This window comes from Polypterus senegalus, chromosome 12 (assembly GCF_016835505.1).
Source record: "Polypterus senegalus isolate Bchr_013 chromosome 12, ASM1683550v1, whole genome shotgun sequence".
NCBI classification, from domain to species: domain Eukaryota; kingdom Metazoa; phylum Chordata; class Cladistia; order Polypteriformes; family Polypteridae; genus Polypterus; species Polypterus senegalus.
Window position 1 is genome coordinate 150,781,270 of NC_053165.1, and position 72,089 is coordinate 150,853,358.

Genomic DNA, 72,089 nt, shown 5'->3' on the forward strand with positions numbered 1-72,089 from the left:
CTCCTGAAGACAGCCTTTGATCTGTTGGTCAGGCATTTGGAGGCTTTTTCATTACCATAGTGAGGATTCTTCTGTCTGCAGCAGTCCCTTTGTTATTACTGAGCCCACCCATGTGTTCTTTCTTCTTCATGATATTCCAGACAGTTGATTTAGGTCATCCTAAAGTTGTACCAATGTCGTTTAAGGTTTTATTCTTGTTTTTCAGCCTCATAATGGCCTCTTTGACTTTCATTGGCACAGCTCTTGTCCTCATGTTGTAAAATGGCAACTACAGACTTCAAAGGAAAGAAGCAAGCTGTGGTATCTTATGAAGCCATGAAACACAGCTGAGGAATTACAAACATCTGTGATGCCAATTGTCCCAAACATTATGGTGCCCTGAAATGGAGGAGTAATGTGGAAAAAATGTTGTCATTTCACCATGATGTGTTTTCAAAACGAATGCAAAGACCCTTCCTTAAATGAAACTCTGCGATGTACACTTAAATCATGTCTGAAGTGTCTGATTTATAATTTTGAACTGTGGAGCAGAGAGGGAAATCAAGGAAAAATATGTTGTTATCCCAAGCATTATGGAGGTCATTGTATGTACATATATATACTGTATATATATGTGTGTATGTGTTCATATTTTTGCAAACTATATATATATACAGTATATATAATACATACATAATATATAAATAATAAATATATAATTATATATTATGCACGTTTACTAGTACCTAGGAGGACCCTGGAAAGCCTCATTGGGTGGTTAGCGTCTGATGCTTTGGAAAGGTTGAAGAATGTTTTCTCTCTTCAGTCGAGGATACTGTATTTCACATGCAACCACGTGCTGGAAAAACTACAAAACCCACGAGGCTTTGCGCGACCCGGTGTTCCCAGTAGACTTTGCTACGGTCAAGCGGAAGGGTTTTTTTTTTTTAAAGGATGGATTAAAATGTACGAAGCTTAGACAAGTAAGTGTAGAAACGTTATTATTATAGTGGTGGATTGTGAAGTAAATGCGCTAGGCAGTGAACTAGTATTATTATTTTTTTTTTGCGGAGGTCTTAACATCAGTGTACAAGGGGTAAATGGGCGGGAAGAAGTTACGCTGAAGGTTGCAGACTTGCAGTCAGCGTGGGACATCCGGAGTTGCACCTGGGACCTGGGTGACAGTACCATCTGGGCGTCCATAAATTTCTATCTCTATTTTTTTGCACATTTCTTCGGAATAGCGGCGTCTGGAAGACAACGTCGTACTTCGTGCTGACACGCCATTGGAGGGCGACACCGGGACGAGACGCAGTGACGTCACTGCGAGTGAGGTGAGAGCCGAAGACGCTAAATTGGGGCGCTGTCATGGCATAACCTGCAGTCTTTATAAGTCGCTAGATAACTGTGTGGTTTTAAAGAGAGCTTGTTTGTGCAGTTTGGCGCATGTATACTTGTGTTGGTCTTCGCGTTGACGATTACTGGATGAAGTGTCATCGGTTAGGAAATATTTTTTTTTATCCAGGCATTGAATTATTAGCCAGCGAAACTCTGTAACTAGGGTGGGTACGTGAACGCCAGCTTACCGCCAGGTCAGGTGTGGATTAATGTGTTCTTATGTGAATAGATAAGACGGTACAAGTCCAGTCAGGTCAGGGCTGAACGACACGTCGTTTTGTAGGTTGAGGGCAGAGTTCTTTTCCAGCTGTTTTCATACTTCATCGTCTTCTGACTGTAAAGTAGTGAGTTTTTACTTCGAACATTTCCTTGTTAGTCTGTTGCTTGAATGTCAAAACGTTTTTTCAACTGTGTAGAAACATTATAGTTTTGGAAGTAACGAACTGTAGACTGTATTGTGTGGATAACACAGCCCTGCTGAACAAAACAGAACACAAACGATCAGAGCAAGTTTTATTCCTTCTTGAGGATGCTAAAGCTACTGGGAATGTTTTACTAGTCCGTGTGCAGAAAGCATATTGCACGTGTTGAAAATAAATCTAAACCTTTGCATTGAAATAAATATAAACCTTTGCCAGTGGACAAAATTTCTGTAACATAAAATTATACATCGCATTCGATGGCATCAATGCACACACTAGCGGTAAAAATGCACGGCAGCTGCAGTGTCTGCTCTCTGGTGTTCAGTTAACGTCGATCGTGTAGGCGTCGATGTAAAGCTGGAAGAATTAGCAGCTGTGCTCGAAAAAAATCTGATTTGCAAGATGTAGATTGTAAGTAAACGATGTGTTACACTCCATCAAAAGGAGGTGCAAAGAACTACCATTAAGGGAGCTGATAATGAAATGCCACAGGAGATGCAGATTCTACTACTCAAAATTAGGACTATACCCGAAACGATGAATGTGACTAGCGACAGCAGTAGAAGGCTGCACATCATCCACCTAAATGCATGACTAAAGTTAATATTACTGTCTTATTGGAAATGCGCAGATGCAATGCCAGAATATAGCATCAGTGCTATAACACATAGTATATATCCTTAGAACACAATCCATCCATCCATTTTCCAACCCTCTGAATCCGAACACAGGGTCACTGGGGTCTGCTGGAGCCAATCCCAGCCAACACAGGGCACAAGGCAGGAACCAATCCTGGGCAGGGTGCCAACCCACCGCAGGACACACACAAATGCGCCAAGCACACACTAGGGCCAATTTAGAGTCGCCAGTCCACCTAACCTGCATGTCTTTGGACTGTGAGAGGAAACCCACGCAGACACAGGGAGAACATGCAAACTCCACGCAGGGAGGACCCGGGAAGCAAACCCAGGCTTATCTAAACTATATTTGCTGTTGCTATACATTATAATAATGTAGTTAAAATGACAGAAGATATTTACAGACAGAAGCACTGCTCAAATGCGTGAAAGTAAGTAGCTGCGATGGTCTGCATCCCACCTGGCACACACTTCCTTATCATCACGGGATATCAGAAGGTACAGCACATATCCTGTCCAGAGCAGGCATCAAAATAGCACATAAGCCTATAAGCACTCTGTGCTCAGTCCTTTTATAATGCAAAAAGCAAGAAATTGGCAACAGAGACACAGGTCAGGGTTTACAGCATACCGTGTGATTCATGCCGAGCTGTATACATGGGACAAACATCAAAAACACTTGCCGCACATATACAGGAACATCGCAGTGTGGTCAGAAGAAAGAACCTGCTTTCTCTGATTTACGTGCATCCAAGTTCGATCGCACACACATTTAAATTTGACTCGGTGCCGGAGGACTAGCTGAAACATGGCTGTCCAATGAAAATGCCATTAACAGACATTTGGATATGAACCCAGCATATGCCATCTTGAAAAGAACATGTACATAATTATTAATACTTTATTAATAACACCCTCTAAACTCATCCTCATCAATCCTCCCCTCCTTATTTGCTACATATTGCCTTGGATTTCTGTATGTCTAATCATTTTTCTTTGATGATGATTCTTGATAGGAGTCGAAAGCTTACGAATAAAAAAATATTTTAAGATATGTGATTCATTTTCTCCCTTTGTGGATTTCTGGCTACAATTGTGCAAAACCGTACCACAGACCTTTGCATCCATGTGTGTTTGTCTGTTTTGTTGCTGCACTCATTACAATATACAGATTAATCATTAAGCTTCTGTTACCTTGTGCTACCGAGTTCCTGGGTTAATAGCTGCCATTTTTGCTTTTTATTTTTGCACAACATCTTTTGTTTAGGTTTTTTGGTCTTTCCCTGAAGCCCAATTGGTTTAAAGTGCATGGACTGGAGAAATGTAAAGCAGGTATTTTACGAAGAAGCACAGTGTGAGTAGATTTTGCAGCGGAGGTTTTCACCGCTGTTCACTACAAACATTTTAGTAAGTTGTCCCCATGCATGTATTCTCTTGAGAATCATGTCTGGCCCCTTGAAACTAGGTGTGCTAAAGCAGTGACACCAGTTTAGAAAATACCAGAACCCTGAATAAAGTAATTAGGAAGACCATCTGTGCTTCATGTTTAACTCTGGACTCTCTTTTTAAGCAATGGGAGAAAAATAAAAAGATTGCAAAATCCGAAAAGATCATAATTAATGCCGAACATTGCTTATCAGATGTTGTTCTAGAACTGGTTTAGCTGCCAACTTATTCCATTGCTGTGATGTAAGGCTGATGTCAGATTATGTGACTTTTACTCACAAGGAGATGACTACAGTTGCTGGTTTTGTCTCTGGAGCATGTCAATTTCCATGAGTAGAAATCACACTGTGTGGTGACATTCATGCACGGTTTCACATTTCCAAAGTATTGCAGCTCGCCCCTTTTATTGACTGCCAGTAACGTGCTGCCTGATGGGGCTGTTTCTCAGGTAAAGAGGTTACTGGTGCAAGTTCATATACAATCTCTACCCCTTTTGTTTTTCTTTTTTCTATTTTTGTCTCGGTATGAAAAACCTCAGACATATGAGCCTCTCTTCTGAAAGCAAAGTTGAAAACACCAGCATTTGTTATTACTCATTGCTGCATTATATGCATTGTACTTCTGGGTGAATACTCGTTTTTTTGTCTGCTCTCATGCCTGCGGAGCCCTCCCCTACAATTTAAGGTGAAATTAATCTGGTTCAAATTTGTCAGGGCGACTTGAAAACCAGTCAGAGTAAGATGCTGGTTATGTCATATGTCATACTAGACAACTGGTGATCATAGTAGCATGCCACAACTGCCCCAAACTCACTGTGTGAAGTGTATGACAGAAAATTGCTGGTAAAGTCTTGTAATGTGAAATTGGGTTTATGTATCAATGGCCATTAGGCTGTATAATGCTTCCATTACATATATTACATACGTCTTTATCTTAGCAATTTTTAATAGACACATGCCATTGAGAGTATTTCCTTAGGCCACTGTGTTTTCAATGTACGCCAAGTGTTTTTTTTTTTTTTATGCAAGATCCACATCTACTGCATAAAAAAAAAAAAAAACTTGGCGTACATTGAAAACACAGTGGCCTAAGGAAATACTCTCAATGGCATGTGTCTATTAAAAATTGACACTCTTGTGCTGTCTTTGTACACTGTATTTTTATATTACTGCTGAGAGATGTAAATATAGTTTGGTCTGCCTGTCCTACCTTGTCTTGGGCAAATACAGTTTTTTGTGTTATCAACAAGCTTAAAGGAATAGTCATCTCAAAATGTATATATTTTTTTAAACTGTTACTTAATGTGTGTGGCAGTGATAGCTATGAAAAAAGTTAATATTGTGTTTTCATAGAGAACAGAAACAACAAACTTTCTGGTACAATGGGCTTTAATGGGAATGGATTTAAAGTATTAAATTCCCCAATATTACAACCTCTATGAAAATATTTCAAGTAACTCTTGTCAAGTAATCCACTTGCCAGTTATTTGATGATATGGTCACAGCTTTTTTGTATGTTTTTCTAAAAAAGTGTTAAATAAATGCTTCTAGTAAGTAACAGCAGTGAATGATAGTGAAGTGCATTCAAGTGAATTTGAGATTTTTGATTGAAAACAGGGCTCCTGACTAATGTGTGAGTGAGAATGCAGGTCTTCAATTCAAAAGCTTGATAATCTCAATACTGGTACAATTCAAAACAAGAATGCAGTATTTGGGGGACAGGATGAGCACCTTGGAAAGACCATGGAATTAACAAAAGTGAACAATACACCATTAACCTTATATGGAAAAGATGTAGCAATTCAGCCATAGCAATGTCTGTTTTAGAGATTTGCTATAAAAACAATAGGAGCAAAAGTAATGAGGTACTATTAATATCAAACAGACCTAAGTAAATAGTTTCAGAGTAAGATCCACTAAAGTAGAAGAAGATACACACAGAGGTTCTCACCAAAATGTTAATATAGCTAGAAGGCCAGCATCCCAAGATCATAGCTCTCCAAATTCAGTTAACCTAGGGAAGGTTTATAACAAATACAGCTACTGAGCTTTTTTGCTGAATATGTGTGGGAATCCTGCCGGAGTGTTCCTGAATGTTGACCCCCTCATCCATCCTGTCCAGTTATAGGGCAGCCAAAAGTCCTGTACTGTTGATGTGTATATGGCTGCACCTAGAACACAAACTTGGCACTCGCTCAGTTTTGCATAACCTGAATTTGGCCGTAAAGCTGCCTTCTCAATACCAGTTTTTGGCATGTGAAATCTGAAGTATTACTTTAATTAAAAAGGCACAATCACTTATTTCCAAAGATAGCGTCATTTACAGAATGTACCACCGCAAGGTACTAAACAATTAAACAGACATAATACAGTATGAGTTTCACAAAATCACTGGTAGAATAAAATTAAAATGTCAGTACAGCTTGCATTACAAAAATGTTGCATTAACACATACTAGAGTAACTTCAAAAAAAAACCCTGATGTCAAGAATGGAGAACATCAATTCAATATTAAACCTGTGTTTACTTTTGCCATATTTATTTGAATAACTATTGCAGATGGAATATTACAATTGAATTACAAGCATGTAATTTGTGCAATGTTTACTATGTAAAACCTATGCCAATGTTATTTATATTTTGATGTTTTGTTACAATTGGCAACACTGCTTCCTCAAAGCTGCAGAAGTCTAGTTTTGACTACTGGCCTGGTCACATTCTGTACAGAGTTTTCAGTTTTCCCTTTGTCTATAGTTTTTTTTCCCTTTATTTCTTTCTTATCTCTGTATTGAAAAGATACATAAAGTAGGATATTTGGTTGCCTGTTTATTCTAAATTGGTTCTGTATAAGTGAGTGTGGATATGTGTGTGTGTGTGTGTGCTGTGCAATATAACGGCTTTCCAATTGCATCTGGTCCATGTCTTGTGCTGCTTCATCGACCGTGCTCCGATAAGCTTTAACTCCTACCAATGTTGAAATGGACTAAGCTGGTATGAAAAATTGGCAAGTAATGTAGTTTTTACAGATGTGAAGTTTATTGTGGTACATTTTTAGAAGGAAAAAAAACAGTAATTCACTTTAAAGCAAAAAAAGACATTGGTTAATAAATTGATTGCAACAAAAATCGGCTGCCAGGAATTTTGCATAACCAGAGATAGAAAACACTAATTTTGTTGCTAGAGTTCAGCTTTGGAACCTCTTACTGAAAAAAGATTATCGGAATGCACTCTGCAGTGAACACCATTCCTGACAACACACAGATGGTTCTCTTAGAAATGTTTCACTGACTTTGAGTGACCTAATATTAATTAATACATTTAATAAGGTGTACGTTCACTGTGGATAGTATCAAGGATATTTGACAAAGATTCCAATACCAATGATAAACTAGATATTTTTTTTTTTTTTCCTTTGTAATTTTAGATTATTCTTTGTCCCTAGGATTGCTCTGGTGCAAGTCACAAATGTTTTAACTACATTGTTCAAAGAAATGTTGTAATATTTAAAAGTATTTAATCTTTTGCTCAAGGGGACTGTTATCTTGTTCTATGATCACATATTGTTTCCCTTATTGTTAAGTTGTTTTCCCAGCAATAGTTTTTACTTTGTTATGTCAGCATGATTTGCATTACTGTCAGTTTTAACCTGATGCCAAGGGCATTGTAAAACTTTTTGTTTTAATAAACTAACTTGTGTGGTATTTCAAGAAACAATACTGTTGAAAAGCAATTGATCCATCAGGAATTATATATTACAAAGCTTTCTTCCTTCATTTTTTTATATAGTTTGAACATAGTCTTCTGAAATTGGCTTTAAGAGGTACTGCAGAAATGGTGGTGGTGGATGTGCTAGACTTGTTGCGAATTATTAGCACAACACTGAATTGTGCAAATGTGAATTGCATGGTCTATTGTGGCTTGTCAGCTGTGGTAATTGTCACCTCATTGTAGGCATGTTTATCAAACATTGGGACCTGTCAAAGCTGCATGCACTGCATTTGCCCTTAAACATTATTAGCATTTATTTTATGGTGTCTTACGTTAATTTTTCCAATTTAGACACGGAGATCAGTTTTGCTATCCATATGTAAGTAACAAGTACTTTGACTGCCAGATAGATTATCTAGCATTGGATTCCACCTTACTGGCATTGTTCCTGGCCCCTACCATTGGGGCTTGAAAATGGATTGATGGATGATGGAAATAAAAACAAAAATTCTGGGTGAACTGGATAGTTTAGGCTAATGTGGGATTTTTCATTGTCATTTTGATCATGTTCTTTCACTTTCCCTTTGTTGTTCTGACCTGGTATCATTCCCAACAATGCACATGTTCAAAAATGTGTATCCTTCCAGCAAAGTGAATTTGGGTGCGTCTTGGTGTCGGGTTGGGTTCAGGTTAAATAATACACCATGGCAGTTTTAACTCAGTTGTGTAAGTATGTGTCTTTACGCTTATCTGCAATAGTCTTACCAAACAAAGAAACTTATGAGTGCAGGAAATACGCAATACAGAGTATATATGTTTACTGAATTATGAACAACTACTTTATGAATATTCTTTTATATAAATTAAGTTATGTAATACCCTCGTTATGTCACAAACAACAATGATGCCAATTTTTTTACAGTTATGAATATGAAGTCTGCAAAATTTTTCAAATGTCTGTTGCCAGTGGTAACATTAATTCATCTCTGGAGTCATTCCAGGTACACATCACGTTGGTCTGGGTCACTGTTGGATGTTTATGCTTGGGTCATTGTTGTTGTCCTATAGTTCAGTCACCATGTCTTGTATGTTGCTCATGTGTCTTCTCACATCGTTTTGAGGTTTGTTGCTCCAATAAAGTTTGTGAAATAGTTGGAAAAGCCAAAGAAGTATCAAAATGCCTTTTCTTTGAATATGAATGTTTAAGTGGTAAAGCATGGGTAAACTACCTAATTAAAATTAATTTAAGGAAGAGAAGTGTCTTATTAGGGTTTGCGTTGATGATTAATGGTATTAAAAAGTGGGAACCATTTGTTGGGCCAAGAGAATACTTAATTATCTTTAATTGAAATAGACAAATAATCATGTGTTTGCATTACAAAAACGCACCTTCTGAAGTGGAATGTTTCATCTTCAAAAAATCTGAGCAAACCCATACTCCATCCATCCATCCATTATCCAACCTGCTATATCTTAACACATGGTCACGGGGGGTCTGCTGGAGCCAATCCCAGCCAACACAAGGCGCAAGGCAGGAAACAAACCTCAGGCAGGGCGCCAGCCCACCGCAGAACCCATACTATCAATGTGTCATTTTATCTGAAGCAACCAGAAATGTTGCTCAATTCTATTTCAAAATGAAGATGCTTTATTATAGAGAGAGTTTTTAATTATTAATTTAAGAGCATTAAAAAGAGAATTCCCCCATTTTTAATATACTTTCATGTAGCCTGCAGATTAAGAATTACTGATAAAGATAAATAAATAATTTTGTGCAAATTTCTTCCCTACCTAACAGCCACACCTTTTAATTGTATTCACCTTTGCCAAGATATCCAGTATCAGTGCAAGATTAATACTGTAAACAGTAAAGATAGATAGTTTCTGTATTATGAGTCACTGCTGAACTTGCAATAATACACACATTGTTCAGGCCAAGAAGGATTTTTCTGATAAGCATGGATTTTGTATTGTGCAGACATCAGGTTGACAAAATGCATTCTGTCAATTTTCCTTTAATTATTTCTGTAGGCATCCCATTTTCATCCCCCATCGTATAACTGCCTGACTTTCTGCTCTATTGTAATATTATTACTTGATTTTCGTGGGTTAATTTGGTCATACAGTATCTTGTATTGTTAGTAGAATACATCAGGACAAGAAAGTTGTTTTAAAATAACAGCTGAGATCCATTCTAGTTAGTTTAGTTAAAGGAATTAGTGAACACATCAGTCATGTTACCACTTTGTTTCCATTTTCTTACACTAAAAGCTTTCCTAATAGCTAATATCTTTCAGACCTTTGATCAGCTTTCTATATACCATGTCTTGTGCTGTTATGTCTTTTTGTAATATTAACATGAGCACCAACTTTTCATAATCACATGGGGACAGAAAATTTAAGGCTACAATATACATAATAATAATTTCAATGTTTGTATTTGACAGCCTACTGCTAAGAACACTTAACTGCTTCAGTTTAGATATTGAAAGGTTCAGCAGCAGAAGATCATAGTGATATCTACACACTGCACCTTGAATTTCCCTAATTTCTCATGTGGTACATTAGAAAAAGCTTTCTGAAATTTAGGGTAAATACTATAATATGCACCTCTCTGATCATATGGTTTTGTTCCATCCTCATATTCTACTTTAGTAATCAAAGGCAGTCTCACGCTTCTAAACAAATGCTGATTGTTCACTAATACACCTCTTCCTGACATGTAATGCTTACTCTTTTTACTTACTCTGTTAATTATTGCTTCTATCAATTTACAAATGAAGCATGACCTATAGTTAAGTCAGTCTAATCATGTTTTTTTATGTAATGGGTTAATATTTCCAAGCTTCCAGTCTTTAGGAATTCCTTCATTGTGCAGTGATTTTTTTTGAAGAATGTGCCTGAAGGGTTTATATATGATTAGCACATGCAAATAATAATTTCATTGTACTCTGTACACATATCAATAATGGCTCTGTGAACTATGTATGTGTATTTACTATCATCCTAAAGTGCTCTAAAGTGTGGCTGCTCTCACAAAATCTGTTTAAAAGCCAAGCTAAAAAAAAAAATCACAAAATCACAGGTTATTTTAGAAAAACATCTTTGTCTTTTGGACCTCTGTCTCATGGGCTAATTGCCAGTGTTTGTGACATTGCTTTCAGCCTGATACTTGGTAGTAGAAGACTAACAAGACGGAAAGTAAACTCAATAATAAGCATGCAAATGCTATGTTAAAGGTTACCTGAATACACCACAATGATCTCAAGATTTGTGGGATAATACTCTGTGAACAAACGAGTCACAAGCAGAATGACTGTTTTGGCTCACATGTGTCCTGTTACGTCTGGAGAAAAGCTGATTCTGCATTCCTCAGTAACAACATCATTCCAGCATTCGGGCCTGCTCCACATTATTCCAAATGCATGCAAGTAAAAACCAAAAGTAATTGGAAAAACCAACATGAATTACATGGTAACTGTAGCAAGTATATATCAGTGTACAGTACAGGTATATACAGGGTACAGTATCTCACAAAACAAAGTACACCCCTCACATTTTTGTAAATATTTTATTATATCTTTTCATGGGACAACACTGAAGATGTGACACTTCGATACAATGTAAAGTAGTTGGTGTACGGCTTGTATAACAGTGCAAATTTGCTGTCCCCTCAAAATAACTTAACACACAGCCATTAATGTCTAAACTGCTGGCAACAGAAGTGAGTACAGCCCTAAGTGGAAAAAATGTCCAAATTGTGCCCAAAGTGTCAATATTTTGTGTGCCTACCATTATTTTCCAGCACTTTCTTAACTGTCTTGGGCATGGAGTTCACTAGAACTTCACAGGTTGCCACTGGAATCCTCTTCCACTCCTCCATGATGACATCATGGAGCTGGTGGATGTTAGAGAGCTTGCACTGACTACTTTACATTGCATTGAAGTCTCATATCTTCAGTGTTGTCCCATGAAAAGATATAATAAAATATTTACAAAAATGAGGGGTGTACTCACTTTTGTTAAATACTGTAGCTATACCAACATGTGTGTGCTTTATTATGAGCATTATTTTGTAGCATCCACACACCTAATAAATGTACTGTACAAGAGCAAAAAGATTTTTAGTAAAATAAATTTTACCTGCATACCCTGTATAACATACCCCCACACAAAATGAGCTTAAGATGTACTCAGCTTTTAATAGGAAAAAATAATCTGATGTACTAGGGTGGTGGAAACAGACAATCTTCTAAATATTTATAAAAGGGTTGGTCTGTCTGTCTCTTGGGTAATTACTCACAAACTACTGGGGCTAGAACTTTGATCTTGGTCGTATCTATGTTCAGGTAATTCAAAAAAGTTGAAGTAGCTGTGACATCAGCAAATTGACCTGCTCTTGTGGGTTTCTTATGGTTCGGTGATCCGCAAACAAATTGTCATTGCGTAAAGAAAAAGAAAACCAGCAACATCTGTTAAGAATCAAGCAAACTACAGAGGCCTATGATGTGATGAAGAGCTCAATAATAGGAAGGAGAAGAAGTGTAGGATGCTGAATGCAAAAAGGCACAGGCAGAAATGTATGCCACCAGGATATGTGTGTAATTACTGGGGCAAGAAACTTGATCTTGATCGAAAGCTTGTAACCTGATATGTTGCAGAAATTAAAATTTCGGGTAGTAGCAACCTTGACAAACTGACCTGCGCTTGTGGGTTTCTTATGGCAAACATACATGGTGAAAAGAAAAAGAAGACCAGCAACATCTGGTATAGTCAAGCAAATTGCATAGGCTGATGATGTGACGAGAAACATGACAATAGGAAGAAAAAGAGAGAGAGAGCAATGCCATCTGATGGACGTCAAGTGCAGGATACAGAATGAAAGAACAGCAAAGATCCAGAAATGCATGAGACTGGAGGTCTCTGTTTCACAAATATATTAATAATATCAAGGACAGATTTTTGTCTGGGTAACCCTACCATAGTAAATTTTCCACATTATCTATTGTGTTTATTTGTATAAATTTAAGTACTCATTAATTTCAGTTTAACAGTAATTGTATATTAGTCTTTAACATTGTGACAACTGTCCATCCATTTTCTAAATCCACGTTTGAGATTTTGTGCTGTGGATGCTAATTCCAGCAGCTCCAGTCACAAAGAGGAGTCGATTCCGTAAGGCAAGTATACCACACTCACACAAATAGCTCAGGAAAAGCATATTGTGTATGATCAATACTTGTTAATTTTGTATCACTTCATAGTGCTATTTGAGACGATGCTGATAAATGCGTTTCTTTTAACTGCAACATATGAAAACGTCAGTTGATATTACTTGCTGCATTCGTATTTTGGAGGCAGGTTTTTGCATGTTAAATTACTCCTCGCGGGGCGATGAACGGATACTCTTTTCGAAAATATATATAGGTAACTCGATGATTAAAATAATTGTTGGAAGCAGTGCAGAATGGCGAAAGCCTGCAAACTGAAGACACGCCTATTTTGACATGACTCTTGTGGGTCATTTGAGAGTCTGAGAAGGGGCGTTTACTTGTCAGGTTATGTATCCGCCCTCACACCCGAGGTAGTTCACCATTTGCTATACTGAAGTGATTTGGGCGGGTTGAAGTATGGTGATAGGTTAGTTAGTGCCTCCAGAGGTTCAATCCTTGCTGCTGTCGAAGGCTGCGTTAAAGTGTCTTCCTGTGTTGCCGCCCTTGAGAGCGAGGTTGTGTGGAGTGCTATGAGTGAGGAAATACCCGTAATAGTGTGAGAGTTAACAGAAAGGCAAGGTACGCCTTGATGCATAGATCTTTAGTTTCTCCTTGCTTGATTAACCAACAAAGGCGACATTAAATTAACGTACAGCTACCAAAGGTAAGTAGCGAGTCTGTATTTGTTGAGTGGAGCCATGTCGGATCGAGATTTATTTTTCTGCTGCCTTGTTGGCTGTGTCGGAAGCCGAGCGCACTGGTTGCATACTAAAGGGACCCCACCCGCATGACAATACCAAGGAAAACGTAGCGCTTAACCCTTCACACAGCCTGAAGTAGTTAAGGACGCCCTCCTAGTATCGACAACCTAAAAAGAAAACGGCTAGTATCTCATCAATCCTCAGTGAGGTGGGAGCGACTGGAATGAGAGAGTCATTAGATTTTTATGAAGAGATGGGTAGGAGGTCTAGGTGTTTTTATATAGACACTATGATTACATCATTTAGATCTTTACATTTAGTGCCGCTTATGTAGTCCTGTAAGCAACACGGGGCTGGGCTGGGCAGCATAGCATGTTAATTTATGTATACTGCAGTTAAAACTTGCACCAGCACCACTGCTTCGCAAAAACTGCAAAAGCAACAGTATGTATTGCTGCGACTTTTTCATTACTATAGTTTCACAGTGCCTATTGCAGTTATAAAGAAAGTAAATCAGTAAGTACCCTGGAAGGAGACGCAAAGATGTAATTTAGGAAAACGTTTTTACTTAACTCGAAAGAAGGTGATTTTCTTTGTTGCATCTAATCATGTTACGTAAAACATTACGTATTTTACATTTGGATTTGGCATAATGTAAATATAGTGGTGCTCCTATGGTATATTCACATTTATCTAGTTTTAATCTAAACAAACTAGCATCAGAATTTCCATGGAGCACTCAAGGTAAATGACTTGATTAGGAAAACACAGTGTGTCAGAAGTGGAGATATGTGTTATATCTTATCCTTGACATTGCATATACTGTAGAGCCTTTAAATAATTAATATGGTACATTTGCACTTATATATTCGTGCATTACATACATAACTGTTTCTGTGTTCATTCTTTCACATAACACCTGTCCATTCCAGTTTTTGTTTAACTTTATTCACAGTTGTGATTCATTGTTTGACTTTTGCCACACTGTATTTTTGAAGTTTATTAAAACATTTTTTATCAAGCCTACTCGGCTAGAAATACACTTCCTCACGGCTCCTGTTCATGAAATATTGACAGCATGTAATCTAATAGTAAATATGTTTGTCATTACCATTTAGAATAAGCTGTACAAACATAAATTTACATTCATGCATTTTTTTTCTGCTAAGCTGCTTCTGGCGCTGCATTCCCCAAATGGAAAATTCCATTGTGTATGGCTAGTGTTCTTTTACTTGTAGTTTTGTGGAAATAAATCTGAACTTTGTATAAATTGCACAGTATTTAAAGAAGATTAATCAATGCATTTTAGATCCAGTCTTGATCTAGATTGACAGATTTTTGAGTTGGTTAGATAATTTTGCTCCATTCACAAAGTAGCCAGCTCTCTTTGCCCTCATTATTCTCCCTATTAAATGTTGAAATTATAACCTGATTAAAAAAGCTTTTTTTTACATTGCTGTTTTTTTGAGTGTGGCCATTCCATTTAAACAATATAGTATTCCTAATGGTTGAAACCTTCAAAGGTAACAACTGCCTGTCGAAATATTTATTATGTATGTGTAGATTAAGAATAGGATGACCATCTTTATGTAATTTAACTTGTTCCTCTTAAAGGAGAGTGTTTTGCAAAAAAAAAATAAAATAAGAAAAGGTTGTTCTTAAAAGTAAGAATAACAAAGTGAAAGTAAACAAGTTATTCAGACATTCAGATGTACCTTCTAGTAAGAACGTGTTAGCAAGTTGTTTAATTTAATTAATTAATTAATTGTTCAGTTTAATTAATTTAATTCCATTCTATAGTGCTTTTCTAACCTACTCAATGCTTTACATAGAGAGTGGGGAACCACTTCAACTACCATCATAGACAGTTTACAGTCTGCCTGAGTTACTGTGTGACCTTTAATCAAGTCATTACATTCCCACTCTCAAAATGGTATCATTTATGATCATGGAAATGATTGCTGCTACTCATTTGACACTGAATACTTGCACAAATATTGGTAAGTATAAAATGAAGTACCAGTAATTGTATTAACAATAACACTGACACAGTCTCTGAAAGAAAAGAAAAGAAAGAAAAAAGTAGTAAATACTAGTATAATGCTTTATATGTAATCTAGTAAATTGCTATAAATGTGATTTCACTAACATCCTTGTGATGTTGGATGAAGGGTTATTAACGTTTTTTAGCACATGCAGTATAGCAAGGATTACCATCCAAATTATTTACTCATTAATAGCTCATCATTCTGATATGTGTAATCTCTTTAGATTTTTCTGTTTTACTTAATATTCTGAGTTTTTCTGGAGAGATGTTTTTTATGAAATGATAAACTGAATTAAATTTGGACAACATGCATTTAATCATATCCTGTTATGCTACCGTATAAACTGTGATTAGCACAGTGGTCCATTTAATCTGCATAATATTCACAGATCTGTGTAACGTGTTATACTTCACTGATATCTTTAATCATTCTGCTTACGCTCTCCAGTATGGTTACGCAACATGTTACAGAGATTCTGTCCCACTTAATCCTCTTTTTCATGTTACAAATCAAAATAGCACTTTATATGTTTTACTATTGCCCTCCATCCCTATAATAGAGTGTCTTTATATTGCAAATGTAATATTTAATGACATGCTAATTTTAAACAAAGACAAACTCATTATTTCTAGCAACAAGGAGGTCTACTTTAGCAAGCTGTATTGATACCCAGTACTGCAAGCACAGAATCCTATATCACCTTTAGCATAACATAACAATATTCTCAAACTTACCTCATCAAATTCAGGGTTAGCTCTTTGTCTTTATTTTTTTGAGCCTTTCTGGAACCAGAGTTCTCAAAACTTGACTTTTTGGTGTCCGTGGTCTGCCTCCAGTAATCAAGGAAAAGAGTGACATTTTACTTTTATCATCTGAGAGATTTTTTATTTAATTGTTTTTATATTACTATATTTAATATGTGAATCAAGAGTAGTTAGCCATTACTTTCTAGCACAGACTTTTTCCAAAGTGTGACATATAAGGATTAATGACAGACATCTAAAGAAATGATAAATTATTTGCTACTGTTCAGTTTTTTCATTGCTATTTACAGATCAGCTGATATTAACTTTCTACAGCTATATAAATAAAATGTAGTATTATTATTATTACAGGAAAAAGCTGGTTGATTTGGTATTTTGTAAGTTAATTGTGTTTGTACAGATGTCAGGTAATAAATAGGAGTGATTTTAAAGTACAAACCGGATTCCAAAAAAGTTGGGACACTAAACAAATTGTGAATAAAACTGAATGCAATGATGTGGAGATGGCAAATGTCAATATTTAATTTGTAATAGAACGTAGATGACAGATCAAACGTTTAATCCGAGTAAATGTATCATTTTAAAGGAAAAATATGTTGATTCAAAATTTCACGGTGTCAACAAATCCCAAAAAAGTTGGGACATGTAGCAATAAGAGACTGGAAAAAGTAAATTTGAGCATAACGAAGAGCTGAAAGACCAATAAACACTAATTAGGTCAATTGGCAACATGATTGGGTATAAAAAGAGTTTCTCAGAGTGGCAGTTCCAACTTTTTTGGAATCCGGTTTGTATATTGTTTAATTCTGACATCTGAAAATAACTTTTCAATTTACTATTGAATTTGCGCACGTCCACTTAGACAGAAGTAACATCAGTTTACTAAGTCATTTGTCAATCTCCAATATTCTAAATGTGATAAAGGTAGGCATTGTGATTTACTAATTTAAGATCTTTGAAATTGTGAGCTTGCATGATTAGTCTGGTATGACCTGGACCCTAGTAGTTGAGGTCTACTTTGGCTCAGATTATGTACAGCCATCCTTTCTAGTTGGTGAGTAAAAACTAATGTTAGGTCTGATTAATGATTGTAGAGCAGGTGTGTCAGACTCAGATCATGGAGGGCCGCAGTGGTTGTAGGTTTTTGTTCTAACCTCTTTATTTAGTAACCAGTTACTGCTGCTAATTAGCAGACTTTTTGCCTTTATTGTATTTGACTTGCTTGTTTTTTTTTTCTTTTTTCTTAAATGGTAGCCAAATAATAAAGAGATACGAAGCCAATGGATGACCAGTCAACTTGGGGATCTCAAGCAGTCCCGGAAGGCCACTGGTATCTAGTCGGACATCTGTTTAGCTGTTAATACAACTCATTTTTAATTGTGTGGCTTGCTAATGTTCTGATTCTGCCACACCAGTTATTTCCAAAACTGACGATCACAGATCTGAATTTCTCAGACCTTCATTTTTTTTTCCATCAGATATTTATTTAGCTAAATATTGTATGAGAGACACAAATGGGGTAAATCCATGTGAAATCAACAGAAGCCTTCCAACTGATCATCTTCAGTTTGCTTCATACTTGCTGAAAATAATGTAATTGTATCCAATAAGTAGTAGGCAGCATTTTTGGTATATAAAATGTAGTTTTTCTTCAAGGTACCAACTTCATATTATGTGCATTTACAAATTAAAACAAGCTCATTCCAGTGGTATGATTCCTTTTCTGCCAGACTTCGTCATACATTGGCAAAATGCATTTGAAGTATAGGCACACAATTATTTTTTTCCCCATTTTTAATGCCTCATAAATAAAGTTTGATGTTTTTTAGACATGCACCTAATTGCTAAAGAAGGACTGTAACATTAGTAATACCTTTCAAAATTTGAATGATCTGATATGATTTAGTGTGGAGATATAGAAGACCAGAATTCCTCAAAAGCACAAAATAATTTTTTATATAATTTTCAGCAAACCATAACCTGAAAAATATGCAATTGTGTACCAACTATTTTGAATTTTAAAGATGTCTAATACTAAACAATAATCCTTGAAAATTTCATGTATCTAGCTTTAAAAGTTTTTATGACTTTTTTTTTTTTTTGGAGTATTTATTTTTTTAGTAAAATCAGGGCCACATGTCAAACTAATGATCATACAAGCATAAAGTTTTGCATGACAGTTACTGAGTGCAGCGACTCCTTATTCATTTTGTATTAAGTAAGTCGGAGGTGGTCATTCTGAAGAATCTTCTAATATCTGATAATCTGACACAGATTGACTCAGGTGCAAATGTAATTTTCAGTCCTCCTGGTTATCTGCTGGCTCACTGACCATCTCATTATTGTTTGGCTGATAGTAAAAAATAATTAAAATGCAAGTCAGTGAAAATCAAGGCAACACATTATGCTCCATTAGCTTAATAATTGGATTCCATTAGAGAAGGTAGTTGAAACGAAAACCAGCAGCACGCTGTGGCCCTTCAGGAACAAAGTTTGACACCCTTGTTCTAGAGGTAGCATTTTGAATTTGTATGAAGAAAAACCCATGTGAAGAGAAATGTAGTAATCCATACTAGAGTTGATGATGGTGTTGAGTTAATTCACCAGGTGTTAGCTATAGTTAAAACAGGCAACAAATAGACATAACACCATGTCAGAAGTTGTGGTTTTAGTCTGTGGTAAGTTTTTTAAAAAAAAAAAAGCAGAAGGTATTCCATCATAGAGGGTACTGGAATATAACATTTAATATCTGAAAGACTTTGACTGTGACGGAAATGCCTAGTTAAGCTGTTGGTCATCATTTCTTAATATTGGAAAGAGCTAAAAAAGATACACACCAAGTACATTCTGTATCATTTAAAGCCCTTTATATGTATATATCCTTATATATAATTTGATACTATCTGTATGTATGGTGTTCGCGTCAATACCCCGTATGTATGGTGTCCGCGTCAGTACCCCGTATGTATGGTGGTTTGCGTCAATACCATGACTCAATACAAGTTAGAACCATGCAATGGGACTCTGCCTCTGTAGTTAGAACATAAAATGGCAAACGCGGACGCAGTATTGCATGATTGGCTAAGAATGTTCGTATGCTTCAGTGACGCTGCTGGATGGCCAAGTATAGTAAGTCGGTGTTGGTTCGAGCAGATAACAGTAAGTTCGGTTGGTTTTTCGAACGTTGGTTTGGTGGGGCGTACTTTCCAGGACTAACATCGTCAACTGACTTAAACCCTTCGACAGCTCCGGAACCGTAAGTAATTTAGAACGTATCGCCATCTGCTTGGTACGTCGAAATCTAGCTGATCTCAGATCTAAAATGACCATGCCAACATAATTATTACTCTGATTAGTGTCGTAAAAATACGGTTTGTTTTGAAAGTTTGTTTGCCGGAAAAAAATCAAATGAGGTGTGCCGAAGAGCTGAGTTCACGTCTCACAGCCCAGTTGTGTATGTATGTATGTATGTATGTATGTATGTATGTATGTACAGTGATGTGAAAAACTATTTGCCCCCTTCCTGATTTCTTATTCTTTTGCATGTTTGTCACACAAAATGTTTCTGATCATCAAACACATTTAACCATTAGTCAAATATAACACAAGTAAACACAAAATGCAATTTTTAAATGATGGTTTTTATTATTTAGGGAGAAAAAAAATCCAAACCTACATGGCCCTGTGTGAAAAGTAATTGCCCCTGAACCTAATAACTGGTTGGGCCACCCTTAGCAGCAATAACTGCAATCAAGCATTTGCGATAACTTGCAATGAGTCTTTTACAGCGCTCTGGAGGAATTTTGGCCCACTCATCTTTGCAGAATTGTTGTAATTCAGCTTCATTTGAGGGTTTTCTAGCATGAACCGCCTTTTTAAGGTCATGCCATAGCATCTCAATTGGATTCAGGTCAGGACTTTGTCTAGGCCACTCCAAAGTCTTCATTTTGTTTTTCTTCAGCCATTCAGAGGTGGATTTGCTGGTGTGTTTTGGGTCATTGTCCTGTTGCAGCACCCAAGATCGCTTCAGCTTGAGTTGACGAACAGATGGCCGGACATTCTCCTTCAGGATTTTTTGGTAGACTTTTATTTTTTTTTTTTTTTGGTAGAATTCATGGTTCCATCTATCACAGCAAGCCTTCCAGGTCCTGAAGCAGCAAAACAACCCCAGACCATCACACTACCACCACCATATTTTACTGTTGGTATGATGTTCTTTTTCTGAAATGCTGTTTTCCTTTTACGCCAGATGTAACGGGACATTTGCCTTCCAAAAAGTTCAACTTTTGTCTCATCAGTCCACAAGGTATTTTCCCAAAAGTCTTGGCAATCATTGAGATGTTTCTTAGCAAAATTGAGACGAGCCCTAATGTTCTTTTTGCTTAACAGTGGTTTGCGTCTTGGAAATCTGCCATGCGGGCCGTTTTTGCCCAGTCTCTTTCTTATGGTGGAGTCGTGAACACTGACCTTAATTGAGGCAAGTGAGGCCTGCAGTTCTTTAGACGTTGTCCTGGGGTCTTTGTGACCTCTCGGATGAGTCGTCTCTGCGCTCTTGGGGTAATTTTGGTCGGCCGGCCACTCCTGGGAAGGTTCACCACTGTTCCATGTTTTTGCCATTTGTGGATAATGGCTCTCACTGTGGTTCGCTGGAGTCCCAAAGCTTTAGAAATGGCTTTATAACCTTTACCAGACTGATAGATCTCAATTACTTCTGTTCTCATTTGTTCCTGAATTTCTTTGGATCTTGGCATGATGTCTAGCTTTTGAGGTGCTTTTGGTCTACTTCTCTGTGTCAGGCAGCTCTTATTTAAGTGATTTCTTGATTGAAACAGGTGTGGCAATAATCAGGCCTGGGGGTGGCTACGGAAATTGAACTCAGGTGTGATACACCACAGTTAGGTTATTTTTTAACAAGGGGGCAATTACTTTTACACACAGGGCCATGCAGGTTTGGATTTTTTTTCACCCTAAATAATAAAAACCATCATTTAAAAACTGCATTTTGTGTTTACTTGTGTTATATTTGACTAATGGTTAAATGTGTTTAATGATCAGAAACATTTTGTGTGACAAACATGCAAAAGAATAAGAAATCAGGAAGGGGGCAAATAGTTTTTCACACCACTGTGTGTGTGTATGTATGTATGTATGTATGTATGTGTTTATACCTTACAATGAAGAAATCATACCTTTTAACTATCTGCCTGTGCAAGCAGGTATTTTAGGTATTATAGTCTGTGTTTACCAAAAATTGCCTGTTTTTGAAATGTTGCATCACTTATAAATTACAAGGCCAACAGTTTTGCTCTCATTTGTACAGTGGCTACTGCCAGTAAGTTGTCTCAATTAGTATTGGCCTCTGTGTTCAATTTTATGGCTTGGGAATTCTTTAAGGAGGCAAACATTAAAAGCAGAGCAATGAAGCTATTATTTGGGACCCACAGTTATGAAGGAACTGCTGTAAAATAATTGTTCACAGAAAAGAATATACAGTATTCATCAGCACAACAGACTCAAATTTGTGATACAGCGAACTGTGATACAAGTAGATGCCTATATATTTTTTTGTTACTACATGTTTTTTTTTTCCCATCCAGCATTACATATGTTGCAACTGAATGGCCTGAAATTTACTGCTTGTCCTTGTATCCAACTATTTTTGACTTGAAGAGCTTATCTAGCTGTTGATTTTAAATACACATTAAGAACTTGTATTTACATGTAGCATTCTAGTTCAGTTGTTTTCATTTAAGTTACCCAAAGAAAATAGAACAAAAAACCTGTTTGGGAAGGGATTATTTGTTTCCATATCTTTCACTGATCATTTGTTAATAGCATTAATAATATGTTTATAATAATAACAAGAATCTACATCTGTGTAAGTTGTAGAGTGAAATTTCTAGTATAATAATTGATAACACTTACTTGTATTGTTTTAAGTCATTGTCATACTACTTAACATCTAGTTAAAAGGGATGTCAAACTTAAAGACTGTATTCGCTGATCATGTTCAGAGTATTTCATTTTAATCCAATAGAAAGTGCTGGAATTTCAAATTCGCTAAGTGATGACTTTCCAGCACAGTTTCACATTTCCTAAATACTGCAAGCTCATCCCTTTTTCTGACCGCTAATGAAGTGTGTTGGCTGACACCCTGGATGCCTATGTGAAGATTTACAGGTATGATGAGAACGTGCGTAATCTCTGAATCCAAACCCCATCCTATTGTGGTACATAAAACACAAGACTCTCTTGTGTTTAGATGTCCTAAACACCTGTGTTCTTTATTCCCTATCATTACATTGTTAACATTGTACAAGTGGTCATTAATTGTCAGTGCTCACATGCACAGAATCCATCCCGATGACTTAGGACAAATAAAAAGATGGCAATTGGAATTTTGAATTATTCGGTACATTTATTGAAATTCTGATAAAAGCTATTAACTGGCAACATCTTGAATATATATCTCCCTGTTCATTTTTTTTCAGCAGAAGGTGAAATTTAGAATAATTTTCAATTTGTTTTGAAAGGATAAACCTGTTAAAGTGGTTATGTCATTGTAGTGTTGAGTGTTTCAAGAAAAGAATGAGAATCAGAAGTGGGAGTGCACAATGCAGACAATAAAATGCATACCGTATTAGTCTAAAATACTGTATGTGTTTATTTGTTAAATTCTTGACATAATGCAATTGATCCAGGACACTTTAAGAGCAACTGTAATCTTGGAGGTTTGGGAGGTCAGTAGATATTATTCTAATCAGTCTTACAATCTGCAGCTAATTCTTTCCTCTAAGTGAACATTTTGGTTAATTACTTTCTTGCTTTTGGCTTCAGTGTCTATCTTCCTGTGTTTAAGATATACTAATAAAATCTGAGTCAGAATGTGAGTTCTTTCTGGGACTCTGTGAAGCGCCTTGAGCATGGGAAAGGTACTATATAAATAAAATGTATTATATTATTTAATGATGCTAAAGCTCTGTGTTTAATCCCTTTCTGCAATTTTATTTTAAAGATGCCAACATTGATTAAAATTAAATAAATAAATAATAGCCATCATAAATAAGCTATGTTTCATATTTCACACCCTTAAAGAAGTAGAAAAACTGCAGGTTTCTATAAAGTTAATTATTTCAAAACTATATTTGTGACTTAAGGGCAGCACTAGGTTGTACTGCTGCCTCAAAGATCCAGAGTCCTGGCTTTAAATCCTGTGTCTGGATGTGGTTGATGTGAAGTTTACATTTCCTTCCCATCTCTGTGTGTGAGTTTTCTTTGGTTTTTCTTCCACATTTTTAAACATATGTGTCAAGGTAATTGGCATTCAGCCTGTGAGAGTGGTCTATGTGATGGACTGGTGGCATGCCCAGGGCTGTTCACTGCTTTCTAGTCAGAGCTGCAGGGGCAAACTATGGCCCTCATGACCCTTAAACTGACTAAGCAGGTTTGTGAATGTTATGGGATTTAGTGTGCTTTTTAGCTCAAATGCCTATTTTAAAATGACTGGATTTTTTAAAAAGTCAGACTAAGTGAAATCCATAACAACATTCTTTTTTTAATTTAATTAAAAGTATAAATTAAGTACTAGACTTCCCAGTAACTCCTGGAATTTTTTATACATAAAAAATATGTTGCTTGTTATAAAAACATTTGCTGCTCTTTTCTTCAACATCTCTGCTTTTTTGGTAGGAGCATATCATTTCTCCCAGATGTCACTTCACTGTAATTATGCCTTCCGATCGTTACCATACTGGTAGGCTGATGGGTACCCCTTTCACATGGTTTTTTAGTGTAGGGTGTAGACGTCAAATCCTAAAATACATTTTGGTTTAGTCATAGAGAGTGAATTTCATTTTCTGATATTGTTAAACAGAACTGGCAACCAGAGAGTTTTTAATTAGTCCCAGCACATTAGCTGCTTCACCAATTTGTGAGAAGACAGTGGAAAATATTTGCGTTTTTGCTTCCAAGTTGATTCTCCATAGGAGACCCTGGTGTCTAGGATTTCAGCTAGCTTAAAATGTTTTACTCTGTTGAGAATACAACAGATTTCGGTTTTAATAACTTGTGCTATCTTGTGCTTGGTATTTTTGTTTTTAGACTTTTTTTTTAATATGGTGTGATGCCATTCATGTTTTTAAATATGCTTTATCCCTGTTTTAGAGCGTTATTTTTTTAAAATTTGCTTTATGATAACCTTTAATGTTTGAGAAATTTTCATAGATATACAGGCATGGTATGTTTATGATCATGTGGTTAGATATACCATTCTTCACTCATGTTAGGGATGAGTTACCACTAGTTTATATTATTCACAAGATGTAATTCAGACCTCTGTTATCTATGTTTGGCTTGTTATACATTGTCAACATTTTTGACAGAAAAACGGTATGTTAAACCACAACAGCATAAATTTGCTTTTCAAAAGATTTAAACTCTGTTGCTGTGACTGCTGATGTTATCAAATAAAAGTTTGTGCATTCAATATTTTGGTATACTTAATATGGACATTATTCTTTGACTTGTCTGCAATTCAAAATCAATGTGCAACATCAGGATTGATTTTTTTAGAAATATTTAATGTTCCTTTACATCTTTAGTGTACGGGAAAGTATGTATATGTATGTTTTTTTTGCTGTATACAGTAATGGTTTATATTAATTTGTATTAGTTCTCATGTGTTAAAAGAGCAAAGGAGAGACACTAAATTCTTAAAATACTTGCTGTAAGCATAGAAATGGAGAGTTACAAAATCGGGGTGTTTTAGGTAGTTGGAAAGGGAGAGCTGAGTGGTTCACTGATCAAAGTAATTTAGTAATATAGTAAACTATTATTCATTCAGGTTAACATAGTTGGTTAATACAATATTATTATTTTATGCTTTTGCTATTAAAAATTATATACAAAATCGATAAATTAATTTTAAATAACGAACTGTTTATTTTTTCCCTTCTTATGAGGAGGAGGCTGATGTAGTAATTTAGGTAAATGTGTTTGGCAGACCTGAAGCAGTTCATAATATGAAAACAAATAAAAAATTTGCATTTCTAATGTGCAACCTGCTGAGATTTTTGATCACAGTGGTGATTAAATGTGAGTTGTATAAACATGCTTTGCTCAGAAATAATGAGTGATCCATTTGAATTAGTATGGGTAGTGGTTACACTTGTGTTGCAGTGAAGTGTTAATCTGCACATCTTTTTTCTTAAAAGTACACTGTTTTATTATTATTATTTTGTGGCAATATTTAGCAGACTCCAGCTTATGATGTTAACCCGTGTAATATGAATAGTTGTTTCTTTTCCTTCTTTATTAATTTGTAAGAGGTTAATTAATCCTTTAATACAGCACACATGAAAAAAGTTTCAAGGTCAAAGTTACTTCAGTATAAGGTGTATTCCAACTATTAACTAATACATCAGTATAACATATATTCTTAACCTGACCTTTTATTTTTATTTTAGCTGTAGGATTTGCAAGGAGAGACATGTCCAATTTCAGCAGCTTCGGACACAAAGCAGGATTCACTCCTAAATGAGATGTCACCCTCATAGGGCTTTTCAAACCTGGGATTACCTGTACATAGGCTATTTTTTATATTATACAGATGCAAATAGAGCCAAGCCTAAAGGGTATTTTTCCTTGTGTTTATATTGGGTGTTTTTCCCTACTAGAGGGTGAATGGCACTTTTTTTCTTTTAAGCGCATACTTCACATGAATATTTCTTTCACATGAAGATATGATGTGTATGTGTCTCATTGCCCCGGAATATCTATCCCCGTTTTGGCTGTATGGGACAGTTATCAGTTAATCTGAGGGATGGTGTTTGTTTTAATGCATTCTGTTTTCCATATAACATGAATACATTGCATAACATGACATTCTCTCACCCAATAAATCAAATGTAAGGTTTCGAGGTGCTGAAGCCTTTCCTGGCAGCACTGGATTGAAGGCTAGAACTAACCCTTTAAGTTGTTCCAGGCCGTTGTAGAGCCCATTCCTTCCCACAGCCATACTTGCAGGAGGGCTATTTAGAAGGAACATTTAATTTAACCCACTTGTCTTTGGGAGGAAAGAATTAGTGGGAAATGTTTGTAGCCTGCACATAGTGTTAAGGTGGGGTGGAAACCAATTAAGTTAATGTGCATTGGAGTTGACAGTGCAATCTACTAATAGTCAATACAGCAGTATTGGTATCAATATTATTGGCACAATGAAAAAAATCAGAATAAAGAAAGATGTAAAGACCTCTGAAGATTTACCGACATTACTTACAGTTCAGTACACTCTGTACATGTGACCATACTACTACTACCACCATTGTAGTTACGTACAACCCCAAATAAAAAAAAGTTGGGATGGTATGGACAGTGCAAATAAAAAAACAGGATTCTTCAATTTAGTTAACTTTTAGTTAATTGCAGACAGTATTAACCTAAGGTATTTCATGTGTTGTCTGGTCAACTTAATTTCATTTGTTAATATGCATCCATTCCTGAATTTCAGACCTGTAAATTATCTATGTTTTCTGTAGTTGAACTGCATCATATTTATTTTATTGAGGTTTTCTTTCATTAATGCTTTTATAATGTAAACATACAGTTTGGCACTCCAGGTTTGGCTCCAGTGTTGTATCCAGTGATCTCAGGATAAGCACTGGCTCTCTGAAACCTTGAATTGGTTGGTTAGAAGATGGATTAATGGATGTTGCAAATATTTTTGATAAAATTTACTCTAAGACAACATCCATTTTCAGTAAAAAAAAAAAAATATATATATATTTTTGTTTCATATTCTGCGGCTCTTCTGCAAGAAACTTCCTTTCCAGCTCATAGTTTTGTGTACAGCAGGTAAGTCCCTGTAGAGCCGTTGATGACTCTAAATAAAAATATCCCCTGATAATTTTTGCCAATTAAGTACTGTACTGCCATTGCCCTTTCACACTTTACAACAGAGTCTATAATGTGTATGTTGCAATTTAGAGATTATGGTATTAAGACTATTTGAAGCTGAGTATGGTAGTTATGGACATCATATTAAGGAAGATATGTTTGACAATTTGAGGGTTACTGGGATAAACCAAGCCTAGAAAATATTTGTATTACGTATAATATATGTAACATTTCCAACATTTATTTGTATTAGTATTTAGTAACCAAAAGTGGATTTGGCATATTTATTTGCTTTCTCTTTGTCTGTGGAATTAAATAAAATAGTGAACTTTGTAATGTCAGCACCTTGTATCTGCACTTCTGTCAAGGTTTTTCTTCTTATACTCTGTTCCTCCGTAAAGTCTTTTTAACACGAGAATTCTGTACCCTTTCACTCTGATATTATATAAAGGGCTAAACCCCTCTGTGCTGTATTAAAAACAATTAAAAATAAAATGAATGGCCAGTAAGCTTCAAGGATCTTTGTTTCAGGATGTCGTATGTGGCTCCAGACAGGCTTTCAGTCATTTGTAGTAATTTCTTCCTACATATTGTGGCCCCCAGAGAATCTCCTTAAAGAATGAACCCCTGGAAATCATTGTGTCTGTTTGTCTCCTTGCAGAGTTTTGTCACCTGGACATTCTTTTAAATGTAACTGAACATTTTCCTTCTAGACCTTTCAGCTCAGCAAAATTGTCTTTGTCCTTGGCTCAAGGTGTAACCTCTGGTCTGTAAAATTTAATAAAAATGATAATAGCAGCCAATCTCCACCCCTCCACCATCACTGTACATTAAACAAAGTATTTCTGGCTTTTAAGAAACATACTGCACTCTTTGAAACACTAGGATTGGTAAACATTTATTAATAAATTAACATTGACAATTATACAAAGAAAGTTGACTTTCATTTGTAAGAGCATTATGTTTACTTAAATGGATTAACCTAATCCACTGCTGGCAGCAGCTGCAGTATAAACAGTGTTGCACTTGTGGTCTGCACATTAGGATTATTGTGTAACTGTTTTGTGTATGGTTTTTTTTATGGAAAACACTAGCATCCTGTGGCAGAAAATTTAACTAGTAAAACTGTAACCCTTCCCTACCCCAAACCATTTTTATTGAGCATGTACATTCTTCCTTTGCCTATGTGGATATTCTCCAGGTATTTAGCTTTTCTCCTTTATTCTATCACACAATTGTGTGTTTTATGTTAATCTTGTAACATTGAACTGGCTTTGCATGACTGTCTGTTTGTGCGCCTGTCGCCTTTGATTCCAGACCTAAATGTACTCTTGCTGGGAGCTGGGATTGGCTCCCTCTGTGAGTTATGTTGATCTGGGGGCTTTCGAAAATAAATAAATGGATAACTTGTATAGTACAATGTATCTCTCTCTGTACCTTGCTCAAAACCCCTTTTTCTTTGTCAGGGCTGAGAAGAGCCATGACCCATCTAGACAGGTCATCGCACATGCTTCTCTGTTACTTATGGCTTATGTGACAAAAATATAGTGTGTTCAGTTAGCCTGATCAAAATTTGGGGCTTTGGGGTGTGCAAGTCACACCAACATTAAACAAGGGAACAGCATGAAGGTTTGGTACCGAGTCTGAATATAGTCTCTTGATTGTGTCTTGTAGAAGTAGAGATAAATAGCATTATCATCTTTTATCAGCAGGTTCATTTTTATACAAAACAGTTCATTTTCTGTTTTACTGGAAAATATTAAAAGTTCTCTTCAATCCAAATTAATTCCTTCTTCAACTTTATTGATTTTTTTTTTTGTTTGTGTTAGAAAAGAAAAGCTGTCTTTTTTATCATTAGTTAATACTGTGGAGTTTAATAGTACAGGTGTGATATGTGAGTAGTCAAAAGTCGGCGTTTACGCTGGAAAATTGTAGTGTGTGGCAATGTTTGCAGAGAGTGCTAACATCATTAAATTAATATTAAGATTGCCAATTATTTACTACAAAAAAGAATACATATTTTAATTTGAACAACACTCAAAAAAGGCATGCCATACACATTTAACTAAATTTATATTTTTCTAAAGATCAGGTAGAAGGTCAGAAGACTGTCTTCTGTTTTGCATTATGAATTAAATTATTGAATGGGGACGAGTACTGCAAGAATGCATTTACTTTGTAAATGGGGGTACAGGATTAATAAAGTATCTATCTATCTATCTAATCTCCTAAAGTATTCAATTTTTGTCTTGAAACAATTCACAGTAACTTTTAGAGTAATGACATATCACTCTTAAGGGCTGTAATTGCTAATATTTTGTCACCTCTCAGTCACTGTAGTTGTCACTTGAAGTAAATCACAGTGCATGACTAAAAAAAAGCTTTTACACAAATTTGAAGTCGCATATTACAAAGCTTTGGAAGTGCAAGTTTAGGGTAATTTGGTCAGCCAACTGACGTACAGAACATTAGAAGATAAATGGAAGCATAGGCAACTTCATTACAGTGTGGACACTTTGAAGAACTCAAGGCAATTTAACACACTACTTAAATCAGTTTGCTTTAAGATTGGATGCCACATTCCTTTACCCCACCCCTCTGGAGTCAGTGCCTACAGATTATTGAATGGGTGATTGGGTTTACTGGGTAGCCACCCCACTAATTTCAATAATAGGGGTAATGCTGAAAATGATTTACAATATGTTACTGCAAGATGCATACTCTGGTAACACACAGTGCACACATTTATCATTTTTTCAGCTTTTTTGTAGTTTAAAAAAAAAAACAAAATCAGTTTATACCTGGATGGTAAGCAAGATCTCCACCGTAGCCACAAACCAGAACAGTGACTAATTGCCAGGTGCTTTGTCATTCCTTTGACCAAGCCAACATAACAAATATTCCTGACCTTTCTTTATTATGTTTGCAGTTTTGTCAAATATTAACTGTCCTGAGAATTTCCCTCAGTAAGTGAAATGGATGGACACCCTTACTGTTCTTCATTAGTGATGTTTATTTCTGTAACATATTATTATTATTAATAATAATAAAAAATATCATCATGACACTGAGAACTTGGATAAGGGGCCTGAGTTGCCTCGAAAGCTTGCATATTGTAATCTTTTTAGTTGGCCAATAAAAGGTGCCATTTTGCTTGACTTCTCATTACATCTATAATGACTAACATGGTACAACACCCTGCTACTATCCTGAAATATATAAAGTATAACTCCATCCCCTGTATAGCATGAACCTTGCTGAGCCTCTATTTGATCAAATTTGAATTGAATCACCCTTGTTTATAGCCACATACCTGCTGTGAACTATTGAATTATAGGAAAGCACACAGCCAGACATTCCCAATTTACCTCATACAAAGTTATGTTTTCCTCATTGCCATTGAATTTTTTTCATGGGTCTTTACTCATGACTGAATAAACTCAGTCTTGCCATGCAATTTATTCTTGGGGAAATCATAAAATGTATTTTTGTATTAATGTATGGTGGGTGAAAAAATACTTTTAAAGACTTAATTGGCTTTTTTACATTGCCCTCAACTTCTTTTTTGCTATTACTCATGTAATGCTTACTTTTGCTGTTTTATGTGAGGTTACCATGTTTGAAAATTAGTCTGGTCATTTGAGTGGTCAAATGTACAAGTACTATGGATTATTGATTGCCTGTGGCACCCACTGAAACTAAAACCTTGGCTAATGCAAGTGCAGCTAATAGTCCGCACAGTCTGCTTCATAATGGTCAAACACCCTGTGTGTAAAGTTGTTTTTTTACCTGGCAGGAGAAGATGATAGCTTTCAGGTGCATGCCTTTCTAGTTACCCAGTGTTGTATTATTATTTGCAGTCATCAGTAAGAACTGTATTATAGATCAGTTTATTAAATTTTTATTATTGTACTCTGCATTGGATGAAAATCTTGTAGGGAGTCTTGACAAGATATGAAAAATGATTTTTTTTTTTTTTTTAATTAGTGTTCGTTTCCTAGACATCTTGTTTCAACAGGCAAAAGTAACGTCTTGCTTACTTGACAGATGGTAGCCACAGTGGTGCAGTGATCAAGGAATGGAAAGCACAAGGTCATTTCTCACCACTACTTCAGTGTAGGGTTTTCATACTATAATTTTTAAGCATATTTATGCCAAAAGCAGTCATGCCCCCCAACTCTTCTCAATATGGCTTTTCAAAAACAAAAAAGGTTTCCAGTTGTGCCATGTTCTACTTGAGACTTGAGTAGAGATTTCTGATACACAATCATTTATCTCGTGATGTATGCTCTTCTTTTAAGAGGTGCCTGTGAGAATACAAAGTAGATTTCAGTTTGATAATATGACTGTTTGTTTTTGTTGTCTATATATGCCCTTTACTCAAGACTTTGTGAAAATACATATTGCGATAGCTTGCATTCCTCCAATGATAACTTCCTGTAGTGGATTATGTTTAGGTAAGTATGCCATGAGATGAGCTAGTATCTTGTTTAGGCGGTGTTTCTTACTTTGCACCCTGTCCTGCTAAGATTGTGGTGACTCAGTAATGCAGGTTTAGAAAATGGATGGCTAATGACGAATGCACAAAAACAAAAGATAATGACAGTTCAGTGCATGTCACTGTGCTTTAGATATACAAAAATGTATTCTCTCTAAAACTTATCAATTTAAAACCAGTGATTTCACATCACTCTTCACAGAGTATTACAATACCACCTGTGACTTAAAGGTTGTAAGCATGCCATTCTGTCTGTGTTTCTTCTGCAATTCAGTAGTTTTTCTGTATTATTACGAAATCTCGCCTACTTGCTGTCACTGTACTTTTTTTTTCTTCTGTTTTCCATTGAATGTGATTGATGTTTATACAAGACTTATGTTTCAATGTCACAGACCAATCTGACTAAATTACCTCACAATAATTATGTAGGCTGCATTTTTAAATTAATTACAGTGAATTTGTGTGTTTTACTGCAATCTTATTTATTATGGTCCCCGAGAGAAGTAGTAGCTACGTGTTTATGTTGGTTGTATATGCAAGTAAGAGTTCAACTTGGCTTGGTTGTCGGAGGTCTTTTAGTTTGAGGCATAAATGAAAGAGAAAGGAAGCAAGTCCTGAAGCTAAAGGTCTGGAAATTGAAGGAGGAGAGTGGGATAATTAAGTTTGTTGAAATATTAGTAGTAAAGGCAAATGTAATATCTGAAGCACCAGGTGTGAATGGCAAGTGCAATAACAATGGAGAAAGTATGGTTTATAAAAGAAGTCGTCTGTGGCTGGACAGAGAGACTGCCAAGGCACAATGAAGTGTGGTGGAGTACTGAAGGAAAGATGGTAATTGAGGAGAAGACGCAATACTGTAAAAGACTGGGATAAAGGCAGCAGGTGACAGGGTGATCTACAAGGAAGCAAAGTGAAATGCCAGTAGTGGAATTGTGATAGTGAAGATGCAGATGTTTATACTTGAGCTGTAGAATGAGGAAAGAAACAGAAATGTGTTCAGTATCCCAAAGCTGGCAGCTTTAGAAAGACAGGGTGTTAGTAGGTGTTAGTTGGTTAAAAAATGACGAAGGGCACATCATGATTGATGGTAATGGGGTAAAGGATACCTAGAATAAGTACAGTGCAGTAAAGGAGAAGTTGCTGCATGAGGAGAACTGAACCGGATAGGATAATGATGTTTCTTCTGAGAAAATAGAAGGACTGAGCTGTAAATTTCAAAAGATGAGGTTATAAAAGCTCCGAAGATGGAGTGGTGTCAGAAATGTTTAAGGCGGCAGGAGGGCCTGGAGTTGAATGACCTGTGCAACATGACGGTGTGTGACTTAGTGGCACATGGTATACCAGTACTAAAAAAAATACCAAACTTCCAAATTTTTAAATAGATACTATACTAGCATTATAGTAAATTTGGCAATGGAAGTTAATGGCTGCATACTGACACCTTTTTTTTAGGTACCAGTACTAAGTACAAAAGGTGGTATTGGTACCAAAGTCAAAATTTTAAAATTAATCCAACACTAGTATAAACATTTGAAATGTGGTTTGCATCACTGTTTGACAAGTGTAATATTGGCACTGGAAGAAACTTGATCCTAAGCAAGATTTTTTGAAAGTAGGTGCATAAAAGATGCAGTGGAGGAAAGAGTAGAAGGCTGACAGCAAATCTGTGAAAAGTGTGGGTAAAGGATACAGAATGCTGATGTTGTAAATGTAGATATAGGCAATGGAGTTGTTTTGGAAAAAGTAGGGAAGTTCTCCTACTTTGTGAGATTTAAGTGGTGTGGGGGTAGCAGTGATAGCAAGTGTGGGAAATTCTGGGAGCTGTCCCCCATTCTTTCTTCTTAAAGGAGTCTCTGGAATTAAAGGGAATTTTTTTTAAAAGCTGTGTAATGAGTAGCATGCCCTATGAGAGTGAAACATGGCTGGTGAAGTCAGAACATGAAGCAAAGCTAGAAAGAACTGAAAGAGAATAATCAGTTGTGTTTGTGCAATGCCACAGAGTGAGAAGATGAATGCCAAGGTTAAGAGAATGTATTGGGCAGGAGTCAATATGTGTTATACTAAGGAGAAGCAAATAAAGGTGGTTGAGTATGATTGAGTAAAGAGGTGCCCTAGGATATGAAAAGACTGGGTCTCATCCCAAAGGGAGCCGAGGACCTTAAAGTATGAAGAAAAAAGATTTGGGGGTAGTGGCAACCAATTAACCTTAATAAACCTGGAAGTAGACTAATAAACAAGTGATGATGATGATGATATACCTGTGACAGCACTACTGCTTCTACTACCATTACCACTACCACAACCACTACTACATATTCAATCTGTTCATTAAGCACATTTGTTTAGTTTTTCTTCTTTTTTTTCTGTTTTCAGGGTCTATGTTATTACATTAAACTTTTATATGTCAAAGTATGTTACTTGTAAAGTCATCCTCTACTATCAAATAATCAATAATTAAATTTAATTATCTGCTTATGTTTAGTAGTCTTGCATTTACAGCCTGTTACCATTTTCTTATCCAAAGTTAAAAAAAAAAAAAAAAAGTAAATGCATAATCCAAACTAATAAATGCACAAATCTCTTAATGTTTATAGCCCTAAAACTAGACATTTTAAGTTTAGATAATATTTAGTTCATGTTAGAATTAAAATGAAAATGATATTACTATGCTGTTGGCATTATATGGTTTTTAGAATCTACAGTATACTACGAAAAAAATGCTTATGGTATAATAAGGATACATTATACATATTTAGATGTGTTTTCTGACTAAAACTTGTCTACAATTTTGGCATCTCTTTATCTGAATAAAAAGATTTGTACTGAAGTTAGTCATCATTTTACCTCTCTAAAATAAAGCAGACTGCTTGGCTTTCCCTAATTATCGTGTAAATTAGTTCCCTTTCATGTGGAAAGTAGTTGTAAAATATATTTTTTTATGTTTTATGATGTGGCTTTTTAGCTTTTGCTCCTTGTGCCAAGAATGATTTGTTGCGCCTGTTACTGCAGTTTATAACTTCTGCTTCATGACTGTTTTAAGGGTGGGTCAAATGTACTTGCATGTGATTAATCTTCCTACCCCACCCTCCCTCCTAAAAATTGGTTCACACAGCCACATGTTTCTGACTTTAGAACTATGCTTCCAATATGTCTGTTGTATAGCCTCATTTATGTTGAATTAGAATTTTCAAAATTTTGAAACTGAAACTTGGATTGAGGCTAGAATAGAATGAACCTATTGATACTGCTGTTTCACTGAACATATTATTTCGTCATTCTGTCTAGGACAGGATGTGGGTGGGGAGCTTGCTTCTAGTGGTTGTTACTGGAATTGGTGGTTTTTCTTGTTTGCTTTCTTAGCTATATAATTCATAATTCCTCATTGTGACCCAGTGTATAATAGCTCAACATTTCTGGAAATGGCACTGTCATTCATTTCTTGGAGTTTCATTTTGCACTTTCATAGTTGCTATCCTTCATGTTTTATGCTTTCCTTTTCTTCTTGTCCATGCAAAGTTGCCTTAACCAGTAAGCTGTCCTTTACCACAGTGTAATTATAATATTAAACTATGTCAGAATGGATTCTGACGTTCAGTTCCTTGAATGTCACTCTAGCAAGTGGTTTTTGTTCCGAATGTACTTTAATTGGCAGATAATTCTGCCACATGACTAAAGTGCTTTCCTCATAAGCTTCCATGTAACTATTGTGATGCTCTCTGTCAGGTTTTAAAAATAGTTTATAAGTTGTCTTTATCAGGTTTCACTTTAGCATACACATTGCAAAGCTGACTCTTTCATTATTTGTGTTTAAATAAGTTTGTTGCTTGCAAGTAGCATAGCCAGCTTCCGATGTCTAAATCCATTTGCACTTGACACAACAGTCTTAAAACGCCTAGTAATTACATTGGCATGATGCATTGTGTCGTCATAATTAAGGAATACAGCTCCACTGGAGGACTCAAGGGATACTGAATATAGAGCTGTGTGTATAAGTTAATAATATTGGGATACGTGTTTATGAAATTAAATGTTAACGTACGGCTCATAAGAACATTAAAAAAAGTGGCAAGAGTAGTATAGTCATATAGACTATGCTGCCCTTGTAGGATATTTTGATGATGATTTTTAAATTCATAGTGCAAATATGGGGAAACCAGTCTAGTTAAGACCTAAATTAAAAGCCCAGCTTCAACAAAACCCAGCAGCCATTATTGGTCACCAGGAGAGACTTGCTGAAGGTGATTCTTTGGGGGTAGTCAGATCTCTTTTGCAAAGTTATCTACTGTGCTGCTACACTTGAAAACCATTTCTCTCTCTCACATATCAAATGACCCCAGTTTCACAGCAATTCCTTCCTATGGTGAAGGCTGCTATGGTTATTCAGAGTTCTGTTTTCAATTCAGTTTCTATGGGGCTCAGACTTTTTGGATATAGAAGGAGACACATTCTTATTTTGTAACACAGTCTCCATTCAGATCCATCTTTTAATGCAACAGTTCAGTTTATTTGTTATATACACCTTGATTTGGGCAGAGTTGTGTCTGCTGGCTATTGGAAGGTTGCCGGTTCAAATCTTATTAATTGCCAGAAGTGACTCTTCTCCGTTGGGCCCCTGAGCAAGGCCCTTAACCTGCAATTGCTTCGTCTTAGGTATGACGTTAATCTGCGTCCAAGCCCGTAAGCAAGTCCTCCAACTTGGGGGTCGGTGGCAGGATTGGCACTCCAGCCGCTGTAAAAAAAACCTGACATGGTTCAGTTTGTTGCTGAAGTGTCACCCATTGCATGGCTGCACTTGAATCTCAATCAGCGCATGCTGCCAAACTTTCCCTCTTGATTCATAAAGTTAGTTAATGATCATGTTTGTCTTTACACTAAACCCAAGTAGAGTACTTCCATATTTTATATCCCTTTTTGTACCATTCATATTGAATGGTGAAGAATATTACTGTACTTAAAATAATGATTGACTGATAAAGCAATAACCATTAGCAAAAAAGATAAAAATAAATTGCAGTGATTCTATTGTAATGGTTTGCCTTCTCTGTCTTCATCTTGCAAAAAAGTAATTAAACTTGCTTTACTACTATTTTTTGTTAACATTGTTATTTTTTAACTTTCATCTTTCTGTAGTAATTACCTCACAACTAATGACGGACAAGGTGTGCATTAGCTTAGACAGGGAGGGGAAACAACCATGTCAAGACATGCCATACAATTTGTATATGTCATGAAACATTGTACTTGAAAAAAATGCACAATATATTGTATTGTGTCAGCTGTTCTTTACGGACAGAGTTCCTAATGTTGATCTTTACCATTAATTGAATATAGGATTTTCCTTCTTTTTAGTGATGCTGTACATACCCTTTGGAATTTGTAGCTGCGTTTTCCCAAAATTACTAAAGTTCTGCAGCTTCAACTCAAAAAATGGGATTCAACAAAAGCCTGACGCGCAGAAATGATTCCACAGACAAAATATCTTCATTTTTGAAAGTTTAGTTAAGTTTTAAAGTAAGACAGATTAGACAAAAAAAGGGAAATTAAAATAGCAAAAAAGGGAAAATTAATGCTAAGAAAAGTTCAATTCTAAGCTTAAATCTTGTTACATCTCAAATCGCTACTATTTACTTAACATTTCTAACCATTTCAAAACGGTCAGAAAACTGTATGCTTATCCCATTTCTAAGCTAAAAATGGGTCTTTCAAGTCCCTCTTTACAGGGACCTGTTCCAAACAAAAACAGCTTATTATCACACTGTTACTCAGTTATAGTAAGAAGGTTCTATCTCTTGCTAAGTTATAGGGGGAAAAGACCATACCATAAGCTATGACTATAAAAGACATTTATATCCTATTCAATTTAAGCAAACATCTAACTCAGAACCTTAACTTTCTAAGATCGGCTCTTACAGAATTAATAAGCCACCATCTATTAGAAATGTTATAGTTTTGCCCAGAATAAAATGTTCCTCAAAGATGCGCAGTTATTTTGGGAGGCATGATTAAAAGCAGGCAGTTTAACTTTTTATCTGGCTCCAAACTTCCTTTTTGTAATTTGCGTTCCCACAGAAATGAACCCGCCTTCTTGGAAGTTATAATGAAAATGTGTTCCTTTCCCCACCCCCACTGACCCCCTGTGCTGTAGTGGGACAGAGAGATCATTTACCATTCTGAAGCTGAAGTCTGCAGGGAGGCAGGCGATAGGACTGGCCACATTTAAAGGCTGTTGTTAGTCATGCCCCCCTAACCACACACACACACCATTACATCATGAAAAAGGGTAAAAGCTGAAATTTTAATGTTACATGTCATAAGAGTTATACTCTCCATAAAGCGTTAGTGGGAATTGATTTAATGTGACTTTTGAAAGCAAATCTTAATAGGTTTAAATTTTGTTAATTGGATAAAAAAGCTTCAGAAGATTTTGAGGCTTTACACTTGAGCATTATGATGAGGTTTGCCAGGGTTCTGAGCTTGATATCCTGTACTGTAATGTCTGTGTGTTTATTTTCATTTAGCCACCTTATAAGCAAGTTCTCATGTTTATAATTCAAGAAACTCATTATTTTGTTGATTACTAGACACTGAACTTTTTATGGGTGGAATTTGTGCCTGATTTGATACCTGGGCTAATATTTGTGTTGCACCTTGCAGAGTTCATTTACAATGTTTATAGTCTCCACATGTGGAAATATGAAAGTCTCCCAGTCTAGCTTCTGCATTTCCCAGGGTTGGTCAAGAAATGGCTCTATTTTATCTTACAGAAAGAGGTTTTTTCAGCTTGTGATGTTATCTCTCCCTCTCTAACTGTCGCTGTATTTGTATTTTTATTTTGTCTTGTGGAAAATCAGACAGACCAAAATATATTTTGCCAAAATCCAACACATTTTGCCTTTATTTTCTTAGTTATTCCCAATTTTTGGCTAAAGTGGTATACTGTACTTCCATTCTGACTTATTGACTTGATGACTTAATTTGTATTTAAAAGAAAGTGTTAAATATGGATGAATGCTTAACCATTAACCATCAGCAAACTCTCTAAGTCTCTTTGAAATAATAGTTGTACCAGGTATTATACTCTAACCTAGGGCTGTGAAACAGCAGTGCCAATTAATAATAATAATAATAATAATAATAATGGGTGATGATGATAATAAGAATATATTTTATTTATATAGCATCTTTCAGTCCAGTATCTGTCCGAAGATGCTTTTGTTTTTAAAGCACTAGCAGTTTGTACAGATACTAAAAGCAATTTAGACAGGCCTAGAACAGAGATTTAGTTGCATCAATAATTTCAAGACTACCCAATATTTTCTATCTGGTCTACCTCCTGTTATTCATAATGGTATTGCTCTTATCCTTCAACATTGAAGTATCTGAAGAGCATTTCAAGATTTTAATTACCAGTGCAGTTTAGACTGCAGTTAATTTAGTTATAGAGTTAAATTAAAAAAAAAAAAGTTTAGCAATTGTTTGTTTTTATTTTTTTTTTTACTTTTTCACTTACACAGTGACCCCAGTCATGGAACTGCCTTTCAGAAGGGACTTGGAAAAGTACAAGGAGATTGATGAAGATGAAATTCTAAATAAGCTATCAGAAGATGAGCTGAAGCAACTGGAAAGTGCTCTAGAGGAGCTTGACCCAGAGGCAAGTACAGTGATTCAGTTATTGAGCTGTGTTTGTTTGTTAGAAAAAAATTATATAAATAAGAATTAAGTGCCCTTTTTTATTTAACACCTGCAACTCTGTTACTCTGTGTAACTAGCTCATTTGCATAGCAAAAAAAAGATTTCACGTGAAAGAAAAAATGGTACTCTATACCAAGAAAGATCTAGACAGCAATGATAAGTTGAACTTTGTTAATGTTAAATTTGACACAAGCTTTGCCAGTATTGCATCAGTTCTAGAAGGCAGGGTGGTAGCAACCTGCACCTGTTCTACGAGGCTCTGTGTATTGCTTTTTCTCTATATGCCCTTTCCCCTCAAAATGTTAACAATATGTTCAAAAATAGAATTTGTGTACTGGGTGGAAAATGGACATTCTCTGTCTGCATTGCTCCGAGTTATGTCTCGATCAAATAATTTAGGGAGGAAACAGGGTTACCAGTAATAGGACAAAATAGAGGATCATTTTCAAAGTTATACAGAGCAGAATCAGTGGACCAATCAGTGCTTCCAGGCATCCATTTTCTTGACCATATCCTCTCAAAGAAATATTCAGTAAACCTCTAATAATTTCACTTTGAGGAGAGTTTGTATTTGGTTCCTGATTTTGGACTAGTCAAAACTCCTTTTTTTAATATTTTTTTTAGGGGGGAAAAACAATTTTTCCTAATTTTTTGGGGTATAACATTTAGTCTGGCCTAATTTGTGTGCATATGAGTATTGTGCAGTGAAGTTATAACTGTTACAGTCAGGATAATACTATAAGAAGGTCCAAGAAGTGGTGGGTATCAAGTTGGCCAAGGTCTCCAGGACTCTGTCTGTATCTGACTTTGTCTTTGACTTTCTCTCTTAAAATTCTGGCCTCCTCTGTTGTCAAATGGCCATGGTTCAACAATCAATTAATGGATGGATATTGCTGACTTCCATTTATACTAGTCTTAGTTTTCTCTGTGGTTTTTTTTTTTTTTTAATCTGTATCTTTATACCATTCAGTGGATATAAGAAATTCTACAATACCCTTGCCAAAACCGCAGATTTTGTGTAATAAAAAAATTCAACCGAGATAAATCCTAAACTAATACTTAGTTGAAGCACCTATTGATTTTATTATAGCCTTCAGTCTTTTTAGGTAAGAATTTATCAGTTTGGCACATCAGTACTTGGTGATTTTAATTTTTTTTTTAATTTTTTCCCCCCTCCTCTATGCAAAAACATTTCAGATTTGTCAAATTATGAGGGCATCTCCTCTGCACATCTCTCACCCTACATATTTTCAATTGGTTTACAGTCTGGGCTCTGGCTGGGCCTTTCCAGAGCTTTGATCCTCCTTTGATGAAGCCATTGCTTTGCTGATTTTGAAGTATGCTTTGGATCATTGTTATGCTGAAAGGTGAAGTTCTTCTTCATCTTCAAATTCCTAGGAGATGCTTAAAGGTTTTGTGCCAAAATAAACAGATATTTGGAGCTATTCATGATTCCATCCACCTTGACTAAAGCCCCAGTTCCAGCTGAAGAAAAGCAGCCCCGATGCATGATGCTTCCCCCATCATGCTTCACTGGGTATGATATTCTTTTGATTATGTGTAGTGTTATTTTTTACTCCAAACATATTTTGGAATGATGGCCAAATACTGTAGTTCAATCTTGGTCTCATCAGACCATAATACATTTTTCGGCATGGTTGTGGGAGACTGGGCATACTTTTTTGCAAAGCTTAGCTGGGCTTGGATGTTTTTCTTTGTTAGAAAAGGCTTTCATTCTGCTACCCTACTCCACAAACTAGACATATGAAGAATATGACCGATTGTTATTACATGTAGGGAACAACCAGTACTTGCCAGGAAAGCCTGCAGCTGCTTTAATGTTGCTGTATGCCTGTTGGTGGCCACCCTAACCAGTGTTCTCCTTGTCTTCCCATCAATCATGGAGGGACGTCCTGATCTTGGTAGAGTCACTGATGAGCCATGTTTTCTCCGCTTCACTGTGTTCTATGGGATGTTTAATGCTTGGGATTTTTATTGTACCCCTGTCCTGACTGATACGTTTCAATGATGAGATCCTGTTCATGTCTTAAAACCTCTTTGCAGACAATGGCTTTTGGAACATGTTGCAACCAAGAGGATATCAGAATAATTCTACAGGAACAGCCAGACTCTCTGAAAGTTTAATCAGACCCACTTTAATAGATGTCAGGTGTATATTTACTACTATTTGAGATGAGACGTGTTGTGATTGGTTGATTCTGAACGCAGCCACTTCCTTGATTATTACAGGTTTTTAAAGAATTTTGTTTCCATTTTTCACTAAACACTTCTGATTTGTTTTCACCCTTATTTGTAAAGATTGCAATTTTGCAATAAAGTTGCAAATTGGTTGAATTTTTTATTACACAAAGTTTGTGATTTTGGCAGGGTTGTGTAGACCTTTTATATCCACTGCATGTACTAATTCTGTGTTTAGTTATTAGTTTAATCTATACTAGCATTTTATCTGAGAATTTGTCAGAACACTCTGCTGCTGCACTCAGTGAAGAGAGCTGTACAAAAACTAAATGTATTGTATAATCTCTGGTTGTCTGACTTTGTATCTGTAAAAAACAGATATAGAAAATGAATGTATGGGAAATAGCGGGATTACTTGACTGATTCAGTATTTTAATATAGCTGGTGCATGGGGTCTATGTATTTTAGCTGCATATCATTGCCCTGTTGAGCCTCTTGATATGTTTGTTTTCCAACTTCCTTCAAAATTAGAACATTAACCATTTTTGCAGCTGAACATGTAACATAACATCCGTTTTGAACATTTCCTTTTTCCTTGTATTAACCTCCAATGATGCAATGAAATGGCTTTGTGTTCCTTTTACTTTATTCATATATCATTGATACTGGAAGAGAAAAGGTCCTAGATTTCTTTTCAAGAAAAATTAGCATGCTAGTTTTAAAAGGACCATTAAATAAAAAAAAAAAAAATCCTTGCTCATCTGGAGTTATAGAATAAAAGTGTTTCAATATATTAAAGTCTGTATTTTCAGATGCACGGGTGGAATGTATATTTTTGAACAAACTGCATGATGCTTCTCTTGTCTTTGTTTTGCACTTCTTTTTTATTATACAGTATTTGTAATTGTATAGCACATTGGAATCCCAAGTGAAAGTATGTTTTATAAGAATGAATCGAATTTGAATGAATAAACAGGTGGAAAAGTTAGTTGATGCGTGCTTTATTTCTGGTTCTGTGTTCTGCACTTTTGTCAGAAATAAGTGAAATGGTAAGGAGAGTAGATGATATGAAAAGATACCGGTTTATGTTTAGAAGTTAATGAAAGAATTGAAGTGTACTGTGATAAGTATGGGACCCTGTGAGACCTTTACTAGCTAGACCCTCTGCTTATGTTTAAAACAAAAAAAAAAAAGAGTGAGAGGTGAGAGAGAGAGAGAGGTTGCAGTTCTTTCTTTTAACATGGGCTTGAAGTAGAAGTGATTCAGATACTGTGTTTTGCTGAGCTGAGTCACCCATGTCTGTATTTTTATAAACAGCTACCTGATGTGTTAATCAACAACAGATAGATAAGGTAATAGACTTAATTTTGTATGTTTCATAACAGAGTCCTACTTTACTATTTATATTTCAGAATGCACTTTTGCCTGCTGGCCTGCGTCAAAAAGATCAGACTGTCAAATCAGCCACAGGCCCCTTTGACCGTGATCGATTACTTGCCTTCTTGGAAAAGCAGGCCCTGGAACACAAAGACAGAGAAGATGTAGTGCCTTTCAAAGGAGAAAAGAAAGGTACCCTTACATCTAAATATTTTTTTATTTCTTCCAGACAGTTTACTAGAATGTTTTACAAAGTTATGTATAAATGCTCTTTAGCATCATTTTAAACCACATTTGTGAGGACTGTATACTGAGTTAGCATTTGGTAACATTGCACTGTTAGGTAATTTGTTGCAGTAATAAAAGTTAAGGTATGCAGAACAATTTTAATATACAATAGGTTTCAGCGTGTCACACTCAATAAGATTAACTTAATTAAAAAAAAAAAAGAAACAAACACTGAAAATGTGCTGGTCAGAACAGACAAAACCAATTAATGCCCAGATATAGTCCAGCTCTTGGGAATTTCTCAGGATCTTTCAGTCCTGCCGAGAGTGAGAATTCCCTCCATTGAGCTCTGATCCTATGTCTTCTCCCAGTTAATCCTACATGATACACATATTGCAGAAGGTACCAAGAAGCATCCTAACTACATGCCTCTCTCAGTTCATGAGTAAGCAGAGGTTCTACTCCAAAGTCCTGCTCTACTGTAGAGTTCCTCACCATATCAACCTTGCAGAAAAATCCTCTTTTTAGTTGCTTATTCTTGTTTTTGTGTTGTTTCAATCATTACCTATAGCTGGCAATAAGGATTCAGTACACCAAATGCTTCTTCTGCTTTACAATCATTGTCTAGTACAGTGTTTGGAAAACTGTCACTGCTGGACCAATTAGTTTGTCTCACAATCATCTGTACCCTCCCTTTTGAACAAATATCCTGAGGTACTGCAGCTCTTTCACTCAAATCTGCTTCTCTTCTCTTACTTACCTACAGAAAACAATTATTCTCTGAGTGAGAGCCATGAACTGTCATTTGGACAGCATCATACCCAGCTTTAAACCGCTCCAGTGCACAGGGGAGATCACAATCTGATGAGGCAAGAAGACCTCATCATCTGCAAAGTGTAGAGTTGAAACATCAGATCACTCATACATCTTGATCTCCAAGTCTTAGTAGTGCTTTGATGACAGTAATATCATTAATAGGAAATGAGACAAGTCACATTGTTAGTGGAGTCTAATAGTCCAACATTAAGCCCCATGGAATAACAAAAAAACAACGGGATAACAAAATTTGTGAACACAGCTCTTGTTCTGCAGCACTAATAGAATGAAAGCCTTGTAAACCTTTAATTTTTGCTGCACCTTTAATATTGAAGCATGACAAATCTGGTCGTAAGCCTTTTTTAAGTCTACAGGGTACAAATTAAAAGGATTTTCAAACTCTTATGATCTAGTAATTACGTCTAGGTGTTTTTTTTCTTTTTTTCATCCAGTTTGTCATTTTATCATTAATTTTTCAATGCTGTACGGATTCAAAATATGTGATTGTAACACTTGTTTTTCATTTTAATGTGCTTTATTTGGCCTTTTTGGTAAGGAGGCACTTTTTTTAAAACATGTGTTTTTTATTAGTCAAATTTGTGGCTAGTGAAATTCCTCAGCCATTAACACATCTCCCTAGTGAAGGCATTGAAGGATGAGCTAAATTGAGCAGATACAGCATGATTTTTGGCAACAACTTTATCTGGGGGAAAAAAAAGTTTAGTCAGCACTAAAAATTATAGAGGTAAATAGTTTTGCTTTTGTCACAGAAGTTGCAAAATATATTGCATAACACTCTTATTGTTAACATGTGTTAGAAACAATCTACTGACATTTTTGTAGTTAAGAATCTCAAAGCCATTTTATTTCTTAACTGTGTTTAATTTGTTGATTAATCAGTAATGTTTATAGTGCTTTGTGCTGTTCATAATATCAGCTTCCTCTCACTGTTGCTATGCACTTCCAGACTTATTTGATAGGAGAGAAGTGGGCACTCAAACTCTCTCTTACATTGTAGCTGTTGACGTTTGTTTTGTTTAAATAACAAGCCTCACCCTGTTGGTAGTTTTCTAGGTGACATTGTGTGCTACACAAGAATTTTTTTGGTACAATGCTTGTTTTGTTGAGCAGGGCATTATTTTATATTTACGCTATTCTGTTTTTCTTGTTAAAAGAGGAATGCATAGAGAGAGGCCTCTGTTTATTTTCTGACTTTTTGTCTGAAAGTTATTTCTGATTTCCTGATACCCTTCTGTTTGTTGTTTTGTGTAATTAAGAGTTTTGATTTGTGCTTAGAATGGAAACCACTTACCACTGAGATATACTGCTTCTCAATGTTGTCTGACACTTTTATGTCTTAGAGGATTGTTAGTAACTGGCATTCTTTAGGTGGGCATGTGTGAAATAAAGAGAAACACAACTAGAATATGTATACTTGAAATGTTTTTTGCATATTATGATCCCACTCCAGTATTGCTTTATTTCCACAGTTAGATATATTCACTTCCTCTTTTCCTTTTTGCTTTATAACACTAAAGTAACGGACATTACCAGATATTGTAACTTGGATTATTATAGAGGTGGTCTTATGCCCTGTGATTCAGGCCTGAAGAAGGGGCCTGAGTTGCCTCAAAAGCTTGCATATTGTAATCTTTTTTAGTTAGCCAATAAAAGGTGTCATTTTACTTGACTTGTCACTACATTTATCCATTATTAAATTGCTCAAAAAAAATTAAGTGACCAATACTGTGCAATTCTTTGAGAACAAAATAACATAACAAAGGTCCATGGAAACCAAAATCAGCAACCCAATGAGGACTGATTCAACATCACACCATCACACTAAAAGTCAAGTTACAAATTTAAATAACAGCCTGATCCAACTTGAATGAATTTCAGAACAGCAAGTCGTAATGTGACTCAGTAGTTTATGTGGCCTCCATGTGCCTGTATCTACTCCACACAATGCCAGTGTGTTCTGGGGGATCCCCTCCCAGAATTGGATACGGGCATTCGTGAGCTCCTGGACAGTCTTTGACACTACTTTGCAGCGCTGGATATATATATATATATATATATATATATATATATATATAAATAAGGATTTCTCACGGGAATTGTTGGTGTTATACTTTTAGTCATTATTTTTCAGCAATTGTTAAGATGTTTTAACATCTTCTCCAAATCCTATGGGAATTGAAACATCAAATCATAACCCCTGTGCCAAATCTGCATGGAAAGAAAAAAAGTACAATGAAAATCATTGTAAACACTGCAGCCATCCACCTTTTTAAAGGAAATCGTTTACTTAGAATTTATTTTGTGTTAAAACATAAGGTTTTCATTATAAGTAACTTTTTGAGACTATAAACAAAAATGATACCAAAAATCTGCCACTGAGTAATATCTAGTGGTTTGTCTTCCATCTTAATTTGAACAGCGAAGGTTTACTTTTATAGCCAAACAATGTTCCCAAAATAAAATAAAATGCTTCTGCCACAAAATATGTACTATGTGCCCTGTTACTGCATTTGGTTAACTATTCATCTTTGCAAAGGAAATCAGTTTTTGTCAAAAGACTATAAATAAGCAACAGCAGTACTGTTAGTTTGGATGCACAGATAGTTATTTTGCAGCTTTTTTTTTACACTTTATGCCCAGTGTTGGACTAGCACTGTCTCTAGAGGCTAGCTTTTTGTTTCCCTTGCATCCTTTACTGAACTATCTGCCAAGCTGAGTTGGAATAAACAAGTTATCCGCTTGCACGATAGTATTTTGTTTTTGTTTTAGCATCTTCCATTATTAACACGGACCTTTTCTTGATAAAGCTTAAAGATGCAACATATTTCTTCTTGCTCACACTCCAAGATATGTGTTTAATGTTCTGAAATCTTTTTTTTTTACTCAAAAGTCGGGGGAAGAGGAAATTCAAAGTCTAGGCAAGGTCACCTTAACCATTCAGAAGCATGGCTCTTCAATTTTTATAATGTTGATGCATACAATTTGTTCATTTACTTGGCACTTAAAGGCATGCACCTGCATCTAATTTGCAATCGACAGTCTGGCAAATGTGTTGCCTTAATAGTGTTTAGAGTTATTCATTTAGAAAGTGGAGATTTGTTTTATTCTTTCAGTCTTTCACACCATTTGCTTGCTGTAGTGTGCCGATGCACTTTATTTTTCTTTTTACACTTATTGGCAGTGTTTTTTATTTGTAATTCTCATTGATTGTGTCATCCAATGTCATTTTTTATTAGATTAGATACACTTTATTAAGTAGTAGCCATTATTATTTATTATGTTCATTGTATGCAAAGACTGGCTTGGAAGTGCTGATGACTACAGGAGATAAGGTTTGGATTCTGATCAGATTATGTTCTTTGCCCAAGTTTGGGTGTTTTTTATTTTTATTTTCTGTAGATTCTCTTGTCTTCTCCTAATTCCCTGTCATGCAATTATCTAATAAGTGTTAGTCTTTGTGTGTATGTGCGTGTGTGTCTTTGTGTGAATATGGTCAGTGATGAATTGGTGTGTCATCAAGGGTTTTTTCTTGCTTTGATTCCAGTACTGTGAAAATGTGCTCCCTGTAATCTGAATTTGGATTAGGAAATGAATAAATGCATCCATGCATTAAAACTAAATATTCTCTTTTTCAGCAAAATTCTTCTTTTATGAGAAGATTTTCTCCACATTTTATTATGATTTATAGTCTGCCTCTTTATATGTAAGCCTATTGATAGGCATTTCTTTTTCATTTTATAGGAAACCTTTGAAATTAAACATAATATACTGTACTTTATGCTTATGCTTTAAGTTGTATTTCATCCTTTTATAGGGAAAGCATGGGTGCCGAAACAAAAGATAATTGAAACCCATCAGGAGGAAGCAACTACTCTAGATCCAGAACTGGAAGAAGCTCTTTCTAGTGCTACAGACACTGAGCTCTCTGATTTAGCAGGTACATTTGATTCAAAATATGTCCTTTTATGAGTGTAATAAAGGAATTATAAATTAATCTGTCTTTAAACACTGTTCATATCCTAATTTTGTATTTTTCACTGCTGCGCTAAAAAAATGTGAAATACTATGCTAGGATCATGTACCAATAAAATGGAAATTTGTTAGTAATGTAAGAATTGTTTCCTTGTATATATTAATTTATTGAAATTAAGTTGAATAAAATATTTTTTTAAATATGCATTATATAGTATGGTAGTCTCACAAATCTATCATAATTGCATAACCCCTAGGAATATATTAACATTGTCTTTCATTTTCCTTACTTGGAATTAAGCATTTACAACATAAATAATACATTTATGTAAAAGTGTAACTGATATAAAAAATGATTCATTAAGTGAATTGGTTATTTGAAGAAACAAATATTATTGAAGTGTGGTACATAGAGTAATTAATTAATTTACAATTTAAGTTACTGTTAATAACATAACTAAATTGATTTTTTCTTTCTTTATCTTTAAAACGTATTGTGTTTAATGAGGAAACTCATATACTGTAATTGTAATATTAAGCAACAAAAAAATAAAATAACTTTGTAATCATATTTTTCTTTCTAAATTAAAGCAATCCTTGGAGTCCATACCCTGGTCACCAGTTCAAGACATGTGGATGGCAGCAGCTTTTCTAGCAAAGATGGATTTAGCAGTACGTTTTCAAGCACTAAATTAAATTAATCTTTTAGTACTTTCTTTGTATCAAATCATTCCTAGTTTACTTTTGTTTGCTCTGCACACATTTGTATTTGTTTTATTTTATCTGAGGAACATATAAATAAAATGTGATGTTTTGGTTAGTGTATAAAATCCTTTAATATTTTTTTAATATGTAAATTTTGTTTTACATAGCTTGACATAGGCAGTCTCTTGCAGTGTGGTTTCTTTATTTTTTGTTTTTGTCACTGAATGTTCCTCCAGGACGTATGGGGTTTGCTTATCATATACAGTAAATAAATTTGATGCTTGTGCTGTTAGGGTTAGATAGGCTTAGGGGTAGGGTTAGTTTAAAATTCTGTTTATTTCTGGCAGAGATTTTTTAAATAAAATTAATAATTATTAGTTTGTTCATTTTATTCTGAATTGGGTAATCTCTTTCAAGGTGTGGTTAAAGGGGAGAAAGTAAAACCAGTCTTTGATGAACCACCTAACCCTACTAATGTAGAAGAAACACTACAGAGAATAAAAGACAATGATCCAACTCTCCTGGAGGTTAACCTGAACAACATTAAGGTAACTGTTATGCAAATACTACACAATTTACCACTTTAATGATAGGGAACTGTGGACAAGCACAACAAAAAAGAAATTGCAACTGTCTTTCCTAAATACAAATTGAATAAGGGTCAACACCATGAGGCAAATTGTCTGATTATTCCATTATTAACTAGAATGTAATGCAGTAAAATTCAGCATGTACGGTTATTCTTGAGCCAGCATGTCTTTCTTTAATCCATGCATTGCCTGATTTTTTTTTCTTTCTTTAAGAACATTCCTATTCCAACACTTAAAGAATTTTCAAAAGCCATGGAAAAGAATAAACATGTAAAAAAGTTCAGTCTAGCAGCAACACGCAGTAATGATCCAGTAGCTGCAGTAAGTATTACAATTAAGTGCTACATATTTTTTACACTAAAATTGAGTGCTCTGATTGTTTAATATGAATGCGATCATGCATGTTTTTTAATGACAGTTTCATGTGAAATGAGATGTTGCTCTAAATAATAGTGGTTCCCATGTACATTATTTATCTGTTTTTGCCTATTAAGTCCACAGTGATTTTTTGGATTGATTTTGCTACTTGGCTACGTGATATTAGATTGATGGATTTTAAAGTTGAGCTTGGTTAAGGAACACCTCTGGCATTTAAATCTGATTTTTTTTTTTTATTATTATTATTATTCATTTAGGTACTCTGATAATTACTCTTTTTAGTACCTTTAACATTGTCTTAATACACCTGAAATTCAAATATCAAGATATCTAAAAAAGCACATTATTTAGGAGCTATCCCATATTACATTTAATTTTGCTGGATTTTTTTAAGCTCTTAGGTCAAACTGTTGACTTTTGTTTTCTGCAGATAAGAATGAAATGATCACTATTTAGATGTTCTGTGCACTGAAATACTGAAAGTGAATGTGGGTCATATAAAATAGCAGTTGGTTAAATGGTGGCTTTTTGTGTCAAAGTGAAAAATGAATGGTAGATTTTAATAAGTTTGGACCATCTTCTTTGGTTTGCTGGAGGATTTTGCCTAGTAAAAAATACATAATTGGACTCCGGTTTTATAGTAAATTCTGGCAAACACCTATTTGCCCCAGAAGGAAATTTGTGGATTGTGCTGATGGGTGACATGAACATCAGTTTACATTAACCACCAAACAGCATTTTATTTTATTGGTAGCAGTGCAGTGATATCCATAGACAGTTGCAATCTTGAACATTAGCCACTAGGCCACACTACCTCATTCAATATTATAAAATGATCTACTTAAAATAAGTGATTATTTTATCATTTCTATAGAGCCAAATTAAAATGCATAAAATAACTTTTAAAATAGTTAAGTACAGTAGGACCTCGGTTCACGACCATAATTCGTTCCAAAACTCTGTTCGTAAACCGATTTGGTCGTGAACCAAAGCAACTTCTCCCATAGGACTGTATGTAAATACAATTGATCCGTTCCAGACCATATAGCACAAATATATTGTTGGAGCAAGCAAAAACGTAAATATTGCTATAATGCTAAGTAACCATTAAAACAGAGATGTAAATGCTAAGATATATTTCTTTTGTAATTATTCCTTTTATCATTCTTTTCACACAGGCATTTGCAGATATGTTGAAAATAAACAAGACATTAAAGAGTCTTAATCTGGAATCCAACTTCATAACTGGGACTGGTGTTCAGGCCTTAATTGAGGCATTGAAAGAAAATGATTCATTATCTGAAATTAAAATTGATAATCAGGTATGAGTAAATATAAAGTGATGATGTTATACTGAATATCTGCCATGCCTGTTCAATTTAATGTGCTCTAGTTTTTAATAAGCTGTAAGTCAAGAAGATAAGAAACAGCTGTTTTTTTTAATAATGCAGAGGCAGCAACTGGGTGCTACTGTGGAAATGGAAATTGCCAAGATGTTAGAACACAATAACGGTATTCTGAAATTTGGATATCATTTCACTCAACAAGGACCAAGAGCCAGAGCTGCAGCTGCCATCACAAAGAACAATGATCTTGGTGAGAATATTTACAGGAAAATAGGAAGAAATGCAATGCCTAACTTGGCCCGCTTCTATTTTGCCAGGCTGTGTGTGTTGTCAATACTGCTGACCAATCTCTCTTTAGACAGAGTTTGATAAAGTAAACGAAATACTGTTTTTGTGATGTTGAGAAATCTACTATAGTGTAAACAGCCTATTGACATACTGTACATGTAGCAATATATTTTTTCAAGCTGTCCCTTTCACTTGGGTTCATTGGAGTTATCAGTGTGGAACGTGCAGAAGCAACTGCTGTACAAGTAAGAGGTGAAGCATTCATTTGAGTAGTAGACTAACAAAATCTCAATAATTTACCTGTATTTAAGGATTTTACAAAAAGCCCCATATAAATAACAACTGAAACATGTTACATTTTATTGTTTGTTTTATTTTTAAAAGAATTTAAATGGTCTGAATACCAGCAATTTAATTTTGAAATACATTGGCCACTTGTAGGTCTGTAATATCTGGTCCTGTGATAAACTGGAGTCCCATCTAGGGCCCTGGTCCCTGCCTTGCATATGACGCTACTTTTCATCCCCTACATCCTTGATTTGAACTGAGCAGTTTTGAGATCATGTCATGTTCAATTTTGCTGTTAGATATTTGCTTGACTGCAACTAGCAAGTCTTATTAAAGAAATCAATATTAGTGTTACAAAAACATGTTATATAGTCCAGTGCAGCTTCTTTACTAAAACTAATCTTAATCCAAGTCAGAGTCACAGGGAATGATGCCTATCTCAGAAGTACTAGCCAAAAGGCAGGAAAACAGCTGTGGATTGGGTCCCAGTCTATAACAGGATGAATTTGGAATTGTCAGTTAATGTAACCTGCACATCTTTGGGCATTAGGGGAAAAACAGATATACATGTAAGAAAATGTATGCAGATGCAGGGAAAAATGTGCATACTCTACATGCATAATATCTGGGTGTGGGATTACAACTCATGATACACAATCTGTAAAGCAGCAACACAAACCACTGCACTACTGTGCTGTCTTAAAATCAATCATGCACAGAACAATACAGTATTTAAAGCACATAAATAGTATGGTTCTCCATGCAAAAAATGATATCCACATGGAATAAGTGGCAAAGAAGTAAGGCAGAGAAGGAGGACCTTCTGTTCATGATGTGATGCTGTTTTGGAGAATCTAGGTAAATAGGATTGCTGAGATTGTTAGACCTGGCCTGTTCTACTCACAGTTGTTGTAATGTTGTAGTAAAAAATGCAAAATGTATGGAAATGTGAAAAAAACAATTCAATTGAAACATTCAGTTATGTAGTAGACAACTAACCTTGTGCCAGATGCCCCTAGGATTGTACCTGGACCCCACTCTCAGTCTGAATTGCATTGAATAGCAAATAGTACAGGACTCAAAACAACACATAGTGAGAAACTTTGAAAGAGCAATAGAAGTGAAAAGAACTTTTACATGTATTTGCAATGTACGGTATCTAAAAGGCAAACAGTGTTCCTGACATGGGGAGTGGTCATTAAAAAATGAAAACAAGTTATTACATTTAACGTGTTTAAAAAAAAAAATCACATACACAAGGAAAACTGGTATACTTTTCTATACACGCAAGTTATATAATTTTCTGCAACTTTGTCTATGATTGTTATTGTTAGTAAATATAAAAAGCGGATGTGCTTTTGTACAGATTTCTTTATTTTTGTTTTAATTCTGCTTTAACACATTTCTTTTTTCCATATTCAGTTTGGATTTTTCATACCTATAACTATACAGTTCCCTTCTTCTCTTCTCTTCTGTCCAGTCTAAAAGGATGCATATATGGTGTTTATGGTACCTCTAAATAGGCTAGACTGCATGATACTCCTTCAAGAAGACAATTGCCTTGTGTTTCTTTTGTGTTCTTAGCATGATGGTTTTGTTTCACCTTGTAGTTGGGATTTGCATGGTCACCATTATTTTTTAAGATGATGTTGACATTGTTTTTCTAACTGCACTGATTTTACCTTTCACAATGCCTCAAAATCATACTGTTTTGCTATGATCTGAGCCATATTTGACATGTTGATAGTTTTCTAACTAATATTTTATTTTTATTGTATAATGTTACTCCATCCAGTAGGTGATGGTTTTCTGTGAACTGAAGACCTTGAAATACATTGTAGACAGCTTCTTTTTGTGGTATTTTGCCTGCTATTTTTACGTAGCTGTTTAATATAGAATTGCAGCATTAAAAAAACTAAGAACTAATAATGCATGGCAAAGGATGTGACAAATGACTTGTTGACTATCTTTTTTTTTTTTTTAATATTTGTTTTTGTTTGTGTGTTTTTTTTTCCCTTCTCCCTGTCATATTGCAGTTCGCAGAAGACGAGTGGAAGGAGACTTATAAATGTTGAATACCTGACTGTGGGAATATTTCCGATCTTCTAGAAGGTCTTGTGCCAAACGTGGGGCAAGGCATTCCTCATACTTCAGTACTCTGGGTAGAAGGGAAATGACTGGAATAACCCCTCCAATATTTTAACTGTTTTATCCTAGTTAATCCTTTGAAAAGCATCCACCACCTTCCCAGTATGGGCAGTCTTAAAACATTGATCATTCAAGTGACTGTGTTAAAGTTCCATAAGCAAGACATGTTAAACCCAGAGTGTTTGCTACACTTTTTTCTTTTTTAATATTAAGAGGAAAGTCTTCACAAACCGAGTACAGATGAGGAAATGCCGTAAATGAACACTTTCACCTGGTAGGAGATTTTCAAAACCATTTTTGTCATTATGTTCAGTGAAATGGGGATGCTGTTGTTGTTTATCCTTAAACTTTTGTATTTGTATTGTTTAACTGTTAAAAATCTTTTAACCGGCACATTCATTGATAGTTTATTTTGAGAGTAGCATTTATAAAGATTTTGAGATAAATATGAAAGTTTGAACTTTTAGATGGGAAATAGAATCAAAAACAAGGCACTCATGGTCAAGTAGTTTTTGCTTGATGTCTGTGCTTGAAAGGTCATAATGTGAAAAAAAAGCCATGCTGTAAAATAATTAAATTTCTTATTATGCTGATTATTCATGATAAGCACACATTTAAATTACACATGTACCAAAAACCAACATTCCTAAAGCAGAAACTGAAAAAGGAGCAGGGGAGTCTGTTTAAGAACTGGTTTACTATGAGGTCTCCACATCACCATACAATTTTTTTTTTGTTTTTACAATGTTTGTTCCATCTAATTGGTACCAAGAAAGGGACTTTTGAGGTGGTGGAGGACTGCTGTGTAGAAGTGCTAAATAAACTTTTTCCCAGAAATGCATATTCGCATATTGCCAAATGAAGAATTAACTCTTTTCTCCCCTTAGAGTTAAGCTTGTAATTATCACCTTCTCCACCCTTGTCCTTAAAATAAGTTGTGCATAAAAGTATACATTATATGGTTTCCTATCCAAAACAATAGACAAATGACCAAAAATGTGTGTATATCCTAAATAAATTTACATTCCATTATGGAATAGACCAAATTACATTTTTAGTGACTGATGCAGTTTTCATTAGGTATGAATATATCACACCTTTTGTTACTGACCTTTTCTTTTTCAAATAATAACTTGTTTAATATATCAGAAGAAAAATAAATTGGTCAACATAAAAATACTATGAACCTCATGATGTTTCCTCCAGTATGTCTATATTTCCATAATGAGGATAAGTGTGACTTTTATAACAACATCAGGCCCAGTGGGATATTTTTGCTTTGCTTGTAGGAAAAAGTCCACATGCTTGAAAAATTATGGGGTGTGTGAGGGAAAAAATAAAAGGTATGAAATCAGTAAAACTTCAAAAAGAGTGCATGGAAGACCGTCTCAAGTCTTATATGTTCCACTTGCACATCAAATGAGCAAAGAGTACTTACACATGCATGCTTTTGGATATGTGGAGATTAGTTAGGCCAACACCGCCACCCAACCCCAAGTGTACAAGACTAAAATGCTGAATTATACACTGCTGAAGTGGTTATTTTTTATTTTTTGATTTTATACTAGTGGATGACATAATATCCCACATAAATGCATGCAATAAACCAAATAGAGAATGTATACATGTATCGTAAAGGAAGTGTTACATCACCCTCAACCATCACTCCATCTTTTTTGCTTCCATGATCCCGTGTGTACACCCTTGCTATTCCATTCTTCATGGAAAATTGCTTTTTATATCGTTCATTGTGTACGAGTTAAAGCTAAGGTGCAAAACTGTTCCGAATTTCATTTGAGAAAAAGGAAAAAATTGTGTGTTGTCAATGTGCAAGACAGCTGAAAAGCACTATGCAGTTTAAAATCTGGTGAACAATAAATGTTTTTACATATCATTTGTGTCTGTCTGTAATTTCTAGACTTGGTGAATAAAGTTGCAGACAAAACAAATTGGTATATTTTAAAAACTGAATTATTCCTTTGGTGATTTACTATTGTTTTTGAATATTTTTCCATGGGCCTATGTAACTCTCATGATATTGTTATATTTACAGAGGATGCGTGCTACAGAGAGCCAGGTAGTGATGATGTCCTTGCTCCACTTGCAGCCCCAGTTAGATTCCCTATATGACGTAATCTTTTTGAGGAACTGTTACCTATATATATATATATATATATATATATATATATATATATATATATATATATATATATATATATATATATATATATATATATATATATATATATATATATTTATATATATATATATATTTATATATATATATATATATATTTATGTTTACTCAATACTTCTATTCATAGTAACTCAAATGGCCAAGTGTAATTCATGAATGTTTTTGTAATTCTACGTTTGTAGCACTGGCAGGTAAAGCAGCTCACTGAGAGTCATTGAAGGGTACTTTTACCAAAAACATTTAACTGACAACATACATGTTATATTGAACCTGCTTAAACTGGAGGAAGTTATTATTAGTAATAGGCCAAAGGTATAAAAATGTGATACTACTGCTTTTCACTGCATGAGGGATTTCTAGATCGTTTCTAAGTGTAACTAATCCAGTTCTGTGCTGAAAGAAAGGCAACAAAATATTAATTTATTTGAACAAATAAGCTTAATCTAGACCAGGTAATTTGAATCTGCATGCCACATGGAACGGGCTGACTTGAGGCTTACAGTTGAACATGTTTACTACTAGGGGGATTTACTACTTTTCGTAAGAAGCAAGCAAGTATAATTTATTGCATATTGTGAGTAATGTTTCTAGGAATTTTAAGGGTTCTGTAAAACTGGTTTGAAAATTCGACATTGAGAAGTAACTAAGCATTATGTAACAATGGAGGCGGTGATGGAGATTTACTGTAACTAGCAAGCATGAGATGTGCAGATCAGTGTTCCAGCCAACTAGGCCATCCCACTTATCAGTGAATGCACATATTCAGACAATATTTGATATTGAAGGCACCCCATTCAAAAGAATACATCTACAGCAAAGTTCCCGGTTGTGCACATGAAGTGGACATGTACATATTTTATTAATGATTATGAAGATTTATGGTGCTGTACATTAAGAGTCTGTGGCAGTGCCTGAGCTTTTAATAAAACCATTGCACTCCGGCTCTGTGGGTGTGGGTGCATACAACAGTAAAACTGTGCAGCCCCCAAAGTGATGGGTTGGGGAAATTGAACCTTCACGTGCAAAGGAGTTGTTGCCAATCAGTTGAGCCAGTTTCCTCAGTAACACTCCGTGGAGCATTATCAAGGCATCAGCACCCACTTTGGTGCAAAAGGATCCCATGTAGGTTAGAAAGAGATCATGAGAAACCAAGGCACAAGAAGAGAGTATCGAGAGGGGGAACCAGCACAGTGGAGAGGGGGCACAGCAGTCAGTAGCGCAGGGCAAGGGAACCAGAGGAATGGCACTCTCTCACTGAGCATCCCAGAAGAACAAGAAGCAATCGAGTACTCCTGGGGTCCTTCTGGAGCATAGATAGGTGGCAGTATGATGGAAGTCCCATGGATGCGGGATCATGGTTGGGATGAGAACCAGAGAGAGACAGCAGCTGCTGGATTGACAGGAGATCAAGGAAAAGAATCCCAGTGTTTATTGCTGATTATCTCCTTAAAGGCACTGATTTTATCATGGATTATTTTATTGGCTTATTAATTGAAAAAAGAAACGCTGTTTGCACCACTCTGTGCTGTTCTGTGTACTCTTTTGCTCTAATCCACCTTGGTCTATACAACTAACTGAGGTGAATGATCAGTGTTACCTGACAACTTGGAGGATTTGTGCAGCTTTACTCTCTCTGAATTGTCCGACTCTGAGATCCGACTTCATAGGGTGTTCGGGAGAAACACATGGCACACATGCTCTGCCAGGATAAACTTACTGCAGTTTGATGAATATGAGCAAAGCGCAGTTAGCTGAGGTTCTCATTGTGCTCTGGTAATGTTGGAGCAACCTGAAGTTTGAAGGGTTGAGGGTTATGAGGGGGATGAAATACTAAACGCGTGGAGTTAAGTTGGTCAACTGTTGTGATGCTCCAACATGTACAGGGTTCAGTGAAGTCTCAGGTATAACTTTAAGATAATATTGTTTAGTCCAATAAGCCAGTTTTTCTCTGACTTGGTCCTGGCTGCAGGTTTTTTGTTCACATAATTCCACAATGAGTGAGTCATTTTATTTCTGACTGATCTTACTAGCTGGTCATTTTTCTCTTCTCTTGTCCTGCATTCAGAAAAGTACAGCAGTGTTGTTTTTTTGCCTTTTTAAAAGACATTTACTAGTACAAACCGGATTCCAAAAAAGTTGGAACACTAAACAAATTGTGAATAAAAACTGAATGCAATGTTGTGGAGATGGCAAATGTCAATATTTTATTTGTAATAGAACGTAGATGACAGATCAAACGTTTAATCCGAGTAAATGTATCATTTTAAAGGAAAAATATGTTGATTCAAAATTTCACGGTGTCCACAAATCCCAAAAAAAGTTGGGACAAGTAGCAATAAGAGGCTGGAAAAAGTAAATTTGAGCATAACGAAGAGCTGGAAGACCAATAAACACTAATTAGGTCAATTGGCAACATGATTGGGTATAAAAAGAGCTTCTCAGAGTGTCAGTGTCTCTCAGAAGCCAAGATGGGTAGAGGATCACCAATTCCCACAATGTTGCGCAGAAAGATAGTGGAGCAATATCAGAAAGGTGTTACCCAGCGAAAAATTGCAAAGACTTTGCATCTATCATCATCAACTGTGCATAACATCATCCGAAGATTCAGAGAATCTGGAACAATCTCTGTGCGTAAGGGTCAAGGCCGTAAAACCATACTGGATGCCCGTGATCTCCGGGCCCTTAAACGACACTGCACCACAAACAGGAATGCTACTGTAAAGGAAATCACAGAATGGGCTCAGGAATACTTCCAGAAACCATTGTCAGTGAACACAATCCACCGTGCCATCCGCCGTTGCCAGCTGAAACTCTACAGTGCAAAGAAGAAGCCATTTCTAAGCAAGATCCACAAGCTCAGGCGTTGTCACTGGGCCAGGGATCATTTAAAATGGAGTGTGGCAAAATGGAAGACTGTTCTGTGGTCAGACGAGTCACGATTCAAGTTCTTTTGGAAATCTGGGACGCCATGTCATCCGGACCAAAGAGGACAAGGACAACCCAAGTTGTTATCAACGCTCAGTTCAGAAGCCTGCATCTCTGATGGTATGGGGTTGCATGAGTGCGTGTGGCATGGGCAGCTTGCATGTCTGGAAAGGCACCATCAATGCAGAAAAATATATTCAGGTTCTAGAACAACATATGCTCCCATCCAGACGTCATCTCTTTCAGGGAAGACCCTGCATTTTTCAACAAGATAATGCCAGACCACATTCTGCATCAATCACAACATCATGGCTGCGTAGGAGAAGGATCCGGGTACTGAAATGGCCAGTCTGCAGTCCAGATCTTTCACCGATAGAGAACATTTGGCGCATCATAAAGAGGAAGGTGCGACAAAGAAGGCCCAAGACGATTGAACAGTTAGAGGCCTGTATTAGACAAGAATGGGAGAGCATTCCTATTTCTAAACTTGAGAAACTGGTCTCCTCGGTCCCCAGACGTCTGTTGAGTGTTGTAAGAAGAAGGGGAGATGCCACACAGTGGTGAAAATGGCCTTGTCCCAACTTTTTGGGGATTTGTTGACACCATAAAATTCTGAATCAACATATTTTTCCCTTAAAATGATACATTTTCTCAGTTTAAACTTTTGTTCTGTGATTTATGTTCTATTCTGAATAAAATATTAGAAGTTGGCACCTCCACATCATTGCATTCAGTTTTTATTCTCGATTTGTATAGTGTCCCAACTTTTTTGGAATCCGGTTTGTATTTGTATTTTTTCTGTAGTTTTTTAAATGCTTAGCACTCTATTGTTGTCCTGTTGGTTTGCCTGTGTAGTTTTTTCCCTTAATTGTATCTTAATAGTGACCCGACAAAGAACAGGGAATGCGGAAAGACTGGAACTACGTGAGCATCAGACCTGCTAACATGCTTACTCTTAAAAACTTAATGGGATAAATGGCTCGAACAGCTGGAAAAGCTACTTTTGTGTAACCATCCAATGTTTATGTCTCTGTCATTGCAAAAAATGGTGCATCACTAAAATGTTTAGTAATAAAATGCATTGCACTTGTCATTCAACAAATGGCGCATCACAAACATTGACACTGCTTTCATGAACCGCATACCAAATGGCATATAACAAAGACATGTGCATTACATTTGATATTCAAACAGATGGCACATCACAGATGTTTGTAATGCATTGTCTGTTGGAATGAAAAATGAATTTTATTACTACATGCTTTACATTCCAACAGATGGTGCATTGAAAATGTTAATGCTGTGATTTATGTTGATTACCTTAAATTTCAACTTGTCTTAGATGGATACCTCAACACTTTTCTTTAATAGATATTAATATAAAAATATGTATACAGGAAACAGTGGCATATCAAATATTAATTCAACTTCATGGTTGCCTGCTCCGATAAATCACAGCCTCCATAATGTTATATGTAGGGTTTAAACATTGTGATGAAAAACAGTCAGCTGCACTGGATAAGAGCAAATAGCCATAGCTTTGAGACGCTAGTTATATCTGACACTTGCTGTGAATGGGGCTTTAAAAAGTAAAGGTTCACAAATTTTTATGTGCAATGTATTAAGCATCACGTGATTGATGGTACTTGAAGGGTTGGAAAAGTTTTAATGTAAAGTAAAGGCCAACTTACAGTCAGGATACTAAAAATATCTTTGCAATTCCCTGCAACAATGAGGGCCTTGTAAGCTTTTAGGGATTTCTTCAATGCCCCGTTGTGTTTGAATTTTGAATGAATGTTTCATGCGAAGAGCTCAGCAGCCCTGAAATTGCAATCTCAAGGCGTAAGATTTCAAAACTGTAAAAGACATGGCATCCAACACTGAAGTACTAGCCATTAAGAGTACAGCACATCCAGATAGCCGCATAGTCGAGGAGTGCTCAAATGCCAAGGGCATCTGCATGGCATTTCTCAGTGCAGGGGTCAAAGTTAAATGAAGGGAGAACTTGACAAGTCCGGTAGGGGGTCTGCTTAGGTCCTAGTGACTAACGTGGAACACCATGGAAACTTGTTAAGGGTGAATTTCACATAAATATTAGAAAGTTTTGATTGTTTTACACACAGAGAACCACAGATGCACAAAATAAATGACATAGCAGTGTGGCAGACAGAAGGACTTTAGGGACATTTGAATGCTGATGGTAAGCTTTGTTGGGGCTGATCGCTCCTTTCCCTTTCTAAATTTTACTCAGTGTTCAGAAGTAGTTTTGCAGAGTTCATTGTCTGCCACTAGAGGGAAGCACATCCCTAGTTCTTCAGTCCTATTACTACTGTAGTTGTGACATAAACATGGATTGTTGTTTGTATAAAATCAAACTGTTTTTGCTAAATGGGTTGTCTAGGGAAAATGCAGATCTATACATATACTCTCTATCTATCTATCTATCTATCTATCTATCTTTATGGTAGCATCCAAAAGAAGAACAACATGCGTATTAAGGCTGATAACAGTACAACAATATCTAATATATATATATATATATATATATATATATATATAATATAATAGATCTGGTTGTTCTGTTATCAGCCTTAATGTATCTTCTTCTTCTATCGGCTGCTCCCGTTAGGGGTTACCACAGTGGATCATCTTTTCTATAATATTGTTGTCCGCATATTGATTTGGCTAAATTGCCCTTCCTGACGTAACCCTCCCCATTTATCCGGGCTTGAGACCACCACAAAGAAATACACTGGCTTGTGTTTCCCCTGTGGCTGAGTTCCTTAATGTATGAATACTTTAATTAGAAAGCCTCTTTTCCTGATAAGAGTAAAGGTTTCTTTTGCACTGTGAGTTTAAATTTGCTTAACAATACTTGGTTGGTTTTGTATTTACTATACGTACATTTATTAGAAATGATCATAGTCTTGAAAAAAAATTATAATCTTCTTCTTTGTCTTTCAGCTGCTCCCGTTAGGGAGAGAAAAAATAAAATCTGCAGGGGCTCCAGGTCACGAGACCACCCAGCCCCCTCTGGGTATTCTACCTAACATCAATGATCAGTCCTCTTTGTATTTAGGGTTCTAATGGAAGGACTTGATGATGACGGTCATGTAGACTTCTGGCTTTAATCCATCAATGTAGGGACATCACGGTGCTTTGATTAGGTGGTGATGCCACAGGTCGCCACCACAGAAAACCGGGAAAAGAAACAGAAGAGAGAGTAGGAGTTAGTATGGATTTTAGAGCCACCATGAATAGTTATTATAATGAATTGAATACACCGAGTATCAGGATTAGATGAAGGTGAAGTTATGAGAAGGCCATGTTAAAGTCATGTGTTTTAGCAGTTTTTTTAAAGTGCTCCACTGTTACTGGCTTGTGCATCCCCTGTGGCTGGATTAGTCTTAAAAAAATTATAATAATCCAAGTAAATGTGGTATCTTTTGGTTTTGTTGATTAAAGCACCTTAAGTTGAAAGTAAATGTATGGCAAGGTGCTGTTTAAATAAAGTTATTATTATTATTGTATTTGTTAAGCCATCCATTTTCAAACCAAATCATATAATGTGCAGTCTGAAGGAGGCACTGCCTGTTTCAGAAGCAGCACCAACAACACAGCTGGCATCCCGGTCGGGTAATCGCCTTGGCCATCCGTCACTGTCTCAATATATGAATTACAACAGATAAGTGAATAATAAAACAGCAATCAAATTCAAATTACTTTAAACAAAAGACAAGATGTCTGAATTTTAAAAAACAAAAAGCAAATCACAGAAAGAGTTCAAATGTATTACTCTTAACACTAAACACTCTCACCGAGAGCTAATTAGTAATGAAAAGCCCACCGTATTATACTTCCTCATATTGATTGAAACAACAGGGTTTATGCAGAAACATTGGCAGGGGCCCAGCAAAGTTATTTTATAGTAAAAGAAATGAATTCTTGTCCGACGTTGTGTGTTTCCAGTGGGTCTTAGTAGTCTTGGAAGAGGAAAACTAGTAAGTGAGGGTGCTGCACCTCAGTGGCTTTGTGGCCTTCTCTTTAAATCGGTTCCTGTAAGAAGCACACCAGACTCTCGTGGTAACAGCTGGCACCCTGCCCGGGGTTTGTTTCCTGCCTTGCGCCCTGTGTTGACTGGGATTGGCTCCAGCAGACTCCTGTGACCCTGTAGTTAGGATATAGCAGGTTGGATAATGGATGAATGGACAAAGTATAATCAGGCATACAGGCATAGTCAGGCCAGAGAGAAGCCATAATGTTGACAACCAGGCATCCCATGTTGGCGCTTCTGACTTCATGCTGGCACCTCGTCATTATAAACACTCACATACTTACATATTCACACAATTCTTGTCAGATATGGGCAACTGCCAGAAAGGACTGTCTGGTTATTAATACCTTTGGCTGTTGTCATCATTCATCACAGACTGTAGTTTTTAACCGTACTGGTCAATTAGCACTTTTAAAATCACCTGCTTGTGTGTCCTTCACGTGTTTTCTGTCCATCTCTCTAACCTGCCTTCCAGTTGTCATCTATCCATCTCCTCTGCAATCTCTGTCTCTCAGCTGAATTGCACGCCTCTGAAATAAATTTCATAGGTTTTATTGGCACAAAATCACCTTCTTGCTGCAGATGTCGGCAGGTGCACTGTCTTGGTGGAAACTCTAGTGTACGAGTGCGCCATTTCTCTGGGCCGTTCTTTTTGTAATGGTTTCCTGAAAATGCCTCAACGGTTCAATGTAACGTCTCTGATTATCAGTCTGCCCATGTGGAACAAACTCTTAATGAATAAGTCCGTCAATGTCGAAAAAAGGCGATCCTCATTGTCTCTTGGAAATGCACTAGGGTGGGCTGGAGATCAACAATCGCTCAGGTAACGAGCACAATTGTACGGCAGAACTACACACGTAAGCAACTCAACAGAATGCCACACGGCAGACTGATTAACCAGACTGTAGGCATACAATACCTACCTAGCAGCACGTTCAGTTATTCCATGCGAAGCCTGTAAACCATGAGGACTGACTTAGACCATCTCTGTTAGGTAGAATGCCCATTGGGGGCTTGCCAGGCTTTTGGCTTTGGAGCTCCTGCAGATTTTGTTTTTTTCTCCAGCCTAACTGGAGGTTTTTTTTTTTTGTTTGTTTTTTCTGTCTTCCCGGCCATCCGACTCTACCTTTTTCTTTGTTTCATACTATATAATATTATTATCTAAACTCGTTTGTTTATGTTTTATACTGTGTTGATTTCCTTTGTGAGCCACTAGGAGGCGTACCGCCCTCCCTATCCCAGACACAGACAGGCAGGAGACAAGTTTTGCCACACTCCATACGTTTATTTACAGTTTTACCAGTCCATAATACCAGTAAACACAACGCAACACGCCAACACCATTCAGTCCCTTCTCCCTCCACTCTTCTTCAGGCTTTGTCTTCTCCTCCCAACTCTGGCACTTATGGAGTGAGGTGGCTCCTTTTTATAGGGCCCCTGGATGGATTCCGGCCATGGTGGAAGTGTCACCAAATAAGGCCCTGGAAAGGTCCATGCGCCCCCTGGCGGTGGCCACGGGTTCCAACAGGGTTTGAGCCCCCATGCTCATAACTTGTGGCCCCACTGGAAACCAAGGGGGCTGCCCTCTATCGACCCAGGGAAGAAACTGTCCCGACAATCCTCTTTCCCCCGGGTAAGGGCCCCAGCCATCCACCACACTTTATTTCATCTTGTAAAGCAGTTTGAGCGACACCATTTGTATGAAAATGTGCTGTAGAAATAAATGTTGTTGTTCAAGAACTACACCCTGCTCTCGTGCTATTGGCCGATTCTGTGAATTTTTGGGTCCCCCTTGTAGATGTGTTTCAGACTTTGAGAGTATATAACTAGATATTTGAGACATGAATTATGTGACACACATTGAGATTTTTTTTCATGAATTACTTTGATATTGTTTGCTATTTGTTCAGCATTGGTTCCCATAGAAGCCTATTGTTTTGGGGACTTTGTTATCTCCATTCTTCATAACAATTTTTCTTCTTTCGGCTGCTCCAGTTAGGGGTTGCCACAGCGGATCATCTTTTTCCATATCTTTCTGTCTTCTGCATCTTGTTCTGTTACCCCCATCACCTTCACGTCCTCTCTCACCACATCCATAAACCTTCTCTTAGGCCTTCCTCTTCTCCTCTTACCTGACAGCTCTATCCTTAGCACCCTTCTACCAATATACCCAGCATCTCTCCTCTGAACATGTCCAAACCAACACAATCTCGCCTCTCTGACTTTGTTTCCTAACCGTCCCACCTGAGCTGACCCTCTAATGTCCTCATTTCTAATCCTGTCCATCCTCGTCACACCCAAAGCAAATCTTAACATCTTTAATTCTGCCACCTCCAGCTCTGTCTCCTGTGCCACCATCTCCAGCCCATATAACATAGCTGGTCTCACTACCGTCCTGTAGACCTTCCCTTTCACTCTTGCTGATACCCGTCTGTCACAAATCACTCCTGACTCTCTTCTCCACCCATTCCACCCTGCCTGCACTCTCTTCTTCACCTCTCTTCCACAATCCCCGTTACTCTGTACTGTTGATCCCAAGTATTTGAACTCATCCACCTTCGCCAACTCTACTCACTCATCCTCACCATTCCACTGACCTCCCTCTCATTTACACACATGTATTCTGTCTTGGTGATCCTACTGACCTTCATTCCTCTCCTCTACAGAGCAGATCTCCACGTCTCCAGGGTCTCCTCAACCTGCTTCCCACTATTGCTACAGATCACAATGTAATCAGCAAACATCATAGTCCACGGGGATTCCTGTCTAATCTTGTCTGTCCATCACCAACATGAAATTTAAAAAATTTTTCTTAATCATTTCTATAAACAATACTGGGTAACTAACAGATGAATAAAATAACTTTTGGGTGGAATATTTCTTGAGTATTCATTATCCAGTATTGAGGAGTCAATAGCCCTGCGTGTCAGTTATAATAATCTATCGACTTCAGAGCCACTTAACTGACATGTGTCATATGGGCATAATAAATACATTAACACCAGAATTACTAAAGCCTATGAAAAAGCTTGTAATCCCGGCCCACCTTAAATCCCTTCTCACCTCTCCGTCAGCGTCTTTTGTGTTGTAAATGTGTCGATAAGCACAAGCAGCATATAGCCTGCTATCCCATCATCCCACCAATGCAGAAAGGGCAGAAAGTTCCCTTAGCTCAAGTCTGTTTACCTGCGTGTGAGTTGCCGAGAGCTGTAGAGGGTAAATAATATTATCGTTATTTGGAATACAGTGAACCCTCGTTTATCACAGTTAATCCGTTCCAGACTCTACCGTGATAAATGAATTTTCGCGAAGTAGGATTCTTTATTTATAAATCAAATATTTTCATAGTTAGAGTATAGAAAACCTGTTTACGACTTTCTAAATACGTTTTTTAACATTATTAGAGCCCTCTAGACATGAAATAACACCCTTTAGTCACCATTACACTCGTATTACCCAATATATTAGACAAAATAAGAGAAAATAAGACATATTAGATGTTACAAATATCATATTACTAGGCGCACTTACCTTTTAAGGCGACCGACTTTTATCCTCAATTATTGTGCGCTCCATGTGTACATCAGGCATGTAAGTGTGGGAAATGAGAACATCCAAGTGCCCATTCATAAAATCTCCCGAAAACCTACGTTTTTTTTTTTTATCCCCTCAAGTGCCTGTCCAAAGTTGTACAATGTCTGTACCGCTAAAGACGGAGTTTCATGCACTAAATAAGCAATAGATGAGAATAAGCAAGCACCATCTCCCCTGATATTTTACTACGCGGTGAGGCATTTGTACTCCATCGACATGAATTATTTCCAGAGACATAATTTTTTCTATTTTTCCAGCGCATCGCGCACAAAAGCAAGGGAACGATGAGAGCACCAGAACTCTGCTCACATTGCGTAGCTTCGTACCTCAAGCCGCAAGTAGTAAGTCTGTAATAAGCGGGATACCGCTACGCTTTGCACTCACAGGACGGAAGGACAATCCCGAACGCTTTTCTATAGTAGATTATTGTACTGTACATTTAATTACACACAACCACTAACCTATGAAGGCACGACCTCAGTAGGAGAGTCTTCAGAGGTGGTGCAGTATCTTCAGCAGGTGCGTTGTTTTCTTCTTCCGCTGAAGGAGTACTAGGAGTAGGCAGTGGGTGTCTGGGTGCGCGGCTGAAGAACATCTTGATAGGCAGTTACTGGCGCTGTCTTTTCATATGCGTGAGGAGGCTTTTGTAGGGTATTGCCATCTTTAATCATATCCAAGAGTTTCACCTTCTCCTTGATAGTAAGCATCTTCCTCCGGCGCTTAGTTTTATTGTTAGAAGGCTTAGAAAAAGCAGCACATTTAGGAGCCATCGTAGGGCTTAGATAAAAGTTCTCAGAAAGCGCATGCGTAGTGACGTAAGCGTGTATGAGAAAAAAATCGCAATAGAGTGAAGCCGCGAAAGTCGAAGCGTGATATAGCGAGGGATCACTGTACACGCATTTCATGTGTGTTCCGTGTCTACAATGATCTCTATAAACACATCGTTAAAACAGAAATGTTTTTCATGTTTTAGTAATAATTGACAAAATGTCAACATGAATTGTATTATGTGTGAAGCCTGAAGTCCAAATATCAAATAAAACGCATTCACAGAAGGTACAAGTGTAACAGAACAAGTGCGCTTTTATTCAAGAATATAACTTTAGAAAAAGAACTCGCATTAGGATGCGACATTAACACCCATTTAATATGACCGCTTTGGTGCCACAGCGGTAAGAACTGCTGACTGGTAATCAAAAGGTTGCTGGTCCGATCCTGGATGCCTACCTTTTGAAAAGTGAGCTGCTCTTGTTCTTACTATTATAGAATAAAAACATGCGTTTGATTTACTTGAGACTGTAACAGCCGATGTAAATTTATGGTACTTGTAAAGGTTAGCATTTTATTCTCCCAGTCACGGTCACACTCACCCCGATCTGACACTGCTGTTTTTAAATAAAGACGTGCTATAACACAGGAGAACTCAGATGATGATGATGAGGGTTCTACATCGGAGAAAGAGAACTGAAGCCCTCCCCAAAAGAAATGTCCACTCACACATAACAATGCAGCTGCACCAGGCATAAAGATGGCACCGTTTGGATGCAGCAACAGGTCGGCATGTTCACAATCTACTTGTGTATGCCACAAAAAGTGCATGCTGACACTTCAGTACGCGAGCAATGGTACAAGAATGCACTTTTGCTGTCGCTGTACTTTGTATTTAAAGACCAGATCGAAAGTTATTTACCTTGAATTATTTTATACTTCTATTCCTGCATCGTAAAGTCACAAGTAGACTGCAGAGCTTCCTACGTTTGATCGACAAGGGCAGAATGTCTGCATTTTGTCAATTATTACTAAAGCATGAAAAAGTTTCTGTTTTAACGGTGTGTTTAAATCGATTGTTGTAGACACAGACCACACATGAAATACGAGTATTCCAAATGACGATATGTTATTTACCCTCTACAACTCCCAGCTACTCACACGCAGGTAAACAGACTTGAGCTGAGAGAACTTTCTGCCCTTTCTGTGTTGGTGGGGGGATGATGGGATAGCAGGCTGCTTGCGTTTATCGACACATTTATAAGACAAAAGACGCTGATGGAGAGGTGAGAAGGGATTTAAGGTGGGCCGGGATTACAAGTTTTTTTTGTAGGCTTTGGTAATCTTAGAGTTAAACATCTTGTAAAAAGGCTAGATGGGAGTAAAATGTTATGGAAAATAGTGTTCAGTTTTTTTTTTTGGTGACCACAGATTATGGACTTCTAGTAGAAAGTGGCATCTTCTTCCACTATATATGTTCTCCTTGTGCTTTTTCCCTTACACTACTGGATTGATTGGTGCCACATTTCTAAAGTGACTGTGAGTGTCCCATCTAGGGATGGGTGTCTGTCTTTCCAAAATAGTCTGCATTAACCCATAATCCTATACTGAAAACAATGGGTTTTAAAATAAATCTGTTATTTATTGATTGTCCTTTCACTGGGATTGTCTCAAAATGCTTGATGCCCAACCTCTCATGCTCACTTTCTTGATAGGCCCATTAGCTTCTTTTTACATCCATCCATCCATTATCCAACCCGCTATATCCTAACTACAGGGGTCTGCTGCAGCCAATCCCAGCCAACACAGGGTGCAAGGCAGTAAACAAACCCCGGGCAGGGTGCCAGCCCACCACAGGGCACACACACCAAGCACACACTAGGGACAATTTAGAATCGCCAATGCACCTAAACCTGCATGTCTTTGGCCTGTGGGAGGAAACCCACGCAGACACGGGGAGAACATGCAAACTCTGTAGAATTCATCATTATAGCCCAATGAACAACTGATGAAGTGTCATTTTAGGGGACACATGACTCGTTGCATGTTGAGTAGCACATGCAAATAAGAATTTAACTGCACTCTTTACACGTGACAATGATGATCCTATAAACCTAGGGCTCAAGCAATGGCCACCACTAGATGAGATTTGGCTGTTGTTTCATGCACTAGTAATGCAATTAACTCTCTGTGTCATGGACTAGGAGTCCAAATCACATAGTCCCAAAAATGTCCAATAACGTCTACTAGAGGGGGATATCACTGTCGCATCCCAACTAGTAATAAGGGAAAGCAGCAAATCTTTATAAAATGGTTCATTTCACAAAAGGCTCTGTAAACACATGAAGCTCTGTAGAGCACACAAGGCTAAAAAGGAGTTGCCAGCAAGGTGAACAAGTCCCAATCCAATACTCAAAAATCCAATGAATCACAAAAGCACAGAACTAAACTAAGAAACATTCACCAAACTCCCCTTGAGCTGCCAGGAATAATGGGAGACCCTCTGGATATACAGGGCCGAGGGCAGTTCGTGGTGGTGGTAAGCAGGTGGCCCCACCACTTGGGGGACCACCCATAAAACCCAAGGTCTCATAACAAAGGCAACGGTAATGCAGCAAAATCAAAAGCAAGGAACAATTTAAATAATTAAAAAAAATGTATAAAATGAACATAATGGACATGAACCCTGGAAATCTGGCTGAAATATAGCAGTCTAGGCTGGCTGGGCTATGGTGGAGAGTGGTGGCTTCAGGCTGGCCTCATTCCAAGTCCTCTATTACCAAGTAAACCTGCTATTGTGTTGCAATGCCACATAACAGGACTAGTGAGCCCCTCAGCTTTAATTACAGCCCCTGCAGGGTCTCATCTTGCCCAGGAAGATGCCCTTTTCCAATCTGGACACATTGGGGTTCAGGCAATTTAGATATTAAAAACGAAATCTCCGATAATTTCCTCTCCATCTGCCGTGTATCAGTGCAGCAGTCTCATCCTCTTGGCCCAAGCGTCTTGTATCCTGTGGAGACGGACGTAGCATTGGACCCTAGAGTCACTCCATCTGAATGCAACGCTCACTGCTTTTATTTCTCCTTTTGTCTCCATAACAGCTGCTGCTTGGTTAGAAATAAACTTTTATACGGTCCGTTGAGCATTAGAACAAGCAGGTGGCACTCGCTGTGGAGGGCAGACAAAGCTGATAAGACATTAAATAGAATGGATAGCGTATTCCTAAGTGGCATTCCCAGGTTTTACAGCTTATAGGCCCTATGACCGACAAGCATTTGGGCCACTTACAGTGTTCACGAGGCCAAAAGGATGTAGTTAAACTGAACAGCACACCCTGATGATTCGCCCACCCATTTGCGGCAGCCCACACAACGTTGGCACAAAAGCCCTGCTTTTATCTTCAAAAATGAACTGATTGCCCACTGGTGGGCCAGCCTAGTAAAGCAGAATAAAGCGACACAAAGTAACTTTCGATGTAGGCCGTGCGGGTTCTTGTGCATTTAAAATACTGACACCCTGGAATTGCCTTGAGATTTCAGAATTCTGTCAATTCATAATTCCAATTTAATTTAAAACAAACAAAGGGCACATTCAGATTCAAGTTGTCCATTTTTTGTAGCTAACCTTGTCAATACAGGGTCACAGGGAATCCTGAAATGGGATGCAAGTCTGAAATGGGCTGGCACAAGGCTGAACCAGTCCAGACTCACCAAGTCACAACCCACTGCTTCTTTTGTGAGGGGTCGCTACATGATTGTGCAGTGAAAGCGACAAGTTCATACAAGTGTGAATTCTGGGTCGATTGACATGCCACCCACTCTTTAGCATTCTGTTTCCTACACCACTGATGCATCACAGATTCCTTTCTCTTAAAAAAAAAAAAAAAAAAAAGTTATTCGCCTTTATAAAGGCTCCATGTGCAGCAAGGAACCCACGAGAACATGCATTTCTGCGGCTCATTCATGGGTGACAATTGCACACGCACTTCTCACAACACAGAACAAGAGCAACAACTAAATAAATGGCCTCCAAATGACGACACCCTGGAAAGGGACCAACAGTTGATAAAGTCTGACAACGCACCTCACTCAGTTTTTAACGAATCGCAACACGGCCTTCCTCTTTGTTACACCCCCTGAAATGCCATCTTGCAAGACCTGTAGGTCCCATGATTAAATCTGGGGATTTTTAGAGACTTCTTCAGCACTCTGTGTCCTGCTCTCAGGCTGGACTTGGTGTGGCAGCCTGGTGTGGACAAGTTTGCAGTTGTCTGAAATCTCCATTGCTAGATGATCTTCTGGGCAGTGAAGTTGTTGATTTCCAAATGTTTGGAGATGTTTTTAAATTCTTTCGCAAACTCATAGGTATCTTTAACTTTTGTTCTAGCCTTGAGGTATCAGATTGCAGTTAATTCCTAAATTCAATTCCATTTAAAACAAGCAAAGGGCGCATTCAGATTCAAATTGTCCATTTTCTTTACTGTACCTAACCTTGTCAATACAGGGTCACAGGGAACCCTGGAAAGGATGCAGGTCTGGCATGGGCATTGAACTGGCATAAGGCTTAACCAGTCAAGAATCACCCAGTCACTTAACCCATTGTGTCTTAAACTATGTCTGTGATGGGTGTGGCGGATGGCCGGGGCCCATGCCCTGGAGGGGACGCCCCTTCTGTACATAATCCGGGGGAACAACCATGGGCAGCATGACATCTTCCTCAGAACGCTTGGTGGCAGCCCCCCTGGGTTGCATCGGGGTCTTAGCCCTGTTGGGCTCTGTGGCTACCACCAGGGG

General features: G+C 36.8%; 1 protein-coding gene across 3 annotated transcripts; it reads left to right on the forward strand.

The window, feature by feature from the left end:
* Positions 1–922: 922 nt before the first annotated feature.
* On the forward strand, positions 923–55,649 carry tmod2 (tropomodulin 2). Of its 3 annotated transcripts, XM_039770318.1 has the most exons (11): positions 938–962; positions 1,224–1,313; positions 39,222–39,358; positions 43,011–43,167; positions 47,855–47,977; positions 48,604–48,684; positions 49,135–49,265; positions 49,521–49,628; positions 50,864–51,007; positions 51,137–51,281; positions 53,644–55,649. In XM_039770318.1, exons 3-11 carry the CDS (start codon positions 39,233–39,235, stop codon positions 53,673–53,675), a joined length of 1,047 nt encoding a protein of 348 aa, XP_039626252.1. In that variant the 5' UTR covers positions 938–962; positions 1,224–1,313; positions 39,222–39,232; the 3' UTR covers positions 53,676–55,649. The 3 variants fall into 3 exon arrangements, with proteins under 3 accessions (XP_039626250.1, XP_039626252.1, XP_039626251.1); XM_039770316.1 differs by having other exon boundaries at positions 923–1,313; XM_039770317.1 differs by lacking the exons at positions 938–962; positions 1,224–1,313 and adding an exon at positions 13,256–13,467.
* Positions 55,650–72,089: the final 16,440 nt, after the last annotated feature.

Excerpts from the sequence above, each read along its gene's own strand:
- tmod2 (XM_039770316.1), top strand. The coding sequence starts at position 39,233 with ATGGAACTGCCTTTCAGAAGGGACTTGGAAAAGTACAAGGAGATTGAT. Across the intron at positions 48,685-49,134 it reads TAGCAAAGATGGATTTAGCA|GTGTGGTTAAAGGGGAGAAA; the intron begins GTACGTTTTCAA and ends ATCTCTTTCAAG. Across the intron at positions 51,282-53,643 it reads CACAAAGAACAATGATCTTG|TTCGCAGAAGACGAGTGGAA; the intron begins GTGAGAATATTT and ends GTCATATTGCAG.